At 42.9% G+C, this 66,704-nt stretch overlaps 2 protein-coding genes and 1 long non-coding RNA gene across 4 annotated transcripts; 2 read left to right on the top strand and 1 right to left on the bottom strand.

Annotated features, from left to right (window-relative positions):
* Window positions 1-11,428: 11,428 nt before the first annotated feature.
* LOC106606232 (synaptopodin 2-like protein) lies at window positions 11,429-21,385 on the top strand. The gene is made up of 4 exons (XM_014202382.2): window positions 11,429-11,773; window positions 13,803-13,954; window positions 15,775-16,517; window positions 18,414-21,385. The coding sequence occupies exons 1-4, from the start codon at window positions 11,672-11,674 to the stop codon at window positions 21,107-21,109; spliced, it is 3,693 nt and encodes a 1,230-aa protein (XP_014057857.2). The 5' UTR covers window positions 11,429-11,671; the 3' UTR covers window positions 21,110-21,385.
* A 17,870-nt stretch (window positions 21,386-39,255) lies between these two features.
* myoz1a (myozenin 1a) lies at window positions 39,256-52,904 on the top strand. Of its 2 annotated transcripts, none has more exons than XM_014202373.2 (6): window positions 39,256-39,458; window positions 42,729-42,822; window positions 49,519-49,700; window positions 50,132-50,261; window positions 51,462-51,642; window positions 51,865-52,904. In XM_014202373.2, exons 2-6 carry the CDS (start codon window positions 42,738-42,740, stop codon window positions 52,100-52,102), a joined length of 816 nt encoding a protein of 271 aa, XP_014057848.1. In that variant the 5' UTR covers window positions 39,256-39,458; window positions 42,729-42,737; the 3' UTR covers window positions 52,103-52,904. The 2 variants fall into 2 exon arrangements, with proteins under 2 accessions (XP_014057848.1, XP_014057840.1); XM_014202365.2 differs by having other exon boundaries at window positions 50,132-50,378.
* A 3,599-nt stretch (window positions 52,905-56,503) lies between these two features.
* On the bottom strand, window positions 56,504-57,206 carry LOC106606217 (uncharacterized). Its single transcript, XR_001329007.2, has 3 exons — window positions 57,040-57,206; window positions 56,823-56,948; window positions 56,504-56,693 (listed from the first exon to the last, which is right to left on the bottom strand). It is a non-coding gene; the product is annotated as an uncharacterized lncRNA (long non-coding RNA).
* Window positions 57,207-66,704: the final 9,498 nt, after the last annotated feature.

Here is a 66,704-nt window from a genome sequence, read left to right as displayed (position 1 = left end):
AGCGATAATATTCCGACCGGGAAAGCGTGTTTACGTTCAAAGAGAGAGAAAATAAAAACATGGGATCCCCTCGTGCACGAGCCTCAGTCTGATGGTCCTCTGATAGACCACTTAACCAAGGCGCTAAAGTTTTTCAGCCAGCGGCTGGAATTACACCATTCAGCTTTTTCCCGGGTTCTGAGAGCCTATGGGAGCCGTAGGAAGTGTCACGTTACAGCAAAGATCCTAAATGTTCAATAAACAGAGCCAAGAAGCCCAAGGAATGGTCAGAGAGGGTACTTCCTGTTTGGAATCTTCTCAGGTTTTTGCCTGCCATATGAGTTCTGTTATACTCACAGACACCATTCAAACAGTTTTAGAAACTTTAGGGTGTTTTCTATCCAAAGCCAATAATTATATGCATATTCTAGTTTCTGGGCAGTAGTAATAACCAGATTAAATCGGGTACGTTTTTTATCCGGCCGTGTCAATACTGCCCCCTAGCCCTAACAGGTTAACCTAACAGCAAGTGTCCCACCTAGCCCATAGAGGTTAAACTCTACAGACCAGAAAACATGAGACAGTAGTCCATACGTTTGAAATGGTGAAACTCTGAAACTCTCAATCTCTACAGAAGAAGAAACTCACTATACCGTAGCATTTACCAGTCTGCAGCTGGCATGTAAAGTAGTCTAGGACATTTGACCAAAGACAAGAGGGTGAAGAACAGATCCCTCTCAGACAACCATTCGTAAATCTGAAGTAACTGTTCTAACAACCACTCCACTACCAGAGAAGCTCTACAAAGGACATTGTGACCTCTCGTGGACAAACCAGAGTCTTATATCCCTTGACAACTTCACCACTGGACCCATCGAGTTCAACAGAGATGGACGACGATTAAGGACAGCTCTGCGTAAATATATATTGCATTTCTAATCTGAATGAGTGGTGGTTAGGGTGCTAATTATTAATATTTCCGTGAGCGTAGCTTCCAAATGTAACAACGATAGTTGACTCTCCCTTTCCCTCTCTTTCCATCCCTCCATCTTTTATAACCAAATGGTTATGCTTTTGTTAGTCCACTAGGGACCTGTTTTCATTGTATTACATTAGTAATCAATAACCTGTACTGTGTGTGTTTATGTATTCTGTGTTATTATTTAGTTAGTTAGTAAATAAATAATGAAGCCAATTTGTGTATTGCTGATTCATCAATAAGGTTAATGTTCTTGCAGATATCAAGGAGTATGTGATATTCAGAATGAGACTGACGAGGTAATGATTAATCAGTGACTGTTATCGAGATATATATCTTCCAAGAGTTTAATTCGAGAGATGGTAACTTGTTAAACAACTTTTCCCGTGGTGCCCCAAATGCCTAATGAGTTAATTGTTACATGATTAATTTAATCGAGTAACAATTAAACATAGTTAATTGATTTGATAAATAACAGTCATCACATTAATGCAAGTCATGTCACGACAACTTGAGTTGCCCACCCCTGCCCTAGAGTCTAAGCTAACACATGGAATTGTTTAAAGATGTTCATATTTGAATTTTAGGAATCATTTCGATATACATTTTTTTTCTTCAAAATTATTTGATGAAACATTGAATTTGACCTTAGCATATAGAAACGCATTAAATAACAGATTCATACATAGAAAAACAGATAGCAAAAAAAATCACAAATCTAAAGGAAGTTATTTTTGAAGTGTTTGTCCTATATCTGAGAGATATAAGAAAGATCAGATTATTTTTAAATTGACACATATTTAACACCTTTTTTTAGGCACTACTTCCAAATATACTTACATAATTTAAAAAAACTGGTACAGGGCTACCTTCAGACGAGTCTTGTATGTGTTCTCACCTTTCAATAGTGGGGTCATATTAACGTGTAGCCCAAACTGTTTGGACACTTCAGACAGAAGTTGGCATATCTGTGGTACCGACTTCAGACACGATCATGTTCATGAGAGTCTCATCTTTCCATAGAGGGGTCCTAATAGTTTCTAGGCCAACCGTTCAGACACTACAGACGTTTTCGTGAGAAGGTCAATTTTCGGGTCAGTCTCATGGTCTGACAAACACCGCTGTAGCTCTTCCACCTTTCACCACAGATGCGGGTGGCCGACATCGGCGGATGTGGTGGATTGAGACGCAGCTCATGCAAAAAAACAGATATCTCTAGCTGATTTTATGGAGATTTTTAGATTATGCTAATTGATTTTCTTCAGAACAAAGTTGACTACAAATACAAAGTTGCCATTGTCTTTGCAATTGATACAAACAAGTAACGTATAAAAAGATGCTTCAAACGTGTTCCATCTGCTCCTGCCACGCCCTCTACTTCTCATCCTCTGTCTTCCTAACCTGAGCAGATCTACTCTAGCTGCAACCTGTTCCATAATCAAGACCTCTACAAATACTCAGCCCTGCCACTTCCACGCTGCCAGATCGTAACCTCTGCTCAGTCAGTCTGCGGTTTTAGCCGTTTGTTCCTGATTAGAGCCTGTTTTTGTGTTATGCCTATTTTCCCTTGCCTGATGCTGTTTTCCTCTCCGCTACATTTCTGCCCGCTCTGACTTTGGCCCCTGTCTCCAGTCCCACGTCTAGTCCTGTTACTCTGTCCTGGACCCCCCACCCTACTATATCCTTGGATTCCTCTCCGGACCTGCTTACCCAGTCCCAACTCCCCTCACTCCAGCCTCAGCCTCTGCACTTGGCTTCCTGTAACCCACCCAAGCATCCCCTGACCTGCACCCCATCCTCCACCTGTGTTTCAATAAATACCTTGGTTACCTCATCCCAGTCTGCTCTTGGGTTCACCTGTTCCACTCTGCATGACAAAATGAAAACCGGATATGCCTATTTCAATCATATTCATGTTCAGTCAATTGAGTTATATTTTACTACTTTCTATAATTTGTCTAAATTTATTTCATGATGTGTAGCCTCAAAATTCAAAAGGCACTCGCACATCTGAGCTACAGTATCTTTGTTGCAGGTACATGATAATAAAGTATGTACTTTGTATGTATATTTACAATATTTATGAAATGCACATTGTTATATTTGGTAACACATGTTTATTTTTCTCTTGACTACAACATTTGATGCACTGAACGGATGTGGGTGGAGCAATGTCTACATAAGGTTGCAAATGAAAAACACTTACAAAAGCTCTGATGAACGCCTTGAGGCCAATACGTAAGCTTAATAAAGAACAGTGATACTAGCAAGAACAGTGTGCAGGTTTCTCTTTTCTTTCATGATTTGTAGCCTAACGTGGGCAATGAAGTGCCAAATCGGTGATTTTGTGCATTTTTATTGGGTAAGCATTACATTAGAAAAAGCCGTCCTCAATATTTGCAGCACTAGGTTGTAATAGGAGCTGATCCGTAGTCAGTATTGTGAAATAATTAGAATGTTAAGTTAAGATTTGAATGGAGAAAGCTAATCCGAGAGCAGCGCTCCCTTTCTTTCGACACTATCAGTACTGACACATGCTCCAATGACACACTTAGCGACTGTTCTCTTTGCGTGGTGTTTTGGGAAACGCATGTTACATCTTCGGTCGTTGTAGTAAAGATGCATCTTTAAAACACTTGTAAGCCTAAGTTCCATCGCTATTGGGAAACCGGGCCCTGGTCTCTTGGCCTCCCATCCCTACAGCTCCCGCCCAGCACAGTCAAAGCTCTTCTCTGTCCTGTCACCCCATGGTAGAACGAGCTTCCCCCTGAAACTAGGACAGCAGAGCCACTGCCCATCTTCTGAAAACGTCTGAAACCCTACCTCTTCAAAGAGTATCTTAAATAAGACATGTCAGTCTTATTATCCCCCCCCCCAAAATTAAATAAATAAATAAAGCTTGCACTTGTCTTTTCCTTTCATCAAATCTTTTCTATACCTTCAGGGGTCCTAAAATTCTAAATCAAATGGCTAAATGATCCATTTTATGACCATCTTTAAACAATTCCATATTTTAGCTTAGTAGATATTGAGATCTAAGGGCTTAGACCTAGGCCTACTTAAGATGAATGCACTAAATGTATGTCGCTCTGGAGCATCTGCTAAATGACTCAAATGTAAAATGTAAACCCACCCAATCTCATCCTGGTCAAAATCACCTCATCTTTCCTCTGCTACCCCACATACCCCCTCACACCCCTTACAGATCCCTGGATGACAAAAAAGTGCTGTCCCCTTTTCTCCTGCTCCCACTCTATCTATGATATGACGCACTAAATGCATGAAGACCAATCTGTAAAAAATATAAAATAAAATAACAGGAAACAAAAATCATAACAACCATAGTTGTTCCAATAGAAAGCATATGGAACAGGAGGACATTAGGGAACAGGGAGAGACAACTGACCACGTGAGACTGTAATCCCAAACCCAATCAGCAGAGGGTGTGATATGCATTCAACATTCGATAAGGCCTGCTCTCTGCCAGGCTCCAGTTAGTGATCTGAGCAATGGAGACAGCTGCTGAACACAACAACCAAAGAATAAGCTATCATTGGTAACACAAACACAGCACTGTTGATAAAAACAGCTTTGAATAGATAGGAGCTACTGTGGGGGATAAAGATAATTCAATCCACATCAATAGGACTTAAAGGCTTTACTTTACACTAGATCAGGTAGTGGAGAGTGGGGTAAGTTGAGCCATTTTTTACATTCAGCATCACTCCGTCAAAGGAAATATAGTATTCTTTCGAACAAAGATATTGTATAGACATATATTTCAGGATGTTGTGTATCCCTGGAAATAATCAGAATTCATGTAAACATTACAGTTTTGAAAATATAGCTATTCCCCAAAAGATTGTCTCTTGGCACAAACTACCCCGAGTATGGGGTAAGTCAAACCACGGGACAGGGTAAGTTAAGCTGCCTACACATTTCTGTACTGAATTACATATTACCACTATCTTTTTAAAACCATGTCTATCTTTATTTCCCAAACACAAATCAATAATCACAATCACGTTTCTTGTCTTTTAATAATTCTAAACATATTTTTACACAGGCTAAACACCAAACAAACACTGTAGTTTTTAAAACTCTTTTAACACAGGCCCGGTTGTTTCTTCTTATCTCAGCGATAATGCCTTGCATTACGCCTGGGAAGAAAACACTTCAATTTGCTCAACTGGCCATTGGCTCAACCATTGCTTCAACTTACCCCATGGCCATTGACTCAATTTACCCCAAGGCAAACATTTTGACTCTATTAGCCTGCACAGCTACAAGAATGCACTTTCATTGTAGGTTTAGGACCTCATATTGAAGCCTATATAGACCCTAACTGATGCATAGATAAAAGTGTCACTTGGTGAAAACTTTGACTTGGTGAAAATCATTTTTTTTTTACCCAACTTGCTTAACACGTTTTCCATGTGGTTTCTTCCTTCACAGACTCCATGAAATGATGACCTCTTCCTAAATATTTGGTCAAATTATACATTTTGAGTACGTTTTCCTTGAAACAAGCAGTGATTTTAGCATGTAAATCTTGGTGGTGGGGGGGGGGGAATGCATGCCAGCAAAGCCACTATACAACACAACACTAAACAATACATTAATTGCAGTATAACGGTGACAAATGGTGCCCACAAACTGTTAGGGCCTAGATAAAGCTGTTCCAACAGCAGAGTCCAAACAGCAGAGTCCCAACACCTTCCCACGGCTACACCTGGCTTTCAGCAGAGCCTTGTCTGGCAGCGAAACAGTTCATTTAGCCTCCTTTACTGCCTTTTAAAAAACATAGCTGATATGGCAGACTTGCTTTAACAAATGTGGTTTCTACTGACAATTGAGATGTACAAACTATGGCATAAGGGGATGACAAGCGGATAAGAGGCAATCCGTAATTTCGATTAAGACATTAATGAGCAAGCTACGACGGACGTAGTCAATAGAACTATTTGTTCAGCACTTTTTAAATGTGCAGTGACAGAATTCAGAACATGGGCCGTTCTTACAGTGTACTCCCTGTACAAGTCAGAACCGTAGGATAAATAAAGGGGGCATATAAACAGAAAATGAAAGCCAAGCACCACCACTACTATTGGCAGCACTGTCAAACCTGTACAAAACACTAGCCAAACAAGCTCACACCGGGCCACGAACGATAAGGGAAAGGGGGATACCTAGTCAGTTGTACAACTGAATGCCTTCAACTGAAATGTGTCTTCTTTTAACCCAACCCCTCTGAATCAGAGAGGTGCGGGGGGCTGTCTTAATCGACATTGGGTTAACTGGGTTAACTACCTTGCTCAGGGGCAGAATGATAGATTTTACGTTGTCAGCTCGGGGATTCGATCCAGCAACCTTTCGGTTACTGGCCCAATGCTCTAACCACTAGATGTATTTACAATACCGTGTTGGGGAAAATTATTAGGATGAGGCACATGGGTTACTAACAGCTTACTACACAACATACACTTAATATTACTTTCTTAGCCACAGTATACATTTCTCCCTTGCATATTACATAATATATGCAGCAGCATACAATACATTTTTGGACTCACCTTGTGAAGGTGGCGCAGCGGTCTTTTGTGGGCATATTTTGTCATTAAACTTTGTCATCAAAGTATGGCATTCTCTGGATTTATGGTGGGAATTCGGGGGAAAAACACAGCCACTCCATTGAATAGCAGGCGGTTAGTGGTTTCTTTGCAATGCTTGCAGTTAGCCACTGATTCCTTCCAAACGACTCCTTGTTGAATTTGCGATTTCCAACTTGTTGTGTAATCTTTATGTCCAATGGCCGATGAGCACCGAAACGTTTTATCTAATATTTCTCTTCATTTGACAGGGATTAAAAAGGATTTGCTAGTAGATTGTCGACCTGATGACAACTGATGATGACTGCTAGCTAAGACCTTGAAAATAAGATGTTGACATGATCAGTCCAATCAAAGCTACTGTACATATAACGTGATTTGACATCTTTTTATCTGTGGCCAATGACCTTGAGCCTTCTTGGAAGGGCACTTCTAATCTAAGTCTATGACAGGACCCAAAGGGCTCACATTCTTGATGTCTACCCTTACTAAAGGTGGTGACGTAGTGTCCCCATGAGTGACAGAAAACTGAGCCAATCACGGTGCAGTGCTGAGCCAATCACGGTGCAATGTTCCTATTTTCTTCTGGCCTGCCCCACCACCACAGAAGCACTGAGCTAGGATGATACACCTGCATTTTGGAGCTGTCTGTTTGTATGCTGTTTTATTAACTCAATGATATATATATATATATATATATATATATATATATATATATATATATATATATATATATATATATATTTATTTTTTTACATTGTTTGCCAACTGATATGTGACACGTATTAATGCCAAAATAACATGCAAAACAGGCAAGCACCCCCAAAAAAATAAATAAATATATACAGTACATATATACATACAGTGGGGAGAACACGTATTTGATACACTGCTGATGTTGCAGGTTTTACGTAACTCAGTAGAGAGTTATCCATCCTTGTAACTGGGTGTGGTAACATACAGTATGTCTAAAGGTTAGTAATGATGTTAGGTACAGTGGGAGTTTTTGTAAAAGGGCTTCATAAATTAAAACATAGCAATGTATCAACCTACGTGGCATCAAAGGCCAACCAAGTTTCTGCTAGAGAATGCAGTAATGAGTACTAAAATTGTAGTTCGTATTTAATGAAGTGGCAGCTGCATTTATATAGATGATATCGGCATAGTCTAGGACCGGTATAAACGTTGACTGAATAATCTGCTTTCTACTATTTAGCGAGAGACATGACCTATTAACTTTCTCATCGATATGCTTTTTAAAAGACAGCTTTTTGTCTTTTCAGATCCCCAGATATTTGTAAGCAGAAGACCCAATCAATATGGGCACATCCGAAGTCCTTAAACCATCTAAGTCATTTTAATGTGCTCTAGAGACAACATATACTTAGTTTTATCTGCATTCAATACACATTTCAGGTCAATAAATGTTTTCTGTAAAACAATCAAGGCAGACTGTAGTTCAGATAGAGCCTTGTCAACCGTGGTGGCAATAACATGCACAATAGTACCATCGGCATTCCAGTGCAGGTTACAATTTTTTTTACAGTCAAGTCAATATTGTTAATGTAAACAGTAAAATATACAGGACCCAGAATCAACCCCTACCCCCTTTCGTTATGGCACAAAAACCTGATTTAAAGGTAGACTCAGCGATATGACGTAGATTCAGAAAGTAAACAGCATAGTGGGTCAATTTCCGCAACAACTAAGAGCGTTGAAGTGCAAGGCTCAACTTCTCCGCTATTTTGGTGCCCTGGCTACAACACTGTGAACAACAGGAAGCAAACCTGTGCAAATGCGCAGATACTGACCGTGTGAGACCAAAGTCTTGCATCTCGCTCATCTCAATTTCTATGGTGCTACTCGTGACATCGTTTTTCCACTGAGTCTACCTTTAACACCATCGGTAGAAACACATTGAGTTCTATCTGTCAAGTAACTATTACACCAGTTAGATGCAGCCTGAAATAGGCCAAATGAGGAAAACCTCTGAATTAGCAGTGAGTAATGAACAGTATCAAAGGCCTTTGACAGGTCAATGAAAGGGCAGCACAATTTTGCCTTTTATCCATACAGTTAACCACATCATGTATAACTAGGGATGTAACAGAGATAGTGCTATGACCTGGTCTAAAACCCGACTGATGTACATTTAGAATACATTTCATAGATAAATGAAGCGGTTGTCGAGGGGTTGTTGATGGATTGTGTATGTGTGCCATTCAGAGGGTGAATGGGCAAAACAAACGATTCAAGTGCCTTTGAACGGGGTATGGTAGGAGGTGCCAGGCGCACCAGTTTGTGTCAAGAACTGAAAAGCTGGTGTTTTTTTTTTTAGGCTCAACAGTTTCCTGTGTGTATCAAGAATGGTCCACCACCCAAAGGATATCCAGCCAACTTAACACAACAGTGGGAAGCATAGAAGGTACCATAAGCCAGCATCCCCATGGAACGGGGGGATAAAAGTGTCTGCTAAGTATGCCATGTAGAAGACGCTTTTATCCGAAGCGACTTATAGTTATGTGTGCATACATTTTACGTACGTAAAATCACATTGTATGATTTTTAAGTAATTAATATGCATTTTATTGCATAACATAAGTATTTGATCACCTACCAACCAGTAAGAATTCCGGCTCTCACAGACCTGTTAGTTTTTCTTTAAGAAGCCCTCCTGTTCTCCACTCATTACCTGTGTTAACGCACCTGTTTGAACTCGTTACCTGTATAAAAGACACCTGTCCACACACTCAATCAAACAGACTCCAACCTCTCCACAATGGTCAAGACCAGAGAGCTGTGTAAGGACATCAGGGATAAAATTGTAGACCTGCACAAGGCTGGGATGGGCTACAGGACAATAGGCAAGCAGCTTGGTGAGAAGGCAACAACTGTTGGCGCAATTATTAGAAAATGGAAGAAGTTCAAGATGACGGTCAAATACCCTCGGTCTGGGGCTCCATGCAAGATCTCACCTCGTGGGGAATCAATGATCATGAGGAAGGTGAGGGATCAGCCCAGAACTACACCGCAGGACCTGGTCAATGACCTGAAGAGAGCTGGGACCACAGGCTCAAAGAAAACCATTAGTAACACACTACGCCGTCATGGATTAAAATCCTGCAGGGCACGCAAGGTCCCCCTGCTCAAGCCAGCGCATGTCCAGGCCCGTCTGAAGTTTGCCAATGACCATCTGGATGATCCAGAGGAGGAATGGGAGAAGGTCATGTGGTCTGATGAGACAAAAATAGAGCTTTTTGGTCTAAACTCCACTCGCCATGTTTGGAGGAAGAAGAAGGATGAGTACAACCCCAAGAACACCATCCCAACCGTGAAGCATGGAGGTGGAAACATCATTCTTTGGGGATGCTTTTCTGCAAAGGGAACAGGACGACTGCACCGTATTGAGGGGAGGATGGATGGGGCCATGTATCGCGAGATCTTGGCCAACAACCTCCTTCCCTCAGTAAGAGCATTGAAGATGGGTCGTGGCTGGGTCTTCCAGCATGACAACGACCCGAAACACACAGCCAGGGCAACTAAGGAGTGGCTCCATAAGAAGCATCTCAAGGTCCTGGAGTGGCCTAGCCAGTCTCCAGACCTGAACCCAATAGAAAATCTTTGGAGGGAGCTGAAAGTCCGTATTGCCCAGCGACAGCCCCGAAACCTGAAGGATCTGGAGAAGGTCTGTATGGGGGAGTGGGCCAAAATCCCTGCTGCAGTGTGTGCAAACCTGGTCAAGAACTACAGGAAACGTATGATCTCTGTAATTGCAAACAAAGGTTTCTGTACCAAATATTAAGTTCTGCTTTTCTGATGTATCAAATACTTATGTCATGCAATAAAATGCAAATGAATTACTTAAAAATCATACAATGTGATTTTCTGGATTTTTGTTTTAGATTTCATCTCTCACAGTTGACGTGTACCTATGATAAAAATTACAGACCTCTACATGCTTTGTAAGTAGGAAAACCTGCAAAATCAGCAGTGTATCAAATACTTGTTCTCCCCACTGTATATATGTGTATGTATATATATATATATATATATATATAAAAAATTTTTTTTTTTTTTTTTATTCACCCACCTGGTGTCCCAGGTCTAAATCAGTCCCTGATTAGAGGGGAACAATGTAAAAATGCAGTGGAACTGGCTTTGAGGTCCAGAGTTGAGTTTGAGGGCTCTAGGGCAATTCAGAACGCTGATTGAGGACCTTATTACTGATGAATGTGTTGGTTTTTATGACTATGTTTACTTTATAAAATAAAGGTTAAATAGAAAGAAAGTTCAACTCTGCTGTCTTAGTGACAGGACAAGTGTGCAGTTAGAACCTCCCCTCACTCACTCAGGCCAGGATTTCTCTGTGTAAGCAGACACAGGTCTCTCACCCCCTCCTATCTTCTCCTTTCCCACCTTCTCTCTTTCTCTCTCTCTCTCCCTCTCCCCCCTCTCTCTCCTTCTTTTTTCCTATCCCTCTCCCTCTCTCTCTCTCTCTCTCTCTCTCTCTCTCTCCCTCCCTCCCTCCCTCTCTTCCCCGTCTCTCTCTCTCCCTCTCTCTCTCCCCTCTCTCTCTCTCTCACTCTCTCTCTCTTCCTCCCTCTCCCCCTCTCTCTCTTCCTCCCTCTCTCCCCCTCTCTCTTTCTCTCTCTCCCCCTCCCTCTCTCTCTCCCCCTCTCTCTCGTTCTCCCCCCTCTCTCTCTTTCTCTCTCTCTTTCTCTTTCTCTCTCTCTCTCCCTCTCTCTCTTTCTCTCTCCCTCCCTCTCCCCTCTCTCTCTCTTTCTCTCTCTCTCCCTCCCTCTCTCTCCCCCCTCTCTCTCTCTCTTTATGTCAGCTCCTCCAGCCTGCAACCCTATCAGCATTGCACTGCTCATACTCAGAGTGTGTGTGGGTGTCAGTGGGAGAGTGTGTGTATGTGTGCCCAGGTGCCAGAGTAGGGGCTGAGAGAAGTCAGCTCCAGGACATTATAGCTGAAGGAGAGTGGACATAGCTCTCTGAGGGGGCCCTGACAACTATGGAGCAAATGCATTGAGGGCCCCCCCAGAAAGACAAAAAGACAGACAAACGGACAGAAACACAAAAAAGGGGAAGGTATCACACAATAATGGTGTCAGAAGAGGTTATAATCACCTTGTCCGGTGGAGCACCATGGGGCTTTCGTCTCCAGGGGGGCGTGGAGCACCAGAAACCACTTCAGGTGGCCAAGGTATGGCTTCAGTGAAAGATAGGATGGTAAAACTGTTACAAAGGATACGCTCTGAATAATTGTAGAAAAAAATGGTGGGTGTTCATTTTTTACGATGACAGTGCATTCTATGATATACTGTATGGAGTCTGGAATTAGTGGGATATAAAGGGTTGTGAATGTGGTTCAGATGGAATATTGGCTGCCACCATGGGCAGGGGCCAAAAGGCCTGAGGATGACTCATGTGTCTGTTCTGGAATGGGTCTCATGTGTAGACATTGGAGGGTTTGATAGAGCTGTTGAACTTTAAAGTTCTACTGCTTGGAATGTACCCATAAAAAAAATCTATATTACACTATGATCTAAATACTATAGTATTACTATATTTATATACTATAGTATTGACTGTAGTGTTGGAATATGGGGGAGGGAATAGGTAGGGTATATGCAAATTAAATACTGTAGTATTTACTATAGTTTAAAAAAGTGGTGCTTTTGCAGACTTTTTAGCAGATTATACTGTAGTATTTACTATAGTCTTCTACAGTATACGACAACATTCTATAGTAAGTAATACACATGATCGAGGGATACTACAGTGTGTAGTATGGTATTCTTCAGTTTAGTACAGAATTCTATAGTAAGTACTGTAGTATTCTATGGTAAACTGTAGTATTTTGTACATCAATGTAATCATTGATGTATCCAGTTTCTACCAGAGTTAAAGGTTCTTATAGGTCAGGGGTATTCAACTCTTACCCTACGAGGTCTGAAGCCTGCTGGTTTTCTGTTCTACCTGATAATTAATTGCACACACCTGGTGTCCCAGGTCTAAAGCAGTCCCTGATTAGAGGGGAACAATGTAAAAATGCAGTGGAACTGGCTTCGAGGTCCAGAGTTGTGTTTGAGGGTTCTAGGTCATGTAGCCTCAACATGCACACACTCTTGAGATCTCATAGGTTGCATCAACACGACGGCCGTACCCTACTTCCTGAATTGCACAATAGAGAACAATATTATTATCAGAGCCCTTAGAATAATGGTTCCTCAAAAATAGTAGATCATAATCCAACATGGAGGTGAGCTGCACAGGAGCTTAGGACGTCAGCTCACCTTATCTGAACAGACAGCTGTGTCTGTGGCGGCCAATCTAAAAGCGTATGACCCCTGACCTCAGAAATGGAGGCGGAATAATCATGTTAGGTGTGTGTGTGTGTGTGTGTGTGTGTGTGTGTGTGTGTGTGTGTGTGTGTGTGTGTGTGCACATGTGAATCTGCACGTGCGTGTGTGTGTTTTGATGCAGGGGCAGCAGCCAGGAGCTAAGACCACAAGGTGACTGATTGACTTATTAATGTCCCCTTCCTCAAGTAGCAACACAAAGTCAGGGCCACTTTGATGGGGTTAGCTAACTGGGGCCTGTGATATAATTACGGGTCAACAATGTCAGCCCTGAATATTCTTATAGTGATGAATTGGGTTGAACCCTGTATACCCGGCCTCAGATCCAAACAATGAACACATGCACAGTATTCGTAGCCATAACATTTTCAATATGCAGATGTTTTCAGTATCATATCCTAGAGTAACCTCTAGGGGTCTAGGATAAATAAATTCCTCTGCAATATACTAGGTACTACACAACTTACATGTACACAGTATAATAGCATAGGACTGGCAAGCTGCTGCCTATCGGTTGACCCTGTACACAAATAGAGGGAGAGTGCATGGGGGAGTAGAGGTGTTGGCTGGCATTTCCCTGATAAAGTGGGTAAGAGGGTTTCACTTCTGCCACAGGTTGTGGGCAATGTCTGTAGCACGTCCAAGCTGTCAGAGCAAGTCATCAAGACTCGACATCAAGAGCGGCTTTGTCATGTTCTCCATGCAATATCACTTTTCAGATAAAAGGAGAGATGACAGAGATAAATAGTTAGAGAGGGAGAGTGATGGTTAGAAAAAGAGATCGTAATGAAGAGAGAGTATCGTAATGGGTGCTGTTGGCAGTCTCACATTGAATACTGTGTGTGATATTTTGTCTCTCTGCTGGTGTAGGTGCGTAAGCGCAGTAAGGCGTGCAGGGCAGGACTGCGGGAGGGTGATGAGCTGGTGTCCATCAACGACCAGCCATGTGGAGGTCTGTCCCACGCCCAGGCCATGACCATAATGGACAGCTCCCCAGGAATACTACACATCCAGGTCAAGAGGTCAGAGAGCAATTACATTCACCATTGATGGGTACACCTGTCTGTCAAATAACCCTGCCGTTAACATATTGTTTTACATACTATATTAGCATTAAGTGCTACTCCATCATTAAGTTTTACTCCATCTTGAAGTGCTACTCCATCATACAGTTTTACTCCATCGTGAAGTGCTACTCCATCATTAAGGGCTACTTCATCATTAACTTCAGGATTGGTGGGTCCCCTACGGGATGGTTGAGCTAACGTAGGCTAATGCGATTAGCATGAGGTTGTAAGTAACAATAACATTTCCCAGGACATAGACATATCTGATATTGGCAGAAAGCTTAAATTCTTGTTAATCTAACTGCACTGTCCAATTTACAGTAGCTATTACAGTGAAAGAATACCATGCTATTGTTTGAGGAGATTGCACAGCTTTGAACATGAAAAGTTATTAATAAACAAATGAGGCACATTTGGGCAGTCTTGATACAAAATTTTGAACAGAAATTCAATGGTTCATTGGATCAGTCTAAAACTTTGCACATACTCTGCTGCCATCTAGTGGCCAAAATCAAAATTGCAACTGGGATGGAATAATACATTATGGCCTTTCTCTTGCATTTCAAAGATGATTGTACCAAAAAATACTAAGGAAAGGTTGTATTATCTTTTACCAGATCTATTGTTTATATTCTCCTACATTCCTTTCACATTTCCACAAACTTAAAAGTGTTTCCTTTCAAATGGTACCAAGAATACGCATATCCTTGCTTCAGGGCCTGAGCTACAGGCAGTTAGATTTGGGTATGTCATTTTAGGCGAAAATTGAAAAAAAGGGGCCGATCCATGAGGTTTTAAGTTTTACTCCATCATTAAGTTTTACTCCATCATTAAGTTTTACTCCATCATTAAGTTTTACTCCATCATTAAGTTTTAATCAATCATTAAGTTTTACTCCATCATTAAGTTTTACTCCATCATTAAGTTTTACTCCATCATTAAGTTTTAATCAATCATTAAGTTTTACTCCATCATTAAGTTTTGCTCCATCATTCATTGTTACTCCATCATTAGGTTTTACTCCATCATTACATTTTAATCAATCATTAACTTTTACTCCATCATTAAGTTTTAGTCCATCATTAAGTTTTAACCATCATTAACTTTTACTCCATCATTCATTTTTACTCCATCATTAAGTTTTACTCCATCATTAAGTTTTAATCCATCATTAAGTTTTACTCCATCATTAAGTTTTAATCAATCATTAACTTTTACTCCATCATTAAGTTTTACTCCCTCATTAAGTTTTACTCCACCATTAAGTTTTACTCCATCATTCATTGTTACTCCATCATTACGTTTTACTCCATCATTAAGTTTTAATCAATCATTACGTTTTACTCCATCATTACATTTTAATCAATCATTAACTTTTACTCCATCATTAAGTTTTAGTCCATCATTAAGGTTTAACCATCATTAACTTTTACTCCATCATTCATTTTTACTCCATCATTAAGTTTTAATCAATCATTAAGTTTTAATCAATCATTTAAGTTTTACTCCATCATTAAGTTTTACTCCATCATTAAGTTTTAATCAATCATTAACTTTTACTCCATCATTAAGTTTTACTCCATCATTAAGTTTTACACCATCATTACGTTTTAATCAATCATTAAGTTTTACTCCATAATTAAGTTTTACTCCATCATTAAGTTTTAATCAATCATTAAGTTCTAAACCATCATTAAGTGCTACACAAATAGGATAAGCCAGAACAGTATGACCAACAATAGTTAAGTAACCGTGTTGTGAATTTGCTCCTACAGGGCGCCGGCAGGCTTCCAGTCCGTGGTGCTGTTGACCCGCGCCCCATCACCCCGTATCGACAAAGAGTACCGAGCCACCCTGCGTGCCATGTCCCCCTCCTCCAGACTGCACCACACAGCCACTGTCATGGAGGTCCCCCATGGCAGGTCCTCCCTCCTATCCCCCATGGTGCGCAGAGGCCTCACCTCGCCCCCAGGCAGCGAGGCCTACTACGGAGAGACAGACAGTGACGCAGAAGTGGCGGCCAACGAGAGGCAGAGGAGGCAGAAGCACAGAAATCCCAGCAACTTACCCGGAAAAGCCTTCGGTAGAGCCTCCCCGGAGGGAGGGGAGACCTCAGAGTTTAGCGGCTATGACAGTGCCCCAGATGCCCGGGTCTACCCAGGGCTCCAGGGCCACGGGTTACTGGATGGCAGAGGAGGGGGGGAGGGCCTGCCAGGGGTGGCCCGCAGGGAGGTGATCTACCAGCCCCCTCCAGGGATGTGGTCCTCCCAGACCTCCACAGAGACATCCTCTATCATCTCCTCGGTTGAGGACCAGGTCTCAGGGCAGGACAGAGTGGTGGAGGAGGACAGAACCTTCCAGGAGCCATCCAACGTTGTCCCACTGGTGTCACCCGAGAGGGCCAAGGAGGCCATGCAGCTGAGCTCCCGTAGGCAGATGGTGCCCATGGTGGGGCCTATAGACACCCCTCTGGACGAGGAGCTCTGTGTCACCTACATGGACAAGGCCAAGCAAGCCAGTGAGTATACAAATCATGACCCATAGGGTGATGCGGGATTTGTTACTGTACAAATAATTAGTAATGTAATGGCTAGTTGAGGGTGGCACTGCATAACAAATTACATTGTCCTCTCAGGTAAAGGCAGAGTGTTCCCCATGAGACAGCATTAGTCTGCATGGGGCCCTTTTAAGAACAGGGGCTATATTTGTCCCCTGGTTCAGTTGCCCGGTAACCTGAGCACTGCATGTATGAACTGGGAAAAGCATTTCCATGCAGCTGCTATCTGGTATCAAATAGCAGAGTCCTTCTCCCCTGTCTCACTTTCCCTCTCTGACCACTTTCATATATCACTCTTTCCTTCTCCTCCACTATATTCCCCTCTCACGTTCATGTCTTGCTACATCTCGCTAAGACTGAAATAAAAAACAAGGGTACGTTTAAGAAAAACATACATATTTACATGTATATGTAAGACACATGTAAAACAGAGTAAACAAAATATGATAACATTCCATTCATACACATATGAATATACAAAATACATACACACGTGGTCGGATGGTTAGGCACCAATACACCAATAGCTAATAATAGTGAGGCGGGGTGCCCTCTGCTCTGATCAGTCTGTCAGGCAGCTGATGTATGGACCAGTGACCTGGGCTAACAGCTGAAGAATGCATGTTTGTGTATCAGAGATTACGAGGTTTGCTATGGGATGACGTTCCGTCACAGATGTTTCAAATGCTCCACTTAGTCCAAAGGAACACAGAAATGTATGGTTTTAAGATAAGGCCAAGAACGGATCAGTAAAAATGAATCAATTATGTTGGTGTGAGAAAACATATCAGCCACTAAAACTCATTTTGAAAAGCCACCTGAAGCAGGATCAAATAAGTAGTTGGAATCTTTTGAGTTTGCCAAGCAATAACGATCCCTAGACAGATGGATTAAATGGCAGATTAAAGGGAAATTCCATACATAAAAATACTTTGTTACAATGACAGAGAATCTCTGTTATCTACAGTAGAGTATATGATTATTTCATACTTTATGCAAATAATAAACTCCTGACAAAGTGCATAAATAGAAAATATTTACAACATGTCCACCTGTCAGTCATAAACTTCAGGACAGGGAGGGCTGAGACTATTTGAAGATGTTGCTTTTTTAAGAAATTAAAGAAATAAAATGTCATTAATCCCTAGGTGTCCCTAATTACAGGTTCGCATTCACATGTCCTGTTCAGGGACATTGCCGGTGACAAATTAAATAACAACTCCTTACATAGTTGGGCACATTGGGATCATAGGTTTAGCCTCCCTATGCTAAGAAAAACCATAACAAAGTAGTGGAAATGTACAACCTCTGCCTAGAAGATGGGACTTTCCGTTAACACTTTCCGTTAATGCTATTTGGTGAAGTTAGAAGTTGGGAACTAGGGATTTTTCCTTTACCTTGGTTAATGTGAAAAGCCTGTGGCTTGCCAGTCATTTTACCGGATGTGCTCTGGTAGCATCTTAGAAGATGGATGCTTGTTAAAGACTCTCCCTGCTGTTTTTAGAACCTGGTGTCATGCTGAGTTCTCCATTTAAAGGTTACATCTGGTCGTTCATCACTGGTAAAAAAAAAAAATCCCCCTTTACTGTCGTCAATGCATCAAAGTCCACCCTATAAAAGACTATCCCGTGATCTTTTTTGTGTATATTATGTTAGATTCAGTTCCAATTTAAGTTAATCAGTTCAGATGAATTATAACTCCTATTAAAGAATTGAATATAAATTTCATCCAGAGCTTTTAAAAAAAATGTGCGACTGGACTGAAACCGGAAATGACCATAACCAAGATGACATAGAAACAGTAATGGCATTTCTACAGACGTACCCACCCTAAAACATGCTCTCTGACCCCTACAGAACTGAACCGGGGTGACACGGTTCAAGACAAAAAGGTGAAGGAGGCCAGAACCAAGTGCCGCTCTATCGCCTCCCTTCTGACAGACGCCCCCAACCCCAACTCCAAGGGCGTACTGATGTTCAAGAAGCGCAGGCAGCGCTCTAAGAAGTACACGCTGACCAGCTTTGGCAGCGTGGATGAGGACATGCAGCACAATTCCCCAGAGGAAGATGGTCTCTTCCCAGGAAGCGAGTCGGAGTTTGATGAGGATGGCTTCTCGGCCGCTCCCGACACCACCTGGGACAGTGACTACCTGGATGCCCTGGAGAAGAGGGCGACCGCAGGTGGAGAGCGAGGGGACGGGGCAGAAGATGCCCCCAGTCCCGGCCTGAGTAACATCTCTGGGAAGGGCGCCCAGCTGTTTGAACAACAGAGGAAGAGGGCGGCTGAGCATGCCAAGAAGGTGGCTGCCGCCCAACCTCAGATAAGGACCCAATCACCGAACCAACCACAGATCCAGGAGCAGCCTCAGCCATATGCACAGAGCCAGCCCCAGCCAGAAACACAACCACAGATGTACCAGCCTCAGCAGCCTATGGCACCACCGCCCCCTGTAGCCTTCCAGGAGGAGGCTCGGTCTGTGGCAGAGAGGCCTATGGCACCGGCCCCAGCCACTCCTACTGCCTACAGCATGGCTAATGGAGACGTCGCCTACTCTCCAGTGAGCACGGCCGGCATGGTGAAGTCACCCCTGACTGTGGCACCCAACCCAATCACCACCCAAGTGTCGATCTTAACCACTCACATACCTCCACCCCAAGCACAGCTGCCAGAACTTTCCTCCAGCTCTGTGCTCAACAGAACAGCCCGCCCCTTCAACCCAGGGTTCGTGACCAACCGAGCCACCACCGCTCCTGTTGTGTTCCGCCCCGTCGTCACCAAAAGCGCCCCGCGCCCGGCGACCTCTGTGTCTATTGTAGGACCTCCCTTCTCCACCTCATCAGAGCCGCCTCCAAGTGGTAATCCCGCCTTCTTCTCTCCCCCGCCCTCTGTGTCCAGAGGACCCTTCTCCACCTCCGCCTCAGCACTGGCCACTCATCCCTGTCCTGCCTTCTCTGTGGAGAACCTGGCAGAACCACCCATGCCCTCTGTTCCACAGGCTTCCTTCACAGCCATACCTCCACCCCCAGCACAATTCTCAGGTGGCCCCATACCCCCACCTCCAGGATCATTTGCCAATGTACCCTCAATTCCTCCTCCATCACCATTCTCAGGTGCACCCATACCCCAAGCCCCAGTCTCAGTGGCTCAATCAGCCCCAGCTCCAGTGTCATTTGACCCCATACACCAACCTCAAGTTTCTGTTGCCCAGATGCCCCAAGCTTCTGTCTCAGTTGTCCCACTCCCAAACCCCACAACCCCAACACCTATACTCAGATCCCCCATGTCCAAGGTCCCACCTGCCCCTGGTGGTCGTACCGGCATCCTCCTGGAGGCTCGTCGGCGCAGCGGCAGGAGGCCCATGTTCCGAGTCCCTGCTGAGAAGAAGAACTCTCCCAACCCTGACCTGCTAAACATGGTGCAGAACCTGGATGACAGGCCCCGCTACAGAAGCTACTCAGAGAGTGTGATGGGCATTGAGTCAGGTGCAGAGGAAGACCAGGGTGCTGAAGTCTGCCGGGGAAGGATGCCTCCACTGGTGGCCCCCAAACCCCGTGTCATCCACGAGGCCCCTCAGATCCCCCAGGAAGAAGGCAAGGGTGCTCAGCTGTTTGCCCGCAGGCAGAGCCGCATGGACCAGTATGTGGTAGACACCCCACAGGAGCCCGCCTACCGGCAGGAGGTCACCCGCCCAGGGGTCGAGCCCCAGGATGCTCCCAACCCCAATATCAACTCACAATGGAAGTTATCCCCCAACATCCGCGCCCCCCCGCCTATCGGCTACAACCCTCTGCTGGCCCCCTCCTGTCCTGTGGGGCCACAGAGAGATACCAGCAGGTCTGACAAGGGGGACTGGGGAGGCAAAGGAGGGATCGCCTTTCAGAGGGAGGGAATCAAAGCTCTGGATTTCATGAGAAGGCAGCCTTACCAGCTCAACTCAGCTATGTTCGGGGGTAGCGTTGCCAAGCTGTCGGCGATTCCCTCCTACCAGGATCAGAGACAGCAGCAGGGAGGGTACACTACTATGGTGGGCAGCACCATGACCCCTCCCAGACAGATCCCAGTCAAAGCGGCCCGTGTGTATGAGATCAAACGCTTCTCCACACCCACGCCCATGTCAGCCCCGAGCCTGGCCCCCACCGTGATCGCTCCTCGCTCAGCCACAACGCTGGGAGAGCGCCTGACCCGCTCCGATATGACCTCCCCAACCCCTGCTCCTCTCTCCCCACACCCTCCCCCTTTCTTTGCCCCAGCTCCTGTCTCTGCCCCACCTTCCGTCCTTGCTCCTACCTATTCAGGGGGCCTGCCTGGGCTGCCCAGAATCAATGTTACCCCTGTCCGCAACCCCATCCCCATCCCCCACCAAGCACCCTATCCTGGAGTGTCCTGCAGTGGGCTCCAAGGAGCCAAGCAGTTTCAGAGTGCCCCTGAGCTTACTTTCCTTGCTAACCTTCCCACTCCCCTAAGGGCGAATGCCATGCAGGCGCCAAAACCCCGCTTCATCGCCACCAAGGTGGGCGTCCAGCCGTGTGTGTGGAGACCAGGTGCCATGTGATCAGGTGGGAGTGGGAGACCATGTCTGTCACTAAGAACTGGACACATCTCAGCCCTAAAACAAATATCTGCAAAACAATAAAGTAATAAGGTGGTCAAATACTGATCAATGAGCTTGTTCAGTACCTAACAAAAAATGTTTTTACGAGTGCCTTGCAAAAGTATTCATCCCCCGTTTTTTCCTATTTTGCTGCATTACAACCTGTAATTTGAATTGATTTTTATTTGGATTTCATATACTGGGCATACACAAAATAGTCCAAATTGTTGAAGTGAAATGAAAAAAAAAACTTGTGGAAAATTTATTAAAAATTACAAACGGAAAAGTGGTGCTTGCATATGTATTCACTCCCTTTGCTATGAAGCCCCTAAATAAGATCTGGTGCAACCAATTACCTTCAGAAGTCACATAATTAGTTAAATAAAGTCCACCTGTGTGCGATCTAAGTGTCATATAATCTGTCACATGATCTCAGTATATATACAACTGTTCTGAAAGGCCCCATAGTCTGCAACACCACTATGCAAGGGGCACCACCAAGCAAGTGGCACCATGAAGACCAAGGGGCTCTGCAAAACAGGTTAGGGACAAAGTTGTGGAGAAGTACAGATCAGGGTTGGGTTATAAAAAAAATCTAAAACTTTGATCATCCCACAGAGCACCAATAAATCCATTATTAAAAAATGGAAAGAATATGGCACCACAACAAACCTGCCAAGAGAGGGCTGCCCACCAAAACTCACAGACCAGGCAAGGATTAATTAATCAGAGAGGCAACAAAGTGTCATGTCCTGACCAGCAGAGGGCGTAATTGTGTTAGTTTTGGTCAGGATGTGGCAGGGGTTTGTGTTTGTTAAATGTTGTGTGGGTGATTGGACTCCCAATTGAAGGCAGGTGTGTTGAGTTGCCTTTGATTGGGAGTCCTATATAGTAGTGTGTGTTTTTCTTTGGGGTTGTGGGTAGTTGGTTTTGCACTGCGTTTGTATAGCCTGTAAAACTGTTGCTGTCTTGCTTATTGTTTTTCACCGTGGATGCTTTACTCTTTTTTTGGAATTAAACTATGAGTATCCACATTCCCGCTGCGCCTTGGTCCATTCCTGAAGACAGCTGTGACAGAACTACCCACCACAAAAGGACCAAGCAGTGGAAGAGGAGGAAGCCACAGGAGAACAGCATGGATGGATGGACTTGGCAGGATGAGCGAAGATTCTGGGAGGACAAAATAAGGGAGCTAAGGGAACCCGAGAGGCAGCCCCAATAATTCTTTTGGGGGGGGCACAAGGGCTGTTTGGCGGGGCGAGATTGGAGCCCCAGGCCAGCTACCCGTACCCTTGTAGGGCAGACTGGACAGGTCCCATGCTTTGGGGTTGGGGCAGTGGTGAGGCCTGGGATTTTCAGGCCGGTAGGCACAGTACCAGCGCCCCGCATGTGCCAGGGCGAAGTAGGCATCGAGCCGGAAGGGGTGATGCCAACCCTGCGCTCAAGACCGCCAGTGCGCCTCTACGGTCCGGTGTTTCCCGCCATACGCACTAGCATGGAGGTGCGTGTCTTCAGGCTGGCACGTCCTGTACCAGCCCCACGCATCAGGCATCTAGTGCGTCAGCCCAGCCTCACCAGTCAAGAGTCACCAGAGCTGCCCGCCAGTCAAGAGTCACCAGAGCTGCCCGCCAGTCAAGAGTCACCAGAGCTGCCCGCCAGTCAAGAGTCACCAGAGCTGCCCGCCAGTCAGGAGTCGCCAGAGCTGCCCGCCAGTCAAGAGTCGCCAGAGCTGCCCGCCAGTCAAGAGTCGCCAGAGCTGCCCGCCAGTCAAGAGTCGCCAGAGCTGCCCGCCAGTCAAGAGTCGCCAGAGCCGCACGCCAGTCAAGAGTCGCCGGAGCCGCCCGCCAGTCAGGAGCCGCCGGAGCCGCCCGCCAGTCAGGAGCCGCCGGAGCCGCCCGCTAGTCAGGAGCTGCCAGAGCCGACTGCCCGGAGCTGCCAGAGTGGCCCGACTGCCCGGAGCTGCCAGAGTGGCCCGACTGCCCGGAGTTGCCAGAGTGGCCCGACTGCCCGGAGCTGCCAGAGTGGCCCGCCTGTCCTCCGGCCCAGCCCGAGTGGCCCGCTTGTCCTCCGGCCCAGCCCGAGTGGCCCGCCTGTCCTCCGGCCCAGCCAGAGTGGTCCGTCTGCCAGGGTCAGCCCGAGTGGCCCGTCTGCCCGGCGCAGCTATCGGCGCCACCGAAGTGGGCGACGCCGAAGGTGGAGCGAGGTCCACGTCCTGCACCTGAGCCACCTCCAGGATAGTTGGGTTGGGGAGGGAGGGTGTAGCACAGTGCCGTCGGTGACGGCAGCCACCCTCCCTTCCCTCCCTTATTGTTTATTGCTTTTGTTGGGGTATTTTGGGATTTTTTTGTGTTTTCTTTTTTTAGGTGCATTCCGGGGTCTGCACCTTGAGGGGGGGTACTGTCATGTCCTGACCAGCAGAGGGCGTAATTGTGTTAGTTTTGGTCAGGATGTGGCAGGGGGTTTGTGTTTGTTAAATGTTGTGTGGGTGATTGGACTCCCAATTGAAGGCAGGTGTGTTGAGTTGCCTTTGATTGGGAGTCCTATATAGTAGTGTGTGTTTTTCTTTGGGGTTGTGGGTAGTTGTTCTTGCATTGCGTTTTGTGTGCCTGCAAGACTGTTCCTGTCTTGTGTATTGTTTTTGTCCGGTGGATGCTTTACTCCTTTTTGGAATTAAAATATGAATATCCACATACCCGCTGCGCCTTGGTCCATTCTTGAAGACAACTGTGACACAAAGAGACCAAAGATAACCCTGAAGGAGCTGTAAAGGTCCACAGCGGAGATTGGAGTATCTGTCCATAGGACAACTTTAAGCCGTACACTCCACAGAGCTGGGTTTTACAGAAGAGTGTCCAGAAAAAAAAGCAATTGCTTAAAGGAAAATTAAGCAAACACGTTTGGTGGTCACCAAAAGGCATGTGGGAGACTCCCAAAACATATGGAAGAAGGTACTCTGGTCAGATGAGACTAAAATGTAGCTTTTTGGCCATCAAGGAAAACGCTGGCACAAACCCAACACCTCTCATCACCCTGAGAATACCATCCCCACAGTGAAGCATGGTGGTGGCAACATCATGCTGTGGGCATGTTTTTCATTGGCAGGGGCTGGGAAACTGGTCAGAATTGAAGGAATGATGGATGGTGCTAAATACAGGGATATTCTTGAGGGAAACCTGTTTCAGTCTTCCAGAGATTTGAGACTGGGATGGAGGTTCACCTTCCAGCAGGACAATGACCCTAAGCATACTGCTAAAGCAACACTTGCGTGGTTTAAGGGAAACATTTAAATGTCTTGGAATGGCCTCGACCTCAATCAAATTGAGAACAGACCTCAATCAAATTGAGAATCTGTGGTATGACTTAAAGATTGCTGTACACCAGCGGAACCCATCCAACTTGAAGGAGCTGGAGCAGTTTTGACTTGAAGAATGGGCAAAAATCTCAGTGGCTAGATGTGCTTATAGAGACATACCCCAAGAAACTTGCAGCTGTAATTGCTGCAAAAGGTGGCTCTACAAAGTATCGACTTTGGGGGGGTGAATAGTTATGCACGCTCAAGTTTTCATTTTTTTTGTCTTATTTCTTGTTTGTTTCACAATGAAAAAATATTTTGCACCTTCAAAGTGGTAGGCATGTTGTGTACATCAAATGATACAAACCCCCCAAAAATCTATTTTAATTCCAGATTGTAAGGCAACAAAATAGGAAAAATGCCAAGTGGGGTGAATACTTTCGCAAGCCACTGTATTAAGTGTGTTGGATTATAATAATTTGAAACCCTCGCTAAATGAATGGTTGATTGCTGAAACTCAGAAATGTGTTTCCATTCATTCGATTCTTTTCAACCCTTTTGTTTGTGCAGTAGAGGTAATTGGCTATCAACGTCACTAAGAACTAGCCTCATACGAACCATCCTGATCTCGCAAGCTCTGGATGGTTTGCATGAGGTAAACTAAGCACTATGATAGACTTTAAATCATAGTCATCCATGTGATTGCAGTCGTAAATAAGCTTGCTTGTCGCACATGCTGTTGCTGACGTGTTTGTCTGGTTTGTCTGTTGAATCATTGTCTATCAGGACATTTGAATAGAGGAATTTGGTCCAGTCACGTCACACATACACAGTAGTCTACCCACTGTACGCCTGTCCTGGAGGAGGTTTGTGTAAGGCTTATCTTTCTACACAGTCAGCTAAGTACTGTTTAAAGGGCCATGGTAGTGAGAAAGTCTGTACTGAATTATTCTTTGAAACTTGAAATGTTGACATGTAGGATTTAAAAAAAAAAAAAGATCACAGGAGGATTGCTGAGTTCCTGTGTCTTCCCTCTCTGATGAGAGGACAGAGGAGGAAGAGGTGAGGCTAACACAGAGAGTGGTGAAAAGCGGTGGGGTCAGAGCAGCGCTGATTCAATGTGAGCACCATCAGACGAGTGCCAAGCACCATGATGCTTCACTCAGAGGAAACCACTGACATTTGGACCTCTCCAAAAGAGGTCATTGCTCATTTTTCATTGGGCAATGGCTAGGTCTAATATTTAATGGACCTAGGGCTGGGGCTCCCTTCCAGTCTGCTTTAGCCCTTCCTTGGAAGATGAGAGGAGGGATAATTTCTGTTAGACCTCTCTGCATTGTTTGTGTTGGTGGTCAGATCCCTGGCTCCCAGTGGCCAGCGAGAAATGCTATCTGTTTTGGCTGGGCTCGTAGTCAACAGGTGTCTTGCTCTCCTGTCACTGCCTATTTGCAGAGCTGATCAGGACAGCGAACCGAACTGGATGAACACACCAACCTAGCACTTCCCAGACTAGTGTGCCCTTTCTGGATGTCTGGTGTCGATGTCACCGCTCACGTTGTATTAAAACAAATGACACCAATGATGGATGTGTATTTTTTATTTTATTTTGACTGAAGTGTTAAAAACATGAGAGGGGCTGCAGATATGGAAGCAGCAGGGACATACGGTCCCTGCCAAATGTTTGAAAGGGGTGTCGGTTATAAACCCAGAGTCAAGGTTCTCACTGGCATTTAGAGGAGGGGAGATATGTCAAAGTGTGAAATGAGAGAAAAACTTTAGTTTGGATTTGTCAAGGATTTCCCACAGCCGTTAGAAATGAGAAGAAAGTGAGTAGGAAAGCCTGGGTTCTGAGGCCTAGTGAGGGAGGAGGATAGAGAGAGAAGAGGGACAACCCCATTGGTGCCTCTGAAACATGGAGGTGATCAGGTAGTGTATAAAATGGGAGAGTTGACTGAGAATGAACCCAGTCATGAATGGGACCATAACCGTTCATATTATTCTAAACCTGAAAACAGCTGATGGTAATTAACTGCAAATACATACAGGCTTTTGGATATGGATACGACCCCCATTCACTGACAGGGTTCATGACTCATACCTTTTTGATGGTGATAAATGGTTGTTATTTTTAGTTGTTTTTCAAATGTATAAATCTAATTTAACCCAACAGGCTATCTGTTGTGTTTATGTCATTATAGGTTTTAAAGTATGTAATATGTTGTGCATATGTGTAAAAATACAATAATAGACTTATAATTTGAGTGTGAAAATGTCTGTTAATGAAGCCGCAGTAAGAGCTTTTCACTGACTGAGAGATGAGCTATTTTTAGAGGAATAAAACATAGACATGTCTCCAATTGTCTGAATCATTTGATTCCACACTGCCCCCTGTTGTTCACTGTGTGACACTGCAATTATCAGATACACAATATTATTGTACTACAGAAAACCAGTCCAGAACAGGATAAAAATCTACATGCAAACACAATGCCATTGTTTCCCCAAAATAACACATTTTTATCCAATTCAAGTACACTATTGGAGTATCAATCTATCTGTCTGTCTGTTTTAGTAATCTAAGAGAATACCCATGTGATATTCAAAACAATTACAGTAAACCTAATTATAACACAGATTCTACAGCCAGAAAATGGTCTTTAAATTGTAAAAGGTAGCCTAACAAACATGCAGCTACCTACCAACTGAATAGAATTAAGATAAGAATTCACATCAATATCAGTTCCAAGAAGCCAGTACAAAATCAGACTTTTCCTTGAAAAAGAGGGACTTGGTGTAGAGAAGCGTGGGAACACGGTCTCCCAAAGGAAGGGGTTAACATAGCGACTGTAATCCAACACCTAGCAACCTCATCAAGAGGGTTGGACCTCTTTGCGTAATGAATAAGGTGTTGGCTTGAAAATTTGCTGGACCTGGGTTCAAATCCCAGTTGGGGCTACCCCCAAATTCGCTATAATGTTGATTGCATTAGACAATAGAAAATATAGGTAGGCATGTAACTTACATTTGAATAGCTCATGACCCCCCCCCCTGGATATTAGAGACAGGTCAATTTGACCCCCTCAATAATATACCATGATGAATTTGATTTATTGAGGAGTGGGAGGCCCTGATGAACAACTGAGCAAGAGGACAAGTACATTAGAGTGTCTAGTTTGAGAAACAGACGCCTCACAAGTCCTCAACTGGCAGCTTCATTAAATATTACCCTCAGAACACCAGTCTCAACGTCAACAGTTAAGAAGGCGACTCCGGGATGCTGGCCTTCTAGGCAGAGTCCCTCTGTCCAGTGTCTGTGTTCTTTTTCCCATCTTAATATTTTCTTATTATTGGCCAGTCTGAGATATGTCTTTTTCTTTGCAACTCTGCCTAGAATGCCAGCATCCAGCATTAGCTCGTCTGTTAGGCTCGTGTCACTGAGCAGCTCTTGGCTGTGTTTCCCTTTGTAGTCTGTAATAGTTCGCAAGCCCTGCCACATCCGACGAGCGTCGGAGCCGGTGTAGTATGATTCGATCTTAGTCCTGTAGCAGCTGCTAATCTTCCTTATTTATATATTCAGAAAACAAATGTGAAAATTGTGGGGGGATAGCACTACTCATGTTTATGCAACCTTATAATCACCCTTTGAATACTTCCAGAACCAACTTGAGAAAATCTACAATAGTCTTCAGTGATATTGTAAATTGAAAATCGTAAATGCTAGCAACACCTCCACCTTTGCGGGATGTGCGGGGGATATGGTCACTAGTGTAACCAGGAGGAGAGGCCTCATTTAACACAGTAAATTCATCAGGCTTAAGCCATGTTTCAGTCAGGCCAATCACATCAAGATTATGATCAGTGATTAGTTCATTGACTGCCTTGGAAGTGACGGATCTAACATTAAGTAGCCCTATTTTGAGATGTGAGGTATCACGATCTCTTTCAATAATGACAGGAATGGAGGCGGTCTTTATTCCAGTGAGATTGCAAAGGCGAACACCGGCATGTTTAGTTTTGCCCAACCTAGATCGAAGCTCAATGGGGATAGCTGAGCTCACTACACTGACTATGCTAGTGGCAGACTCCACTAAGCTGGCAGGGTGGCTAACAGCCTGCTGCCTGGCCTGCACCCTATTTCATTGTGGAGCTAGAGGAGTTGGAGCCCTGTATGTTCATAGATAAGATGAGAGCACCCCTCCAGCTAGGATGGAGTCCATCACTCCTCAGCAGGCCAGGCTTGGTCCTGTTTGTGGGTGAGTCCCAGAAAGAGGGCCAATTATCTACAAATTCTATCTTTTGGGAGGGGCAGAAAACAGTTTTCAACCAGCGATTGTTGTGAGACTCTGCTGTAGAGCTCATCACTCCCCCTAACTGGGAGGGGGCCAGAGACAATTACTCGATGCCAACATATCTTTCTAGTTAATTTGCACGCTGAAGCTATGCTTTGCTTGGTGGCCTCTGACTGTTTCATTCTAACATTGTTGGTGCCAACGTGGATAACAATATCCCTATACTCTCTACACTCGCCAGTTTTAGCTTTAGCCAGCACCATCTTCAGATTAGCCTTAACGTCGGTAGCCCTGCCCCCTGGTAAACAGTGTATGATCGCTGGATGATTAGTTTTAAGTCTAATACTACGGGTAATGGAGTCGCCAATGACTAGGGTTTTCAATTTGTCAGAGCTAATGGTGGGAGCCTTCGGCGTCTCTGACCCCGTAATGGGTGGAGGAGAGACCAGAGAAGACTCAGACTCTGACTCCGACTCGTTGCTTAATGGGGAGAACGGCTGAAAGTTTCTGTCGGGTGAATGAGCGACACCAGTTGAGCATTCCTACAGCATTTCCTTCCAGAAGCCATGAGAAAATTGTCCGGCTGCGGGGACTGTGCGAGGGGATTTATACTACTATCTGTACTTATTGGTGGCACAAATAATATTTCATCCTTTCCTACCCTTAAATTACCCTTGCCTAACGATTGCGTCTGAAGCTGGGCTTGCAGCACAGCTATCCTCGCAATAAGGCGATCGTTCTCCTGTACAATGTTGCCAACTCCTCAGTAAGAAAAGTTGCTATTGGCTGTGTTAAAAGTCGCTACAATTCACTAAAGGACATCATCACCTAATTTGCATAATTGGCCATGTGCATGTAATTGTGATGGACGCTGTAAGAGAGAGGAATAACGTCGTGGGAGAGACAAAAAGTGAGAAAAAAACACACTAAATATGTTTAGAACTACAAATGAACTTTCTTATGTCGATACTTTTTTTTGATGTTACAATTCCAACCCTCCTCCTTTATCCGGGCTTGGGACCGGCAAAAGTGACCCAAAAGAGACACTCTGGCGGAGTTACTTAGTTTAAAAAAAAAAAAAATGTTTTATTTGGTTTGGTCCACTTAGGAGCCTACAACAAGTCACAGTAAAACATGAACATTTTTAACCATAACATTTTTTGTATACAATCTACAATAACAATCTAAATGGACCAAAAAAAGACAATAGAAAAAATGGTCAATGGCAATGTGAGAAAATTATGGTAACTAGTCTGGCCCTAATTCAGGTTATTTTTTTATTTTTACGTAAGCCAGGGTGGGATCAGCCAGCGGCGGCTTCCCGCATGCGCGATTCATTTTCAGTCTGGACGCGGAGGGGTGAACATCTCCTGCTCTGACTGCAGCTGGGAGGGACTGCTGCGCGAGGACTGGGCCGCCTGTGAGTGCTTTGGGATGGGGGTGGGGCCCACGGCAGCACCCGCTGCTCGCTGAGATGAGTAAGAACGATACGTGCTTTCGCGTCAGTCTCATAAAAGTCTCCAATAACACCAGAAAAAGTTGCTAGATTTGTCGCTAGTCGCTTTTTTGAAAATGTGTTGCTAGAGGGGTCTGAATTCTCGCTAAATATAGCGACAAAGTTGCTAAGTTGGCAACACTGCTCCCGTATATTATGAGTACAGCGACTGCAATTAGAAGGCATAATGTTAATGTTCCTGCTTAGCTTCGACTGGTGGATGCCGTGTCCAGATAAAGCGTCTGGGGTGAAAAAGTTGAATGAAAAAAGTAAAACGGTAATTAAAACCGTAAACTTGGCAGGTATCAAATACATCAAAAACATGGTTTGATGCCATTCCATTCGCTCCGTTCCAGCCATTAAAATGAGCCGTCCTCCCCTCAGCAGCCTCCACAGGACATCACCCATGATGAAAGGGGGGCATGACTGAAAAAATTTGGGAAGTACAGATCTAGCTAATGATTAGCACAAATACAGATGGGCAACCTGATGCTTAAGCATTTTTATTTATAGCCAGTATGCTGCATCAGTTAGGATAAAGGTGATAATGCTCATGTGATTGGAAGGTTGGGAGTTCCAGTCGTTCCAGAAGCAAAAATAAACGTATTGCTCTGAAATGTTTTGCACAAATTTGTTTACATCCCTTTTAGTGAGCATTTCACCTTTGCCAAGATAATCCATCCACCTGACAGGTGTGGCATATCAAGAAGCTGATTAAAGAGCACAATCATTACACAGGTTCACCTTTTTCTGGGGACAATAAAAAGATAAACTAAAATGTGCAACTTTGTCACAGAACACAATGCCACAGATGTCTCAAATTTTGTGAGAGAGTGCAATTGGCATGCTGACTGCAGGAATGTCCACCAGAGCTGTTACCAGAATGTTCATTTCTCTACAATAAGCCGCCTCCAACGTTGTGTTAGAGAACTTGGCAGTACGTCCAACTGGCCTCACAACCGCAGACCACGTGTAACCACGCCAGCCCAGGACCTCCACATCCGGCTTTTTCACCTGTGGGACGGTCTGAGATGACCCACCTGGACAGCTGATGAAACTATGGGTTTGCACAACCGAAGAATTCCTGCACAAACTGTCAGAAACTGTCTCAGGGAAGCTCATCTGCATGCTCATCGTCCTCAGCAGGGTCTTGACCTGACTGCAGTTTGGTGTCATAACCGTCTTCAGTGGGCAAATGCTCACCTTCGATGGCCACTGGCACACTGGAGAATCATGGTTTCAACTGTACCGGACAGATGGCAGACAGAGTGTATGGCATCGTGTGGGCGAACGTTTTGCTGATGTCAAAGTTGTGAACAGAGTGCCCCATGGTGGAGGTGGGGTTATGGTATGAGCAGGCATAAACTACGGACAACGAACACAATATGTATTTTATCGATGGCAATTTGAATACACAGAGATACAATGACGAAATCCTGTGGCCAATTGTCGTGCCATTCATTCGCCACCATCATCTCATGTTTCAGCATGATAATTCACAGTCACATGTCACAAGGATCTGTACACAATTCCTGGAAGCTGAAATTGTTCTAGTTCTTCCATGGCCTACATACTTACCAGACATGTCACACATTGAGCCTGTTTGGGATACTCTGGATTGACTTGTACAACAGCGTGTTCCAGTTCCTGCCAATATCCAGAAACTTCGCACAGCCATTGAAGAGGAATGGGACAACATTCCACATGCCACAATCAACAGCCTGATCAACTTTATGCGAAGGAGATGAGGCAAATGGTGGTCACAGCAGATACTGACTGGATTTCTGATCCATGCCCCTACCTTTTCCTAAGGTATCTGTGACCAACAGATGCATATCTGTATTCTCAGTCATGTGAAATCCATAGTTTAGGGCCTAATTAATTCATTTCAATTGACTGATTTCCTTATATGAAGTGTAACTCAGTCAAATCTTTGAAATTGTTGCATGTTGAATTTATATTTTTGTTCAGTGTATATCTGGTCAATCCAGGGCTGGCTTAATGCAGGGGCTTACCGGGGCTGAAGCCCCCATGCCCAGGCCCATGGGGGGGCCCAAGAGGCATCAACAAAAATATATAATGAAAAAATATATATACAGTGCCTTCAAAATGTATTCAGACCCCTTGACTTTTTTCACATTTTGATAAGTTACAGCCAAATTCAAAAATTGATTACATCGATTTTTTCCTTCATCAATCTACACACAATACCCAATAATGACAAAGAAAAAACAGCTTAAGACATTTTTGCAAATTTATTACAAATAAAAAACTGATATATCACATTTACATAAGTATTCAGACCCTTTGCTCAGTACTTTGTTGAAGCACCTTTGGGAGCAATTACACCCTCAAGTCTTCTTGGGTATGACGCTACAAGCTTGGCACACCTGTATTTATCCCACTGTTCTCTGCAGATCCTCTCAAGCTTTGTTAGGTTGGATGGGGAGAGTTGCTGTACAGCTATTTTCAGGTCTCTCCAGAGGTGTTCGATCAGGTTCAAGTCCGGGCTCTGGCTAGGCCACTCAAGGACATTCAGAGACTTGTCCCGAAGCCACTCCTGCATTGTCTTGGCTGTGTGCTTAGGGTCGGTGTCCTGTTGGTCTGTCTGAGGTCCTGAGCGCTCTGGAGCAGGTTTTCATCAAGGATCTCTTTGTACTTTGCTACGTTCATCTTTGCCTCGATCCTGACTAGTCTCCAAGTCCCTGCCGCTGAAAAACACCCCCACAACATGATGCTGCCAACACCGTGCTTCACCGTAGGGATGGTACCAGGTATCCTCCAGACGTGACGCTTGGCATTCAGGCCAAAGAGTTCAATCTTGGTTTCATCAGACCAGAGAATCTTGTTTCTCATGGTCTGAGAGTCTTTGGGTGCCTTTTGGCAAACTCCAAGCAGGCTGTCATGCGCCTTTTACTGAGGAGTGGCTTCCGTCTGGCCACTCTACCATAAATTCCTGATTGATGGAGTGCTGCAGAGATGGTTGTCCTTCTGGAAGCTTCTCCCATCTCCACAGAGGAACTCTAGAGCTCTGTCAGAGTGACCATTGGGTTCTTGGTCACCTCCCTGACCAAGGCCCTTCTCCCCCAATTGCTCAGTTCGGCCGGGCAGCCAGTTTAGGAGGAGTCTTCTTCCATTTTAGAATGATGGAGGCCACTGTGTTCTTGGGGATCTTCAATGCTGCAGAAATGTTTTGGTAACCTTCCCCAGATCTGTGTCTCGACACAATCCTGTCTCGGAGCTCTACGGACATTTCCTTCGACCTCATGGCTTGGTTTTTGCTCTGACATGCATTGTCAACTGTGGGACCATATGGTAGGCATGTGCCTTTCCAAATCATATCCCATCAATTGAATTTACCACAGGTGGACTCCCATCAAGTTGTAGAAACATCTCAAGGATGATCATTGGAAACAGGATGCACCTTAGCTCAATTTTTAGGGTCTGAATACATTCTGAAGGCACTGTATATATTAAGGAAATATATACTGTAAATGTTATATATACAGTGTATATTATATATGTGGTATATATTTCATATTTTTTCACTGCAGCTGCCAACCTCAGGAAGACTCAGGAGTCCGCTCTCAATGAGTGTAGACAGCCTGCTGATGACACTGCTTATCATCAGATGGGGGGAGAACAGGATGTAGGGGGCCGATGTGGGTACCTGGGGGTCCCTTCCTTGATTGGGTAACTGATTAAAATATATATATATATATATATATATATATATATATATATATATACAAATCATTGTGACTGGTCAATTGTGTGAGTCAGGGGCTGGGCCCAAGCCCATAGGGGGCCCAAGAGGCAAAAAAAATACAATAATTACATACTTTTCCTAAAAACTTTTTTTTTTATCCAACCAAAGGAGCCCGCTCTCAATGTTCAAAATACACTAGAGAGCATAATTTAGCCATATCATTTAGCCATGATTTCTTGATCCGGCCCAGGGTCAATCTCTACAGAGAACAGTGAAATCTAACAACCACTCACCACATGATGGTGCTATGGGCTATATTTTCAACAAATTCTAGTACTACAAACCCAGCATTTAGCTGGCATGTTTTCCATTTGTAAACCTGCCACTTATATATAGGGCTGTGAAAAGTATTTATGGCTGCTCAACACCTCCCATTTTTACATTGCAGTCAGAATACAATTGAACATGCTAGTGGTTTAACAGTAGAGTTACAGTAGTAGCCTATATCTGTTACGGATAAACCAAGACTGAAATTAGTCCAGAAAAAAAAAGAACTTGGTCCATGCAGAGGGTGAGGTTTTAAGATAAAAATGAGAATTATGGGAAATAAATTAGGGATATCCATTCTCACCTGGGAAATCCACTGGGAGTGTGTAATACAATATATTATGCCAGCAGTTTATATTTGTGATTAATGGATCAATTTCCTATAACACAACAATTCCCCCATAACACAACACTACCATTCCAGAGTTTCATTCAATCTTAGCCCAGCTCCTTGTGATAACAGTGAAGCCCTGCAAGGTCCACTGTCAAGGTTAAACATTCAGGCCTCCTGTGTCACTGTTGACCTTCCGTCCTAACGGAAACTTCAAATAAAGAGGCAAGGTGTAAATGGTTCATTTTCCTCTCTTCTTTCCTCTCTTCTAGGTGATGACGCAGGGACGAGAGAGGCATTAATGATGACCGCAAAATTAATCATCACAAAGTGAGAATAAGAATGTGGGGGATGATGGCACTCCTGGCTTTGTCTACTTCCAATTTTTCCTACAGTAGACTACATTACCCTCACTTTCACGATAACGCAGAGCACAGATTTGCACAGACACGCTTTTAAATGGGACAACTTGAAATTATCTGTGAGTATGTAATGTAACCAATTTACAAAACATCACACCCTAGTGTAACATATGGATCCAATAACACCAACAGGCACATACAGTACCAGTCAAAAGTTTGGACACACCTACTCAGTCAAGGGTTTTTCTTTATTTTTACTACTTTCTACAATGTAGAATAATAGTGAAGACATCAAAACTATGAAATAACACATATGGAATCATGTAGTAATGTCACGTGTGCGCCATCTCCGGCCTCTAGGTCAACAGGCTGCTCGTTAGGGCGCACACCTGTCACCAGCGTTAGGCGCATAATGACACTCACCTGGACTCCATCACCTCCTTACCTGCCCTATATATACTCAGCAAAAAAAGAAACGGCCCTTTTTCAGGACCCTGTCTTTCAAAGATAGTTCATAAAAATCCAAATAACTTCACAGATCTTCATTGCAAAGAGTTTAAACACTGTTTCCCATGCTTGTTCAATGAACCATAAACAATTAATGAACATGCACCTGTGGAACGATCGTTAAGACACTAACAGCTTACAGACGGTAGGCAATTAAGGTCACAGTTATGAAAACTTAGGACACTAAAGAGGCATTTCTACTGACTCTGAAAAACACCGAAAGAAAGCTGCCCGTGGTCCCTACTCATCTGCGTGAACGTGCCTTAGGTATGCTGCAAGGAGGCATGAGGACTGCAGATGTGGTCAGGGCAATAAATTGCAATGTCCATACTGTGAGTCGCCTAAGGGAGACAGGACGGACAGCTGATCGTCCTCGCAGTGGCAGACCACGTGTAACAACACCTGCACAGGATCGGTACATCCGAACATCACACCTGCGAAACAGGTACAGGATGGCAACAACAACTGCCCGAGTTACACCAGGAACGCACAATCCCTCCATCAGTGCTCAGACTGTCCGCATAAGGCTGAGAGAAGCTGGACTGAGGGCTTGTAGGCCTGTTGTAAGGCAGGTCCTCACCAGACATCATCGGCAACAACCAGCACAGTCCTGTCGCTGGACCAGACAGGACTGGCAAAAAGTGCTCTTCACTGACAAGTTGCGGTTTTGTCTCACCAGGGGTGATGGTCGGATTCGCGTTTATTGTCGAAGGAATGAGCATTACACCGAGGCCTGTACTCTGGAGCGGGATTGATTTGGAGGTGGAGGGTCCGTCATGGTCTGGAGCGATATGTCACAGCATCATCGGACTGAGCTTGTTGTCATTGCCTGCAATCTCAACGCTGTGCGTTACAGGGAAGACATCCTCCTCCCTCATGTGGTACTCTTCCTGCAGGCTCATCCTGATATGACCCTCCAGCATGACAATGCCACCAGCCATACTGTTCATTCTGTGCATGATTTCCTGCAAGACAGGAATGTCAGTGTTCTGCCATGGCCAGCGAAGAGCCCGGATCTCAATCCCATTGAGCACGTCTGGGACCTGTTGGATTGGGGGGTGAGGGCTAGGGCCATTCCCCCCAGAAATGTCCGGGAACTTGCAGGTGCCTTGGTGGAAGAGTGGGGTAACATCTCACAGGAAGAACTGGCAAATCTGGTGCAGTCCATGAGGAGGAGATGCACTGCAGTACTTAATGCAGCTGGTGGCCACACCAGATACTGTCACGGGTGTCGTTGTGCAGCGATGACCAAAACGCAGCATGAATGTGGATGCTCATCTTGAATATTTATTATACACAGAGAGCACGGAAAAAATAACAAAACGAAGAACAACAAAAGAGTTTAACAGGCTATACTCACAACAGCAGTGCTAAAGACAACTACCCACAACTAAACAGGTGAAAACAAGCATTTTAAATATGACTCCCAATCAGGAACAACGATGAACAGCTGTTCCTGATCGAGAGCCACACAAACCACAAATAAATATACAAACTAGAACACCATAGAAAACTAACACTAGAACAATTACTCAAAACCCCGGACTACCTAAACCAAACACCCCTACAATATTCACACTCAACCTAAACCATACAAAACAAATACCCTTCTGCCACGTCCTGACCAAATTATAATACAATTACTCCCTCTGCTGGTTAGGACGTGACAGATACTGACTGTTACTTTTGATTTTGACGCCCCCCCCTTTGTTCAGGGACACATTATTCAATTTCTGTTAGTCACATGTCTGTGGATCTTGTTCAGTTTATGTCTCAGTTGTTGAATCTTGTTATGTTCATACAAATATTTGCACATGTTAAGTTTGCTGAAAATAAACGCAGTTGACAGTGAGAGGACGTTTCTTTTTTTGCTGAGTTTATGTTACTCCCTTTGGTATCTTCCCCAGTCGTCATTGTTTCTGTTTCTGTTCTATGTCCGTGCGCTGTTCATGTTTCTTGTTTTGTTCTTTAATTTATGAAATGTTTCCAGAGGGAGTGTTTTTTTGTTTGTTTTTGTGTTGGGGGTGATGTCGGGTCCGGGTGTTGGAGCCGGAGCTATCTGGGAGGCCTCAGCCGGTTTGTAGGCTCCCATGCCGACGCTGGATGAACAGGTTCCCGTGCCTCAGCGGAGGCAACTGGGGAGGTCTCAGCCAGCTCATCAGGTTTACTCCTCAGCCTGTTCGTCAGGTTTCTGGCGACCGTTCCGCTCCGGATCCCCGGGATCGTCCCTGTGGTTGGCGTCCTGCAGTTGGAGCCGAATGTGCCGGGGAGGAGGTACTGTCACAAGTAACCAAAAAAAGTGTTAAACAAACTAAAATATATTTTAGATTCTTCAAAGTAGCCACCCTTTACCTTGATGACAGTTTTGCACACTCTTGGCATTCTCTCAACCAGCTTCGACTGAAATGCTTTCCCAACAGACTTGAATGAGTTCCCACATATGCTGAGCAATTGTTGGCTGCTTTTCCTGCACTATGCGGTCCAACTCATCCCAAACCATCTCAATTGGGTTGAGGTCGGGTGACTGTCGAGGTCATCTGATGCAGCACTCCATCACTCTCCTTCTTGGTCAAATAGCCCTTAAACTTTCAAAGGTCTTGAAATGTTCCTGAATAACTGACCTTCATGTCGAAAAGTAATGGACTGTCGTTTCTCTTTGCTTATTTGAGCTGTTCATGCCATAAAATGGACTTGGTGTTTTACCAAGTAGGGCTATCTTTTGTGTACTAACCCTACCTTGTCACAACAACTGATTGGCTCAACGTCATTAAGAAGGATCGAAATTCCACAAATTAATTGAAATGCATTCCAAGTGACTACTTCATGAAGCTGTTTGAGAGAATTCCAAGAGTGTGCAAAGCTGTCATCAAGGCTACTTTGAAGAATCTCAAATATAAAATATATTTTGATTTGTTTAACACTTTTTTGGTTACTACATGATTCCATATGTGTTATTTCATAGTTTTGATGTCATCACTATTATTCTACAATGTAGAAAATAGTAAAAATAAAGAAAAACCCTTCAATGAGTAGGTGTGTCCAAACTTTTGACTGGGATTGTATATTAAGGATTGTTTTCAAAGGATCATTGCGGATTTTTGCAATGAGGCCCTTAATCAACTTCCCCAGAGTTAGATAAACTCATGCATCTAGCACGAAGGAAGTCCGAGGTAGTTTAGCATTAGCCTATGGTATCTACTAGCATGCTAGCAGTTACATATACTTCCAGTCATTGCGCTAACGCTAGTTAGCAATTACACTAACACTAGTTAGCAACTTCCTTCACATTTCATGCAGAGATATAAAAATGGTATCCACAAGTTCATCTGACTCTGGGGAAGTAGATAAAGGGATTCATTGCCAAAATCCTGAAGTATCCCTTTAAGCAATGGAGAGAGCTGTGGATGTGTCTGAGTCAACAAATCAGCACCCACTTTGGTTTAGGCAGCTATATGACCATGAATACCACACAACAGCAAGGATGCCCCTGCCTGACAGAAAAGTGACAATCTATTCAAAGGTTGAAGTTAATTAATGAAGGGGAAAAGGGACAAACCAATTACCTCACCCCCAAAACCCACCCCCAGACACCCCTACCTCCTTTGAATCTATCTTATAAGTTAAGACCCCCCCACCCCTCGCTCTTCTCCGGTTCTATATATAGGCCCCCCAGACCATCTGCAATAATGATATTGCTCTCTTGATATCCCCATCAGCACTTTATGACGTGCAAAGAAGTTTCGGCCGCCACCCCCCACCCCCCACCCTCCACTTTAACTTTTTCCCCCAACCTCCCCTTGCCACCACCGCCCCTGCCCCCGCAGCCCCCCCTCAAAGATCTGCCATCCAAGCTCTGGGTGGATTTCGCACTCCCTGGGATCTGAGTCCAACCACAGGTCAGAGGCTGTGATTTGTAAACTTCTGACTGAGATTAACCTGAAGCCTTCATCTCCCAATGGTATTAATAGACCTCTGAACAGAAGGATTACAAAAACTGGGTGAGTGGATCATGCCATCAGCTGGATTTTATTAACCAATTGCATGCAGGACTTGACCGTCAACACAACCTGGAAGGTAAATAAAATTCGGCAATAGCTTCACCTATAGCATTCACTTAGGATACAAATAACTGCACTTGAGAATGGAATTAATGGTTGAAGATGTTGACTCAATGAGAAAAGCATTATTTCAATTTAAGGGATATAAAGGGCTTTTGAAGAAGGCATGGTGAAGTGGTCTTGAAGATCCTTGATTGTTTTTAGAATTGACCCATGTCTTAAAGACGCAGGCAGGCTCTGAGGGAATGTGCTGACCGCTCCCTTCTGTCCAACTGATTTACAATGATTTACATCTGTAAAGTCCTCCACCCACAATCCTTTCTCTAATCCCCCAACCTCTCACCTCTCAACATCTTAATTCGACTTTTAGGAAAATTCGATCATTCTCTTCACAATTGTGCCAGTGTGTATGTGTTTGTATATGAATGTCCATTGCGTCTCACACATCTGATAGTCCACTGACGCCACTATTCGTCGCTAAAAGGTCTTGGCTGAAAATGGAGCTTAAAAATAGCTCTGGTGGATTAAGTTACAGTCAGTCGATGTGATGCGAGGTTTGCCATTGACAGGGTCTTAAAGAAGCTGCAGACTCTCAGGACGTGCAGGACAGTATGGCTCAAAGGAGAACTACAGTATATAGAAAGCGATCTGTAAGATATTAACATGCTAGGTGGCATGGAGCTTACCCACATGAAAAAATGCTATAGTATACTATGGTATAAATACTATAGTATTCACTGTAGTGTTTTTGCTGACTTTACAGTAGTATTCACTGTTGTAGGGTTTTTGCGGATTAAATACTGTCGTATTTACTGTTGTGTTGCCAAAAATTACTGCAGTTTACTGTAGTATTTACAGTTTACTATAGTATAAATACCGTAGTAAAAAAGATGGTAGTACATACTATAGTCATTACTGTGGTGTTTTTGCAGACTGTAGTATACTGTAGTATTTACTGTAGTGTTTTTGTTTTATTGTTTTTGACATAGCAGTGGGGGCTTTCTCCTTTCTACTGGACAAAATACACAAAGAGCTCATTTTCCATAACCTGTAGGTACAGTGCCTTCGGAAAGTATTCAGACCCGTTGACTTTTTCATAATGCTGTAACCTTACAGGCTTATTCTAAAATTGATTAAATCGTCCCCCCCCCATCAATCTACACACAATACCCCATAATGACAAAGCAAAGACATGTTTTTATAATTTTTTGCTCATTTGTATTTAAAGAAAAAAACAGAAATATCTTATTTACATAAATATTCAGACCCTTTACTCAGTACTTTGTTGAAGCACCTTTGGCAGCGATTACAGCCTCGAGTCTTCTTGGGTATGATGCTACAAGGTTGGCACACCTGTATTTGGGGAGTTTCTACTATTCTTCTCTGCAGATCCTCTCAAGGCCAAAGAGTTCAACCTTGGTTTCATCAGACCAGAGAATCTTGTTTCTCATGGTCTGAGAGTCTTAAGCCTACAGTATACTGGCCACTCTACATTAAAGGCCTAATTGGTGGAGTGCTGCAGAGATGGTTGTCCTTCTGTAAGGTTCTCCCATATCCACAAAGGAACTCTAGGGCTCTGTCAGAGTGACCATCGGGTTCTTGGTCACCTCCCTGACCAAGGCCCTTCTCTCCCGATTGCTCAGTTTGGCTGGGCGGCCAGCTCTTGGAAGAGTCTTGGTTTCAAACTTCTTCCAGTTAAGAATAATGGAGGCCACTGTGTTCTTGGGGACTTTCAATGTTGCAGACATTTTTTGGAACCGTTCCCCAGATCTGTGCCTTAACTCAAACCTGTCTCGGCGCTCTACGGACAATTCCTTTGACCTCATGGCTTGGTTTTTGCTCTAACATGCTCTTTCAACTGTGGGACCATATATAGACAGGTGTATGCCTTTCCAAATCATGTCCAATCAATTGAATTTACCACAGGTGGACTCCCATCAAGTTGTAGAAACATCTCAAGGATGATCAATGGAAACAGGATGCACCTGAGCTCAATTTCGAGTCTCATAGCAAAGGGTCTGAATACATATGTGAATAAGGTATTTCTGTTTTTAATTTGTTATAAATTAGCAAAAAAATATTAAAACCTGTTTTTGCTTTGTCATTATGGGGTAATGTGTGTAGATTGCTGAGCATTATTATTTATTTAATCCATTTTAGAATAAGGCTGTAACAAAATGTGTAAAAAGTCAAGTGGTATGAATACTTTCCGGAAGGCACTGTAGGTAGGTAGGTCTGAGGTCTGAACAGATAGTTCAGAGCTTCCGCTCTTTTCTATAACCTATAGGGATCACAATATATGGTCTATGCTTGGCATGTAGGTTTCTGACTCATGAGTGGCACAAATTGGAACATGGGGGAAGGGAATATGCTAATGAAATACTATAGTAATGACTGTTTTTGTGGACTGTAGTGTTTTTGAGGACATTACTGTAGTATTTACTGTAGTGTTTTTGCGCTCTGTAGTATACTGTATTATTTACTATAGTATTCTACAGTATAATACACAATTCTATAGTAAGTACTACACATGGTCGAGGGATACTACAGTGTGTATATAGTATTCTCCAGTATACGACAATTTACTATAGAATTCTATAGTAAGTACTATAGTATTCTATAGTAAACTAGCAACCTAGACTACAGAGTTCCTGTGGCAGATTTCTATGATTACAGCCATGTTCATCTTATCCATCAAATTGGATCGATCTGTTTACTGCAAATTGGATTGATCTGAAAGTCTTGGTAGTTTGTTCTAATTGCCTCATGCAGAGGAATGTGTTTACTGCACCCACCGTAGGCCTATGTATGTGTTAAACCTATCTAATGTCTTGAGTTTTCAGACCAAACAGAACTGAAACCTACAGTGGTCTATATGTTTCCTCTTGGACAGACATCTGTTGGTTATGGGAATGTTAGGACTCTGAAGCCATTGGCATGCACTTTGAACAATGAGCAGGGTGCAGTCTGCATCTAGTCCGCATGGCCTCATAAGTGTCGGTCCCAAGCAGGGTTGGTGGTTGGTTGGTCTTTAAATGGTGCAATGGTTAGAGACTATCACTAGAGGGACTCCTATCTCCTCTCTCTGTCTCCTTTCCACAAGTAGTTTTTAAAAACTATTGAGTGGCTACATCTATATTCTAAATCGGACATATGTTGCTTGGTATGTTGTGTGACCTTTTCTAACTTCCTGTTTACTTGTGTTCACAGTCTGCAGTTATGCCTCATGGAAGACCTGCCCCTCCTAACAAGAGGAAAAAGCCCTCAAAGATCATCACTGACCTGTCACATGTCACTCAAGATGGTAAGGCACAAACATGTGAGCTCAAAAACACAATACATTATATGTACAAAATTATAAACTGGGTGGTTCCAGCCCTGAATGCTGATTGGCTGACAGCCGTGGCATATCAGACCACATACCACGGGTATGACAAAACCTTTATTTTCACTGCTCTAATTACATTGGTAACCAGTTTATAATAGCAATAAGGCACCTCTGGGATTTGTGGTATATGGCCAATATACCACGGCTAAGGGCTGTATCCAGGCACTCAGTGTTGTGTCGTGCTTAAGAACAGTCCTTAGCCGTGGTATTTTGGCCATATACCACACCCCCCCATGCCTTATTGCTATATTTCTCACATATCATTAACAAAAGATTATAGGGGTATCTTCAAAACTATGCGAGAGACCATACAGTACCATACATTAAATTCTGCTCAGTAACATTGATCAATATGAGCCTATGACATTATCAAGAGTAACATACCGTTGTCACGCCCTGACCTGAGAGAGAGGGTTTGTTTCTCTATGTGGTTAGGTCAGGGTGTGGGGTGGGCATCCTATGTTTTGTATTTCTTTGTGTTGGGCCGAGTATGGTTCCTAACCAGAGGCAGCTGTCTATCGTTGTCTCTGATTAGGAACCATACTTAGGCAGCCTTTTTTCCACCTGTGTTTGTGGGATCTTATTTTTGTATTGCTTTGTGTGCCTACAGAACGTGACGGTCGTATTTTCTTTGTCCGTTACTTTTTATCGTGTTCTGAGTAAATAAATCACAAGATGAACATATTCCACGCTGCACCTTGGTCGACTCCTTTTGACGAACGTTACAACCGTACTAACTGGTAAACATAGAGGGCAGTTCTCCGCAGTTCTCCGAAGGTGAGAACTCTCAGGGAGGCCTGGTCTCCCTACGGGCCAGCAGCTAGTCCAAGAGACTGGATCCACTGTTGACAGTTTTTTTGGGTCACATCAAAGAGAATGGAAAGAGAAGTTATTTATAGCCTAATTATTTTGTTCATTGGGGACTTTGTCAAGATCTCTGTGCACTTGTCAGAGAAGCTCCTCCACATGTTCGCACTTAACATGTCCTAATGACTAGCGCCCTGTCACACACACAAACATGTATCTCCTAGATTCCACAGCACAATTACAATCTGTCCTTTACAGTCATTGCTGTAATGGTTTACCCTCCCCTCTCTCTCAGTTGTTGAGTCACAGGATCCATTCTTCAGGCGATGGCATAATGCATTTTTATGAAAATGATGACAGGTGTTTTCCCCTCCACCCATTAAGTGGTATAAAAGTAAATATAGTAGATTTCCTTTGACATCAGTTAAGTGTATTTGTGCTGCCCTTACACTTTTTGTGTCAAATGTCCTGACAGATATAGCAATAAGGCCTAAGCAGAAAGCTGTGTTTTAACACAATGTGGCACTGCATGCTGCTCCAAGCTGACCAGTGTTCAAACGCATTCCCCTCCACGTCTGTTATAACTTATAACATACATAGACAGAAATCATCTTTGAATCACGTAACTAGTGTTGGCTTATAAAGGGATAGTTCAGGATTACAAAATGCAACAGCAGTCATTGAAACACAAGTATTGTCCTTTTTGAACAGCAAATGTTATTGGCATGAAAACAAACAGGAATGGGAAATTATTAAATCCACCAAATTATTAAAGGTTAAGTGCAGTCATAAATGTGATTTTTCTGTGTTTTATACAGTACCAGTCAAAGGTTTGGACACACCTACAAATTCTAGGGTTTTTGTTTATGTTTACTATTTTCTACATTGTAGAATAACAGTGAAGATATCAGAAATATGAAATAACACATATGGGATCATGCAGTAACCAAACAAGTGTTAAACAAATCAAAGTATATTTTATATCAGAGATTTTTTAAAGTAGCCACCCTTTGACTTGATGACAGCTTTGCAGACTCTTGGCATTCTCTCAACCAGCTTCATGAAGTAGTCACTTGGAATGCATTTCATTTAACAGGTGTGTTAAAAGTTAATTTGTGGAATTTCTTTCCATTTTAATTCGTTTGAGCCAATCAGTTGTGTTGTGACAAGGTAGGGGTGGTATACAGAAGATAGCCCTATTTGGTAAAAGACCAAGTCCATATTATGGCAAGAACAGCTCAAATAAGCAAAGAGAAATGACAGTCCATCATTACTTTAAGACATGAAGGTCAGTCAATCAGGAAAATGTCAAGAACTTTGAAAGTTTCTTCAAGTGCAGTCGCCAAAAATATCAAGCGCTACGGTGAAACTAGCTCTCATGACGACCACGACAGGAAAGAGGATAAGTTCATTAGAGTTTCCAGCCTCAGAAATTGAAGCCCAAATAAATGCTTCACAGAGTTTAAGTAACAGCCACATCTCAACATCAACTGTTCAGAGGAGACTGCGTGAATCTGGCCTTCATTGACGAATTGCTGCAAAGAAACCACTACCAAAGGACACCAATAAGAAGAAGAGACTTGCTTGGGCCAAGAAACACGAGCAATGGACAATAGACTGGTGGAAATCTGTCCTTTGGTCTGATGAGTCCAAATTTGAGATTTTTGGTTCCAACCACTGTGTCTTTGTGAGATGCAGAGTAGGTGAACAGATGATCTCTGCATGTGTGGTTCCCACCGTAAAGCATGGAGGAGGAGGTGTGATGGTGTGGGGGTGCTTTGCTGGTGACACTGTCTGTGATTTATTTAGAATTCAAGGGACATTTAACCAGCATAGCTACCACAGCATTCTGCAGCAATACGCCATCCCATCTGGTTTTCTCTTAGTGGGACTATCATTGTTTTTCAACTGGACAATGACCCAACACACCTTCAGGCTGTGTAAGGGCTATTTGACCAAGAAGGAGAGTGATGGAGTGCTACATCAGATGACCTGGCCTCCACAATCACCCGACCTCAATCCAATTGAGATGGTTTGGGATGAGTTGGACCGCAGTGTGAAGGAAAAGCAGCCAACAAGTGCTCAGCATATGTGGGAATGTGCTAAGCTGTCATCAAGGAAAAGGGTGGCTACTTTGAAGAATACAAATCTAAAATATAATTTGATTTGTTAAACACTTTTTTGGTTACTACATGATTTCATGTGTTATTTCATAGTTTTGATGTCTTCACTATTGTTCTACAAAAGAAAAGAAAAACTTGAATGACTAGATGTGTCCAAACTTTTGACTGGTCCTGTATATATTTCCACACTATGAGGTTGTTATAATACTGTGAACTTGTGAAAATTATGATAATGCATTTTTAGTGTTAGAGCTGTTTGAAAAGACCCCCTGAAATTTCAGCCTTTTTCAGTGGGATGGAGTTTTAGCCTGCCTGGTGACATCACCACCTACTGGGCACATACTGGTTAAATCAACATTGTTTCAATGTTTTTTGTCTACTTATTGGGATGTGGAATCTACGTGGGAAATACATTGGATTATGCGATCATGGTAACCAATTTTCAACATAGACAAACCTTGTCAAATCTTCAACGTGATATCCACTATAAGAAAACAATAGGCTGGGCAGCATCTCCAACTGGAGAGTTGATCTATCTACGGCCATCCCTTTGGTCTCCCATCCATGGTTTAACAAAGCCCAGCCCTGCATAGTTTTGATATTTTTGACTGACTGTTACCAATGTGCTATTGTGAGAATGATTGTAGAGAAATCTACACTTAATAGATTCACTGTTGCTATCGAAGTCATTCCAAATAGTATGTTCTGCAGAGCAAATTAAATGTAGCCATACTTTATCAGTCATATATCATCAAAGATCCTATTTAGGCCTATACAACATTTGGGAAGTCATCAACAGCTATTGTTAAAATGCAGATTCAACTAAAACATGATAGACTGACCAGGTGAATCCAGGTGAAAGCTACAATCCCTTATTGATGTCACCTGTTAAATCCACTTCAATTAGTGTAGATGAAAGGGAGGAGACAGGTTAAAGAAGGATTTTTAAGCCTTGAGGCATTTGAGACATGGATTGTGTATGTGTGCCATTCAGAGGGTGAATGGGCAAGACAAAATATTGAAGTGCCTTTGAACAGGGTATGGTAGTAGGTGCCAGGAGAACAGGTTTGTGTCAAGAACTGAAACACTGCTGGGTTCCTCACGCTCAACGCTTCCCGTCTGTATCCAGAATGGTCCACCACCCAAAGAACATCAAGCCAACTTGACACAACTGTGGGAAGAATTGTAGTCAATATTGCGCCAGCATCCCCGTGGAATTCTTTTGACACCTTCTAGAGTATTTGCCCTGATGAATTGAGGCTGTTCTGAGGGAAAAGGGGGGTGCAACGCAATATTAGAAAGGTGTTCCTAATGATTTGTAAACTCAGTGTAGGCCTAGAGTTTCAAGCTTTGCTTGACTTTAAATGGGCGATTTGTGAGTTAATGAAAACATGTTGATTCACATCTCAACACATCTCAACAAAAGTTAAAGAATAGGATTATGCCAGTGGCTCAGATGGAACAATCCAAACAGTAGATACATATCCTTTAAATTAGGATATTTGGTAGTTGTCAACCAAACACAATTCAATAAGCTATTACTTTTGTAAGACAGTAAATTGCCTAATATTAAGGCTACCTTACAAACAACTAATGTAACAGTATTTATTCAACCTTAAAACAAGTAACACATCCATGGACACATTTTGAGGCTACTGTAACAGTAAATGTCTTCTTATGTAATTATAGAATACCTACATGTTCAGGGTCACAGGTCTGTGGAAATGTTCACAATTGCTATAATAATCTACACAGAATCTCAAACGGCGTTGCTCACTTGCACCATGTAATCTCAAATAACTGCAGTCCAGGTCATTTAGTTGTGCTATTAGATTAAACACAGTGATAACACATTAACTTGTATAAATAAACCAAATATCTGACATTGTATTCCCATTTGAACTTGTGTGCTTTTAAATGGTTGAAGACACAGTGAGAACTAAACCAAAAATCAGACATTGATTTTCCATTGGAATTTGGTTGTGCTTCTTGATGTTTGAAAGCATAGTGATAACACAATGGGAATCAAAAAAACTTTTGATTGTCTTTTTGAGAGGCTAAACATTGGGTTGGAATCTCATTGATCAATGTATCTACAAAATATTACTCAATTCTCCATGTTAAAATTACATGGTGTGCCCAGTGGGCAAGCGGTAAATGAGTTAATTGACCAGTAAGAAAGAGTTCCAAACCTCTCTGCCAATAAGCGCCAATTTTCAGTTTTCCCCTCTCCTCTCAAACCACTCCCAGACAATCCTTGCAAAATTCTTGTTTGAGAAATTGCTATTTGCGAATAAGCTATTTTTGTTTCTTTTTGACTATTTAGACAGAGTGAATCCATGCAACTTATTACGTGACTTGTTAAGCATATTTTTAATCCTGAATTTATTTAGGCTTGCCATAACAAAGGTGTTGAGTACTTATTGACGAAAAAATTCTAAAACAATAATTTCACTTTGACATTATGGGGTATTTTGTGTAGGCCAGTGATACAACCTGAATTTTAAATGTTGTAACACAACAAAACGTGGAAAAATTCAAGGGGTGTGAATACTTTATGAAGGCACCGTATACGTGCTACCGTAGCTTTAGAGTTGATGTGGAACCTGTGCAGTGTTATGCATTTTAGACTCTCTCCCTTCACCCATCCTGTTTCAACGCCCTGTGACTTCTGACAGATGGAACATAAGCACTGAGAACAGAACAAATGGAGATAACACAGATATGAAAATGGCTCAGGCCTTACCTCATAAAGCTTCAGTCAAAAGCTAGTCATTCTCAGCCAGGCCCAGACTTAGGGAGGAGCTGTTCTCTGCTCTCTCTCCACATTGTTGAAGAATGGCCAGTTCATCTTTGAGCAGAGTGATTTATGAATTTTCCACCGTAATGACAGCAAGAATCTGAGAGCGTCCCCCTCCTACGCAATCATCTGCGCTGAGTGTAATTTCTGCTCTGATGTAAAGATCACATCGACACAGATGTATTTTCTAGGTGAAGGATAAATGATGCACATAAAGTACTGTAACTGTCACGATCGTCGAAATGAGCGGACCAAGGCGCAGCGTGCATATAGTTCCACATCTTTTATTAAAGTGAAACTTCAAAAACAATAAACAAACAACGAACGTGAAAGCTGTGGTGCAACATGCACACACACACAAAACAATATCCCACAAAACAGGTGGGAACAAAGGACAACTTAAGTATGATCCCCAATTAGAGACAACGATAATCAGCTGCCTCTAATTGGGAACCATACACAAAAACAAACATAGAAATACAAAAATTAGGGGAAAAAACGAATCACGCCCTGACCTAAAACACCATAGAGAACCCCAAGGGCTCTCTATGGTCAGGGCGTGACAGTAACATTTATTCAAACAATGATAAGCAAACCGTGGGACCAATTCAAACCAAACAGGTCGCCAGGGTTTCCAGAATAAGTCAAATACGATTCTTTCTGCATAGTGAGATACATTGTTGAGTGTCTTTTTTTGTATCACAATGCAGACATTGTTGAGAATTCAAAGTTGAACAATTGCTGCACCAGAAGAATGATGTTTTTCATTTACCTAGTCACCAAGTTTAATTGAATAGAGCCTTATACAGAATGTGCATCCAGTATAATATAGGAAATCAATATGAGAAATCAATAGACAATGTATGAATTTCTCATCTGCAGAGTTTGAGCCTGAGGCGTCAGAGTTTGACCTGGGGATGAAGATCAAGACTCCCAAGGACAACATGCTGGAGGAGCTGAACCTCTTCACTAACAAGGGCTCCAAGATGTTCAAGATGAGGCAGAAACGTGTGGAGAAGTTCATATATGAGAACAATCCCGACCTCTTCGGCAGTGAGTCGATGGTAAGAAAATGGTAAATCATCCAAGTCAAAATTATAAACTTGTTTTAACAATAGTAATGTTAGTGTTGTAGTATAATTCAAGTAATATAAATGCTGTCCAAAGAGCTTTAACATAAAACAATTGCAGGGAAAATTAGTAACGGATGAGGTAAAAAAGTTATCCCATGGATAGGCTACCAATGTATATTTCAACAACCAGTAGGATTGCCGGCCGAGAGTACTTAGCACCTCTGAACAGTGTCGGACATAATTTGCAAATCGACTGCAAACTGATTCTACATGTAGAAATCGGCAGTCGCCCACCGGTGGGTGGTCCCTATAACACACTGCGCCAACAGCAAGCGAACAAATGGCGAATTAACGGCCCCCTACTGTATGAATGACAATCGGTCTGGGGAGTTTTCTTCTTTATATACTTGTGTGTATTTCAGGAGAACTTCCAGAAGTTGGTCCCCAGCCTGGGTGGTACAATGATGTTGGATGCTAGTGGCCACATGGTGGACAAGCAATCAGGCCCTCCTGTACCCCCTCCCAAACCAGGCAAAGATGGGCATGGTCATGGTAATGAACATAGTCATGATCATGAGCATGGACATGAGCATGGTAATGAGCATGGGCGCCATGGATACCAGGGACATGCACATCATGATGATGTTGCTCCAGGAGAACATGGTCATGGTCAGTATCCATTCAAATTTGCTCATGATCATAGAAAAACTACAGAGTGATTTTGGAATGAGTTCTATGGACCTGCAGTCAGGGGTGTCATGCCCATAGGGGGTAAAAAGGCACGTACCCCCTCAGATATATCCTGTTTTAGACATTTTTGAACTTAATCATCACCAGCAACATATGGGAAAATAGCTAGTTTCTATGTTTTGTAGTCAAAAAGATAGAGGAAGGTAAGTGTTTCCAATAATCCCTATCTTTTTGACTACAAAATATAGAAACACGCCATTTTCACATCTGTTGATGTTGGGTTGGTGCTGGAGATGATGAATATGATGATGACATTTTACAAATGACCCTTTAAATGAATGACTAAACAAAATGTTTAAGCCCATAATTATTCATAAAAAGATCTGACTGGACTAATTTAGCTGCTGTTGATGGGCAGGAGTTATGTTTGTAAATTAAGCTAAACTCAGCAAAAAAAGTAACGCCCCTTTTTCAGGACCCTGTCTTTCAATGATAATTCGTAAAAATCCAAATAATTTCACAGATCTTCATTGTAAAGGGTTTAAACACTGTTTCCCATGCTTGTTCAATGAACCTTATAGGTTTATAGGTTCCCAATCTCCCAACTTCATAACTAGCTACCAAGCCATTTCAGGCTATCAATCAAGTTAGAGTAGCTTGTCTAACTATCTTAGCTGGCATGCCTGCTGGCAAGGTTGCTAGACTTTAGAAAAGCTAGCAATTACTAAACGTACTGAAAAAGACTAATCTCTTTCAACCTAGATTTTAGCAGTGATGCAGAGAAGCATATTTAAAAAAATATATATATATTTTTATTTTTTTTACATATGATTAGGCATAATGATTATGGCTGTAGTTTGCAGGAAAAATCAATTTCAGGTGTTTGAAATATGTTAAATTCTCCAACTTCCACCTACACCCCCCCTCCATCCTCATGTACTTCGTGCCCCCTCTAAAATAATGGGTGAATGACGCCCATGCCTGTAGTGCAATCAGTATATCAAAATTGGATATCATCTCATAGAAAATCTTTTTTCCAGACTCACTGTTTTCCTCCTACAGGTAGTCATGGAGTAGAGGTTGCCTTAGACAAAGCCAAGAAAAGGCATGATTATGTTCCCTCATACGTATCACCGTGGGAAAAGGCCATGAAGGGCAACCAGGAGCTGACATCCAGCATGAGATATCATATGCCAGTCCCCCATGCCCACCTTGATTTGCCCAAGTACAAGTCTTTCAACAGGTACAGTCCCCTCTATGCCTTGCCTGGTTGACTCCATAGCATTTTAAAAGGATTCCTTTGAAATGAGTGTGAAATATTGGAGCCCACCCATTTCCTGTAAAACTCTGACTCTTTTATTGTCCATCCAGGTATGTGAAGCACATCTACAGAAGTTGCCATACAAGATTCATTTAACTTATTAGTCTGATCTTCTTTTGTTGCCCATCACTATATCTGTCTTAGGAGTGCTACACCATTTGGGGGCTTTGATAAGGCCTCTCAGCTCATGACCTTCCAACTGCCAGACACCCATGAGGTGGCCCATGAGGAGCCTGAACCAGCTGTGGTATACCAGCATGACATTGGCGCTCGACCCTCCTTCAACCGCACTCCTATAGGCTGGGTGGGAAGCAGTGAGCCCAGCAGCATCCACATGGAGTTGGATACCCTGCCCTTCGATGGGGAGACTGACGACCTGTGAACAGCATGCCCCACAGACCCAGATGTGCAGACAAAGACCACGCACAATATATAAATCTACATAAAGAAAAAACATACACTTTTTTAGAAAGGTTTGTGAGCCAGTCAACTTTTCCTTGAGTTCAATTCATGAAAGAGGTTTGTTTTCATGAAATAGTTCATGAAAACAAACCACAAAGTTCAATATTTGGCTCTTTAAATTAGAAAGCAAGATAGAAAGAAAGAGGGGGGGATTAGTTAGTATGAATGAAACAAAGAAATCAATCATGAACAAACAAATCAATCGTGAGCCTATCGTGTTCAACCTCCCAGTGAACACAGGAGGCTACCATAACTGTGATTTATGCATACTCTTATTTTTTTCATTATGATTCATTTAGTAGGCATAGTATATTGTTCAATCACACAAGTCTCCAGCTCAGTCACGAAGCAGCAGCATAACATAGTTTATCCATGAGGAGAGACAAATAAACAGGACTGAAGGGTTGAACTTGTTTTCTTTTTTTTTTCTCTGTGTCAGCATGTTGCTGTGTCCACTGCTCATTCAGGAGAGCTACAAGTTGTTCCTTTAGCTGTAGCCTTCTAGCATCATGGTTTTTACTGTATTTCTGTGTTTTCTGTGTTTCTGTGCCACTTTGACTTTTGACAGCTTTGTCAAGGCCCTGCAAATCCAGCAGCCTAGCCTAGGATGCATGCAGTAAGCGTGAGGTGTGCTAATTTCTGTTGCGTGATAATGATTGTGATTAACTAATACAGTACTGCATTACCCAAGATTTCTCCCTAATAAACTTTTTCCAGTTGTAGTTTATGTCTGTTGTACTTTGTATCTCCAGTGTAGGCTACTATAAAGAGGCCTCTTTAGGGCCCATCAATGCAATTCACTTGATGGTAGACAGTAACATGGATGCATTTCAAAGGATCCTTACCTGTGACAAACAGCCTTGAAAATGTGAAATAAAATCATCAGTCTCAGACTCTCCTCCCTAGTTGCGCACTTGGCTATCACCTCCTCTCAACACCCCGAGACAAAATATCGCGAGTATTGGTTGCCTTGGCTGCAGCACAGGGTGTCGCTAGAGGAGGTTTGATTGGGGTTTAGCGGCAGAGCGTTTGACTCGAGTCACTCCAGATAGGATTACCGTTCTCCTAGCAGCAGGATATTATATTGGCAGCAGGATATTATGCTGGCAGCACGATTGCGGATATATTTTTCTAAATAAGAGTCCCCATGCAAAGCCATGCTAAACTTAGTGAATATTGTTTTGTTTTTTAACTTTAGTGAAGGACAACTGTTTTTCTCAGCATCGCAACCACCTTGCAAAAAATAAATGGAGCATTTTATGTTCTTTTATTTATTAATACCAGAATTTATTTAAAAAGTTTACAAAAAGTACAGGTATGTTGAAAGCACAGAAGTCTGGTGAGGGGCTTATATTAATGGCTGGAATGGAGTGAATAGAATGGTTAAAACACGGAAACCACTTGTTTGATACCAATCCATCAGATCCTCCTCTCCACCCTCTCCGAGTTGGGCATCTCCGGCGCGGCTCACTCTTGGATTGCGTCCTACCTGACAGGTCGCTCCTACCAGGTGGCGTGGTGAGAATCTGTCTCCGCACCACATGCTCTCACCACTGGTGTCCCCCCAGGGCTCAGTTCTAGGCCCTCTCCTATTCTCGCTATACACCAAGTCACTTGGCTCTGTCATATCCTCACATGGTCTCTCCTATCATTGCTACGCAGACGACACACAATTAATCTTCTCCTTTCGCCCTTCTGATAACCAGGTGGCGAATCGCATCTCTGCATGTCTGGCAGACATATCAGTGTGGATGACAGATCACCACCTCAAGCTGAACCTCGGCAAGACGGAGCTGCTCTTCCTCCCGGGGAAGGACTGCCCGTTCCATGATCTCGCCATCACGGTTGACAACTCCATTGTGTCCTCCTCCCAGAGTGCTAAGAGCATTGGCGTGACCCTTAACAACACCCTGTCGTTCTCCACTAACATCAAGGCGGTGACCCGATCCTGTAGGTTCATGCTCTACAACATTCACAGAGTACGACCCTGCCTTACACAGGAAGCGGCGCAGGTCCTAATTCCAGGCACTTGTCATCTCTCGTCTGGATTACTGCAACTCACTGTTGGCTGGGCTCCCTGCCTGTGCCATTAAACCCCTACAACTCATCCAGAACGCCGCAGCCCGTCTGGTGTTCAACCTTCCCAAGCTCTCTCACGTCACCCCCGCTCCTCCGCACACTCCACTGGCTTCCAGTTGAAGCTCTCATCTGCTACAAGACCATGGTGCTTGCCAACGGAGCTGTGAGGGGAACGGCACCTCCATACCTTCAGGCTCTGATCAGTCCCTACACCCAAAGAAGGGCACTGCGTTCATCCACCTCTGGCCTGCTGGCCCCCCTACCTCTGCGGAAGCACAGTTCCCGCTCAGCCCAGTCAAAACTGTTCGCTGCTCTGGCACCCCAATGGTGGAACAAGCTCCCTCACAATGCCAGGACAGCGGAGTCAATCACCACCTTCCGGAGACACCTGAAACCCCACCTCTTTAAGGAATACCTGGGATAGAATAAAGTCATCCTTCACAAATTACCACCGGTTTAAGCTATGATGTTGAAATGCCTACTTACAGTTCCATCTCACTGTGCAATCCACCGTCCCATCAGGTCCAGCTGGGCAATTTATAAAATTGATCTCCACTGTAAAAAAGCATCTAGACATTATCTCCCCTTGCTTTTGGCTCACATTTTGTTTTCTACAACAGAGATTTGTATAAACCTTGTTAACAGTGACACGAGAGCAAATGTTCTATGCCAATGATGCAAAATCACGCATTATTGCTCTTTGTTATGGATGTATCCAAGTAAATGGTACTAGAAAACAGCTTAAACCAAAGCAAATACAGCAACATTTCTGTTATTCTGGGTGGACTGTTTGATGCGATTGTGTTAACCGTCGTTGGCTAGCGAACAAGCAAGGTGTAAGAGTACTCCCAACCCCACTTCTTATGGCATGAAAAAAAAAATCTCTATAAGCCAATATGTAATTAATATACAGTGTATTGCATTGACGGCAATGGAACAGGTTGATTAAAAGCCTAGCAACACCACATATTATTAGGTCCCCCATAAAATAACACCATATATATATTCTACAGACCCTACTGAGTACTCCCAACCCCACTTTCACATTGGCACAAATTATATATTTTTCTCTACAGCCCAATATTGGGAACATTTGAATATGAATGTGTATATTGATATGTATAGCTTATATTTATGTGCATTGATACGTATACAGGGCTAATAAAAAAAAAAAACTGCCTGAACATTGTATTTTTCAATAGTGGTCTTACATTTGGCCCTTTTTTTAACTTAAATTCCTTCTTGCAAGAGCGCAGACGGTCTCTGATCATTTATGCATTTGCTTATGATCACTATAAAATGGCCTTTGATTACAATTTAATATATTTTTGTATGCGTTATTAACGTTGCGGTTTTGAAATGTGAGCTTTTATTTTGAAGGTTTCCTCATTACCATACATAGTGACACCCTCATTTGTGCTGCATGCAGAATAGTAGTACGGACAAGGCACAAGACAGCATCGGGACTGAAAAGGTAAGTCGGCTACCTACAAACTTGATAAATAGCCCAAATTATAAACTGGAAGGATTTACATTAAAATACATATTTAGCGCACTATTTAACATGGACATAAACAGTCTGCAATTGCGTGTAAGTAAGTGCACGCTAGTCCTGTGATAAATTGAGAGTGACGTTCACCGCATAGGGAGGTATGCCTTGCAAGAGAGGATGCTCTGCACCGTATCCACAGCACATTGGATTTCGACTCTGTTATCTAACTGGCTCACTTTTTTAAATTGGAATGCACGCACCTAGCCATAGCCACACACTGTATCTTGTAGCTACATTGCTTGCTACTACCAAGTAGTCAATGTACGTGCACGATGTGCTAGCCTTGATACGGATCATCTCTAACGGTGTTTACCAGTTGAACAGGACAGGAGTGATTCACGGACACATTCCGGACCTTTTAGATTTCTTGCAAGCAATGTTGATTTATTTTAACTTAGATAGCTATAGCTAAAATCAATTCAATATGCTACTTGCTGTTATGAACACATAATAATCAAGATGCATGGAAATACATACACTCTAAAAACAAAATATTCCACGAGTATCCTTTAGGGGTTCTACAAATTGAAACTGTGGGGGAACCCCTATAAGTTATTTCAAAGAACCCCTTTTAATGGATCCTCAAATAACCTTTTGAATAACCTTTTGTGGTTAATTTTTGATCTACCTCCCTCCCGTAATATTATTAATAATAACAATACGCATAACAATAACAACAATAACACGATATTTGAGTTGTTAGTGTTTATTATGATTTTAGTGGCAAAGCAGAATAAAAAAAATGCTAAAATGAGGTACACTCCCAGCAGAGCCCCAAGTCCAATAGGTGTATCCTCTGGCGTGTTGATGTTAATGTGTTGATGTTCTCCGTATCCATAGCCAGAATTATTTTAGAGTGCATAGTAATTGAACAGGTTTCCTGTGAATCCCCCCAAAATGTGTTATACAGATTATTAACAAAACATGCACACAACAGTATTCATACCTTGGTTTTTGTGGTAAATGTGAATGAAAAAAACTATTTTGATAATGGTTTTCATACACATACCTTGTCCATAATGTAGAGGACTATGGGATTTTCATTGAAGAGGTAAGGGAGGAGGATGGTACATGTGATCTGCAAAACATACCAATACCAATTGACATACCTTTGTATGCCTCCTCGTCCGTATACCTGCAGACACAGACACAAAAGTGAGCAGTTCAGTCATCGGCACCAAATACAGCTAGCCTTCAACATATTCTTATAGCCTACATATTCTTACCTCTTTGTTGTTGATATCCATTGAATTGTGTCCATTTTCTGTTTTACAAAGATTTGCACGGATATGAAAAGATAGATGAGCGTACAAGGGACAAATCTTGTCTTAATAAATTAAGTAAATCTTTACATTTTTTCAGTTAAGTGCCCGCACCTGCTGTCCTTTCAAATTCAAATCCCAATGTTTCAGTTGGGCAGTTAGGTTCCTGCAAGAACCCCCACCAACTAAGGAGGTTCCTCAATGAGCCCCACCTCCTATGGGGTTCTTGGACAACATTTTTGGGGACATTTTCAGTGCCAAGAACCTTAAGGTTCTTCTAAGAACTTTGAGGATCTTAGAAGAACCCTTGTTGAACCACTAATCAAATCAAATCAAAATGTATTTGTCACATACACATGGTTAGCAGATGTTAATGTGAGTGTAGTGAAATGCTTGTGCTGCTAGTTCCGTCCATGCAGTAATATCTAACAAGTAATCTAACAATTTCGCAACAACTACCTTGTACACACAAGTGTAAAAGTGTAAAGGAATGAATACGAATATGTTTTTAAAATAATATGGATGAGCGATGGCCGAACGCCATAGGCAAGATGCTGTAGATGGTATAGAGTACAGTATATACATATGAGATGAGTAATGTAGGGTATGTAAACATTATATAAAGTGCCATTGTTTAAAGTGACTAGTGTTACATTTATTACATCCAATTTTTAATTTTTGAAGTGGCTAGAGATTTGAGTCAGTATGTTGGCAGCAGCCACTCAATGTTAGTGATGGCTGTTTAACAGTCTGATGGCCTTGAGATAGAAGCTGCTTTTCAATCTCTCTGTCCCAGCTTTGATGCACCTGTACTGACCTCGCCTTCTGGATGATAGCGGGGTGAACAGGCAGTGGCTCGGGTGGTTGTTGTCCTTGATGATCTTTTTGGCATTCCTGTGACATCGGGTGGTGTAGGTGTCCTGGAGGGCAGGTAGTTTGCACCCGGTGATGCGTTGTGCAGACCTCACTACCCTCTGGAGAGCCTTACGGTTGTGGGCGGAGCAGTTGCCATACCAGGCGGTGGTACAGCCCAACAGGATACTCTCGATTGTGCATCTGTAAAAGTTTGTGAGTGTTTTTGGTGACAAGCCGAATTTCTTCAGCCTCCTGAGGTTGAAGAGACGCTGCTGCGCCTTCTTCACCACGCTGTCTGTGTGGGTGGACCATTTCAGTTAGTCCGTGATGTGTACGCCGAGGAACTTAAAACTTTCCACCTTCTCCACTACTGTCCCGTCGATGTGGATAGGGGGCTGCTCCCTCTGCTGTTTCCTGAAGTCCACGATCATCTCCTTTGTTTTGTTGACATTGAGTGTGAGGTTATTTTCCTGACACCACACTCCGAGGGCCCTCACCTCCTCCTTGTAGGCCGTCTCGTCGTTGTTGATGATCAAGCCTACCACTGTAGTGTCATCTGCTAACTTGATGATTGAGATGGAGGCGTGCATGGCCACGCAATCGTGGGTGAACAGGAAGTACAGGAGAGGGCTGAGAACGCACCCTTGTGGGGCCCCAGTGTTGAGGATCAGCGGGGTGGAGATGTTGTTTCATACCCTCACCACCTGGGGGCGGCCCGTCAGGAAGTCCAAGACCCAGTTGCACAGGGCGGGGTAGAGACCCAGGGTCTTGAGCTTAATGACGAGTTTGGAGGGTATTATGGTGTTAAATGCTGAGCTGTAATCGATGAACAGCATTCTTACATAGGTATTCCTCTTGACCAGATGGGTTAGGGCAGTGTGATTGAGATTGCGTCGTCTATTTACCTATTGGGGCGGTAAGCAAATTGGAGTGGGTCTAGGGTGTCAGGTAGGGTGGAGGTGATATGATCCTTGACTAGTCTCTCAAAGCACTTCATGATGACGGAAGTGAGTGCTACGGGGCGATAGTCATTTAGCTCAGATACCTTAGCTTTCTTGGGAACAGGAACAATGGTGGCCCTCTTGAAGCATGTGGGAACAGCAGACTGGGATAGGGATTGATTGAATATGTCTGTAAACACACCAGCCAGCTGGTCTGCGCATGACGCTCTAATTTTTAGAGTGTAGTTTATCTTGTCTTGCCAACCCGCCTCTGTCTGTCACAATCACTTGCTGGTATAACGTTAGCTTCTGCAGACAGAAAACAACGCTAGCCTATATGGTGCATGCTCAAGAGATGTTATTCTGTTTTATCTTTAACATTCCAACAACAGAAATTCGGGTGCCAGCTGTATACATTTTTATTACCGTAATTTCCCGAACTATTAAGCGCACCTGAATATAAGCCGCACCCACTGAATTAAAAAATAAATATTATTTTGAACATAAATAAGCCGCACATGTCTATAAGCCGCAGGTGCCTACCGTTACATTGAAACAAATGAACTTTACACAGGCTTTAACGAAACACGGCTTGTAACAAAAATAAATAGGCTTTAACGAAACACGACTTGTAACAAAAAAATAACAAATTAGCAGTAAGCTTTATTTGTCTTTTTGCACTGAGTCAATTCCTCACGCTGCTGTTTCCAACGTCTTATCATCGACTCATTAAGACCAAGCTCCCGTGCAGCAGCTCTATTTCCTTTTCCAACAGCCAGAACAATCGCCTTCAACTTGAAAGCTGCATCATATGCATTTCTCCGTGTCTTTGCCATGATGAGGGTGACAAAATGACTACCGTAATCAGAATGATGGGAAGTTTGAGAGCGCTCGATTTAATCTAAACAGTAAACAAAAAAGTTGTTTGACCTTAACCCGTTCGGCAATTTCATTGGTCTAATGAAAGCTTCATACCGCCAAAAAACTGAGCACGTCACAGAATGTGGTTTAAAAAAAAAAAAAAGAAAGCGGGAAAAATCCATATATTAGCCGCGTCATTGTTTAAGCCGCGAGGTTCAAAGCCTGGGAAAAAAGTTGTGGCTTATAGTCCGGAATTTACGGTACTTACTTGTGTGTGCTTCCATCATTGATCCTAATGTTGATAAAGTTAATGAATGTCATTTGACATTCACAATAATGCAGAACATTGTAGTAAATCTGTGTTACAAAGTGTTACATAACATTGTAGCCTACTTGAGAAAGTATAGCTTAGTTGAGCAACCAGGACTCAGGGGCAGACATAACTGTACATCCGGGAAAGTATGATATGTTACGTTTCATATGGTATGCATTCATTTCTGGATGTCCATTATCCATTTTATATGATATGTTACAAATTACAATTTGAATGATATGTTACGAATTGCAATTAGTATTTGCTAAGCTTATAATATGTTACAAATTACAATTTGTTGTGGCTAACGTTAGCTAGGTGTTAAGGTTAGGATTTAGGTTAAAAAATTTTCTATTATTATTTTACCCCTTTTTTCTCCCCAATTTCGTGGTATCCAATTGGTAGTTACAGTCCTGTTCCATCGCTGCAACTCCCGTACGGACTCAGGAGAGGCGAAGGTCGAGAGCCGTGTGTCCTCTGAAACACAACCCAGCCAAGCCGCACTGCTTCTTGACACAACGCCTGCTTAACCTCTATGGGCTAGGTGGGACGCTTGCGTCCCACCTACTCAACAGCCAGTGTAATCCCGTGGCGCGTTATTCAAATTCCTCAAAAATACAAAAACTTCAATTTTTCAAACATATGACTATTTTACACCATTTTAAAGACAAGACTCTCGTTAATCTAGCCACACTGTCCGATTTCAAAAAGGCTTTACAACGAAAGCAAAACATTAGATTATGTCAGCAGAGTACCCAGTCGGAAATAATCAGACACCCATTTTTCAAGCTAGCATATAATGTCACATAAACCCAAACCACAGCTAAATGTAGCACTAACCTTTGATGATCTTCATCAGATGACAACCCTAGGACATTATGTTATACAATACATGCATGTTTTGTTCAATCAAGTTCATATTTATATCAAAAACCAGCTTTTTACATTAGCATGTGACTAGTATGTGACTAGCATTCCCACCGAAGACTGCCGGTGAATTTACTAAATTACTCACGATAAACGTTCACAAAAAGCATAACAATTATTTTAAGAATTATAGATACAGAACTCCTCTATGCACTCGATATGTCCGATTTTAAAATAGCTTTTCGGTGAAACCACATTTTGCAATATTCTCAGTAGATAGCCCGGCATCACAGGGCTAGCTATTTAGACACCCAGCAAGTTTAGCACTCACCAAAGTCAGATTTACTATAAGAAAAATGTTATTACCTTTGCTGTCTTCGTCAGAATGCACTCCCAGGACTTCTACTTCAATAACAAATGTTGGTTTGGTCAAAAATAATCCATCGCTATATCCAAATAGCGGCGTTTTGTTCGTGCGTTCAAGACACTATCCGAAAGGGTAAATAAGGGTGACGAGCATGGCGCAATTCGTGACAAAAAAATTCTAAATATTCCATTACCGTACTTCGAAGCATGTCAACCGCTGTTTAAAATCAATTTTTATGCCATTTTTCTCATAAAAAAGCGATAATATTCCGACCGGGAATCTGCGTTTAGGTAAACAGACAAAAGAAAATAAAGCATGGGGTCGACTCGGGCACGCGCCTAAGCCCATAGTACTCTGATCGGCCACTTGCCAAACGCGATAAAGTGTTTCAGCCAGAGGCTGCCTCGATATCGTTCAGCTTTTTCCCGGGCTCTGAGAGCCTATGGGAGCCGTAGGAAGTGTCACGTTATAGCAAAGATCCTCAGTCTTCAATAAAAAGAGCCAAGATTAAACACAACTTGTCAGACAGGCCACTTCCTGCATGGAATCTTCTCAGGTTTTGGCCTGCCATATGAGTTCTGTTATACTCACAGACACCATTCAAACAGTTTTAGAAACTTTAGGGTGTTTTCTATCCAAAGCCAATAATTATATGCATATTCTAGTTACTGGGCAGGAGTAGTAACCAGATTAAATCGGGTACGTTTTTTATCCGGCCGTGTCAATACTGCCCCCTAGCCCTAACAGGTTAACCCAGAATCCAGCCGCGCCAATGTGTCAGAGGAAACACCATACACCTGGCAACCGTGTCAGCGTGCATTGCGCCCGGCCCGCCACAGGAGTCGTTAGTGCGCCATGGGACAGGAGCATTGGTGCTGCTGGCTTCCGGGTTAAGGAGCCAGCCAGGAGCCAGCCAAACCCTCTCCTAACCCGGATGATGCTGGGTCAATTGTGCGCTGCCCCATGGTTCTCCCGGTCGCGGCCGGCAGCGACAGAGCCTGGACTCAAACCAGGTTCTATAGTGCCATAGACCACTGTGCCACTCAGGAGGCCCCAGGAGTTAGGTTAAAGGGTAAAGGTTAGGGTTAAGGGAAGGGTTAGCTAACATGCTAATTCGTTGCAAAGTAGCTAAAAGGTAGTAAGTATTTGTAAAGTTGCTAATTAGCAAATATGCAAAAGTTGTCCATGATGAGATTCAAACACTAGACGTTTGCGTCATACGCCCGACAAACCATTCTACTTTAATTTTTGTCTTCAGTAACCTTCTGTGTCATGTAGCCACACCAAACATAACATATCATACTCATATGATTCAGAGGGGTTGGGTTAAATGCGAAAGACACAATTCAGTTGAATGCATTCAGTTGTGCAACTGACTAGGTATCGCCCTTTCCTTTCCTAATTTGAGTGTCCCGAATTTACTTTTATTATGTTACCTCTAGTCTATGAGACCAGGCTGAGTTGAGCGGTTTTTACACAGTGGAATAGTTTAGGCTACATAAAGTTTAGAGCAAGGTACAAAATTAGACACTTGACAAAATTATGGATTTAAAAAATATATATATTTTACTGACAAATATTAAAATTCTCATGTCTTGTTGCAAAGTGGAGGAATAGAGATAATATAGCCTACACTTGTGTGGCTACGATGTCCTGTGGGTGGGGGAAATATAGACCCTTTTATATGTCACCTATTGGGGGATAATCTGCCCTTGTAGGCTGCTCTTCACTTTCTCTTAACAGAGCTCTGTCATTGAGAAAGTACGTTCAGTAACATGCAGCTTTTCTGTCGTCTCATCCATTTTCAAAACAGTATTTTGCCAAGTTGTATGTTATTGAATATCACTTCAATGACATGCATTCTGGGTAGGACTGTGGGAGATGCTGTATGTGTGATGTGGGTGTGAACATTCACCCCAGTATCATGCTCTTCCCCAGCACCCAAATTGATGTGAGTGTGGAACATTTATAATCAATCATTGGATTTTCTATATTATTCAGCACAGGCAGTGTTTTCTTACATAACATGATTGTAAATCTTTTTTAAGCCCCCACTCTGACTAGACTCCGCTGTGTTTTCTGCTGAGGGAGAGAAAATAACAGGATTTTATCATTTCATCTATGATAGGTGGGAACATATATAAACAGTCTGGAGAGAGATCTGAGGGATATACAGGTGTAGGATCTTAATTTGATCACCCTGTTGCAGGAGAACTTTCCTGCGATGCAGGAAATTCGAAACTTATAGTGTTTTTGAGGTTTAAAAAGGCTTCTGAAATGTCTACTTTGAAATTTCAGACTTGGTTTTCCCTTATGAAAAAAGTATCAACCCCAACAAAAATGTCCATTAATTATAGTCCACATAATAATTCACACTTCCTGTTGCTGCAGGATTATTTTTCTGATGTAGCAAACTGGCTCAAATTAAGATTCCTACATCAGTAGCTAGGCTGACTGGTTATGAATTGCTGATCTGCTACAACTCAAGATCTGCAGAACTTAGACAAACACAGAGAGACTTAGGCTAGAGAAGGAGAGAGAGTTATTCTATGCTCCCACCAAAATGTAAAACACCAGACAGTTTTTTTCTTTCCTTTGCCTTAAGTGCTTATCCCATGTGAACGCAGCATAATGAACGAAATCGTGCAGACATGCATATCTTCGTAATACTCCTCTCAACCTGTAACATAATGCATCGCATAAAAAATACAAAAATAAATAAATAAAACAAGCTCTGTGAAGTATGGAGAGAGAGGGGGTGATTAGATTAGTGCATGCTTTGATATCTCTGACCAGCCCCTTCAGCTCTCTCTCTCTCTCTCTCTCTCTCTCCCCCTTTCTCTAGCAGAGATTAGCTGTGAAAATTAAATGTGAGTCCTGGCCTGCATGCCAAATTAGGCCATGGATTGTTATGTAAAATTTGGAGATGAATAACTTAACATACTGATGGGGTGTTCCCATGCATTCTTTTAGAGAAAGGGTGGGCAGGGGTGGTTGTGGATTGTTTTGGTAGGTGGTATAGCGTGCTTGAAAGTTGCAGGTGCAGCCGTTTAACTTTTATTAAAGTTCTTGCTGGAGGGGCCAACACAAAGCCAGGGCAGACTATAATGTTCATTTCAAGGAGTTAAAAAAAATATATTATTCAAAGCGGTTAGGCCTAGCCTATGCTCTGGGGAGGAAGGTCCCATATGAACAAATACTATAATATACTATGCTATAAATACTATAGCATTCATTGTAGTGTTTTTGCTGACTTTACTGTAGTATTAACTGTAGTATTCTGTAGTATTTACAGTTAACTATAGTATAAATACTGTCGTAAAAGAAAACTATAGTATATACTATAGTAATTACTATAGTGTTTTTGCAGATTGTACTATACTTTAGTATGACATCATTCTAGTAATTACTATAGCATTTTTGTTGTATTATTTTGTTTGACATAAACGTGGAGGCTTTCTCATTCAGGAAACTTACAGGAAAAATACTAAAGGAGCAGATGTTCCGTGACCTGTTGGTAGGTAGGATAGTTTAGGGCTTCTGCTATAATTATATAGTAAGTACACACATGATCGAGGGATATTACAGTGTGTAGTACAGTATTCTAAAGTATACTACAGTTTACTATAGAATTCTATTGTAGTACTGTACTGTAGTACACTGTAGTACTTTTTCTGTGTGGTGCCTCTTATGTTTGTGATTAGAGGATTGTGCCTACTTGTTTTATAACATGCTACTTTTTGAGGAGAAAAAAACAGATTTTGCTTTTATTATGAAAATGCTATCCATAACATTTTCATACTCAGTCTGAGTAGTTAGATAACTACTCAGGCTGAGCTTTGGGTGTCTAGATTCAGCTCCAATGCTCTCCCCTCTATTAACCAGGACCTCAGTGACCTCCTTCATCAGGCAGGCCCAACCTGGCAGCCAGCTTTCTGTGCAAACTCAGATAAGCAGGAGAGAACACCCCATGTTGTGATGTGCTATCTACACCTATTTATAATACAAACAAGCCTGGGAACAGTGGATAAAAAGCATCATCTCTGTGAACGTCAGCGGGTGATACAAAAGCAGTAGTGCAAAACAGTACTGCCTCTCTTTTTTGAAGCTTAGAACACTCAGCATCTCCTTTGGTATTGGATCTGTTGTATTTCTCCCATTAAAGTCCCACAAGTTATTAAATTGGAATTCTTTGGTCTAACAGATCTGAAATATGTGGCCACCCTTTTCAATTTGTCAGATAAGTGAGGATGGGTAGAAACAGGGGGGGAAAATTCAATTCCTTTCCCAGCGGGAGGCTAGCGATGCACCTCTCTATAGCTACTGCTGCTCGGTCTACTGATCACCTGTTCCTACTGCGTCATGCTCCCATTAGACCCTCTGTGGCGGAGCGAACCAATGCCTGACACATCCATGGACCCGGAGCCAAGTTCCCTCCCTTCCCTCGTCCTGCACTCTCTGCCCAGGCCTGCTTATTTTCACCAACAGCAGCGGCCGTATGTTTTCTATCAGCTGTAATCTTCGCTGCAGAAATGGAACGCGGCTAAGCATGATTTCTGAGAGGGGAAGTGCCAGAAATGAGAGTTGTTGTTAAACAGGAGTTATGCAGGCAGGTTTTCAGATGGGAAGGGAGAGTGTAATACAGATGTAGCCTCTGGCTCAGTCACCATGTAATGCCTAATGCATTGAATCTGTGTGTAAGCAGTTAAGCTGAGGCAGTCTAGACTGGTCATTATGTAATAAGCTAGTCTCACCCAATGATGTATATATAAACCCTAGTTTGCTGATGCTGTTGACAAATGAGAGGCTTTGAAGCCACATTGGTACTCTCCAGAAGGAGCGGAAGGAATGGAATTCTACAGCATTTCAATAAAATGTTTCAAGGACAAAATTCTGTGTATTTTAGTAATACATTTGTTGATGTGGCGATAGTAATATTTAAAAATACTTTAAGGAACAGGTTATTTTTTTTCATGTTATTTTAATGTTCAGTTCACATAATATAATTCATAAGTATGGATTAAGGTGTCTGTAAAATAGATGAATATACTATATAGATTCATATACTTGCATTTCCATATCTTCCAACATCTTAATTACAATGGGGGAGTACCAAAATGGCTCTGCATTGGCTTCAATCCAGCGCCCCCTGTCAGTCATCCAGTGTTTATTCACATCATTGGTCTCACCACCTCATCCATTACCGTTTTACTTGTTCATTAAACTCTTTCTGATCTGTTGTTGCAACTTGTTTGGTTGGGATGTAGAGTGAATCCGTTTTCATTATTCAAGTATCTGCATTATTGAGAGGTCAGTCCACCTGAGCACAGGAGTCAGCACTGACATCATTGTTAAACGGATTCAGAAGAAGCTTGTTCTGCCAAATGCCTTGCCACAGCTGTTTTGTGTATGTGGAGGGAGGGAG

The sequence above is a fragment of the Salmo salar genome, chromosome ssa01, assembly GCF_905237065.1.
Source record: "Salmo salar chromosome ssa01, Ssal_v3.1, whole genome shotgun sequence".
Taxonomy (NCBI): domain Eukaryota; kingdom Metazoa; phylum Chordata; class Actinopteri; order Salmoniformes; family Salmonidae; genus Salmo; species Salmo salar.
This window is presented reverse-complemented; position numbering and strand designations above follow the sequence as displayed.

What these genes read in the sequence shown, in the direction of transcription:
- LOC106606232 (XM_014202382.2), top strand. Translation starts at nt 11,672, where the DNA reads ATGGTGTCAGAAGAGGTTATAATCACCTTGTCCGGTGGAGCACCATGG. An exon ending in CTACACATCCAGGTCAAGAG is followed by an intron (nt 13,955 to 15,774) that starts GTCAGAGAGCAA and finishes TTGCTCCTACAG; the next exon opens with GGCGCCGGCAGGCTTCCAGT. An exon ending in GGACAAGGCCAAGCAAGCCA is followed by an intron (nt 16,518 to 18,413) that starts GTGAGTATACAA and finishes TGACCCCTACAG; the next exon opens with AACTGAACCGGGGTGACACG.
- myoz1a (XM_014202365.2), top strand. Translation starts at nt 42,738, where the DNA reads ATGCCTCATGGAAGACCTGCCCCTCCTAACAAGAGGAAAAAGCCCTCA. An exon ending in GTCACATGTCACTCAAGATG is followed by an intron (nt 42,823 to 49,518) that starts GTAAGGCACAAA and finishes TCTCATCTGCAG; the next exon opens with AGTTTGAGCCTGAGGCGTCA. An exon ending in AAGTACAAGTCTTTCAACAG is followed by an intron (nt 51,643 to 51,864) that starts GTACAGTCCCCT and finishes TATCTGTCTTAG; the next exon opens with GAGTGCTACACCATTTGGGG.